We start from the raw sequence: 72,089 nt of genomic DNA on the forward strand, positions 1-72,089 counted from the left end.
CATTTCACAGAACTCTCCAATGTTCCACGTTCAAACATTGACATCTTGCACACACAAGTCACACACTTTGAATACTGCAAAGTTATTTCATTTTTGCCCCTTGAAAAACCTCTTTGAAACAGGGGTTTTTAACACTTGAACCCGATGTTACAACCATCACTGGGGTTCTCAAGGCACTGGCTCTCAAAATATAAAAGCTGTAAGACTGCTATGAATTTTCAATAGCTAAATATGGGTAAAACAACGTTGGATCATAAATACGGATCCTCTGAGAGTTAAGAATGAATGGTGACTGTGGACGTGTCGTCTCTAGAGAGCATTTCATCTGCACAGGATTCTAGGAGCCTGTGTCTGTACCTTTGATTTCCACTCAAATTACCCTTACCATGGATACTGCTCTGGCTGGTGAAAGGTAGTAAATGTTGTTGGAGAGGGCTCATGACAGAGAGCCAGTGCCAATAGTGGAATAGAGTATAGAGAGAGATTAGAGTGGAAGAACAGGATCGATGTAAGAACCTGTTTTAGATAGTCCTACAGATCACACTTTTGTCATTCATTCATTCATGACATTGGATGGATGGAAGGCTGAGTTGGCCTTGCCAGAATTCGAACTTGTCTCCAGCGCACCTAATATGTCAGCTTGTACCTTACTGAGCCAACCTGCTGACTAGGAGCATTGCCAGGTCTGGGAATGGTACTTAGATGAAAAGAAGGGGCAAGACAACGAGATGAAATCATAGGGACAGATTTAGAGAAGTAAAGAGGAAATAACCGAAAGTCAGGCACAGAAGGCAACAGCAATTAGAGACACAATTGTAATTATAATCGGCAGTCTGGCAATAGGCTAGGGTCCATAGTTGCGGGCAACAGAAACCATGGACGCTTTTCTAATAATAACTATAATTTGTGATTTGACTACAATAATGTGAAACCAACGTGAAATGTGCCTGGGCTCAACAGCCTCTATACTGCGAAATTTGTGTTTGTTGAGTCACTAACAAAAAGTGAATGGACTTCTCTACCAAACAATGCTACATTAAGATTGTGAAGAAGAGGAATACATTTGCTTAGCAAAGTCTTTTTTTTATAACTGCTACTGTTCTAGAATGATGTATTGAGGATTATGTGATTGTCATATTAATTCTTTGTATCTCACACTCAAAGTCTATAAAAGTAAAACAATAATATAATACATTGCCTAATTCATGCTTGCTATAACTATAACGGAGGCAGAAAGATACATCCACTCATCCAATAGAAAGATGGTGAGACTAAAATACTCCTTTGATATAATCCAAGATGAGGCTGATAGTGTCTCAAGTCAGTGACAGATGGGTCCTGAGCCAATGAAAATACTGGCTAAAGGTTGGTGACCCAAAGCCCATTACGTATATGTTATATTTGTTTGTAGCAAAAAGGTCTTGGCTTAAGGCAGACCTAAAACTGAGCGAATTGTGTATATGAAACAAACCAGCTAGGAAAATGACCTTGGGTAAAGAGAACGCAGTCTATTTTTGGAAAATCTTTCTCAAGTAATCGTCCATCAAAAGGGAAAAGCAAATCTAAACAAAGCCTCTAGGGCAAGATTGCATGAACTGTGTAAGTAGTGCTAATTTTATCTCAATTCTACCTTATTATATATTGTACGGGTGTACTATTTCGAATGATTTTATGTGGCAGCAAAAAACAGTGTTAGCATTTGATTTGTGCCACTAAAAAATAAATGTTATTACCTTGTTCATTTAAATCAAATGCAAAAAGTGGTACCTGCTCTTGCTCTGTCCAAAGCAAAAAGGAGGGGAGCACAATACTGTACACTCACAATCTGCAATATGGTCAGGCACAGCACCTCAGTGGAAATGTCGTTTCTGTAGATTAGACCCAAATCTGTGTAGTAGATCATGTACCTCTTCGAGGGTATGAGGGTCGCACCCTTACATAGCGTTTATAGTTACAGACAATAAATAAACAATATCCTGACCCTCCCCTAAACATATTTGTAATCAATCTCAATACAAAAGGCAAATCTACTTTATGTGAATGGCTTTCTAAAACAAACAATGCATTTATATACCTTCCTATCATCTTAACCTCAAAGTACCAAAGTCTATGTTGAGTCAAAAAGTTGTCAAAACCCTCAAGCACTGCCTTAAATAATCAAGTAAATACTTTAAACGAGACTTAAAAAAACGGCAGAATTTTCTAAAAGGTGACTAGTGTTCTAGTCGAGCTGGACAGCAGGTGGCGTCAGATTGCAGGCGAGCTATTCCTACCCAACAATCTGTCTCTTGTGTACAATGGCCCATATATACAATGCCTTTGAGTTGTCCTCGTGCTATGCAAGTCGATGCACTGACAACTTCAGTAAGATTTGCAAAGTGGTGAAAGGGGCTTTTTGCGCCCCGTGCATTGCTTGTACAGAAATATAACGCAATGCAGCTGCGTGTGCGGCTTTGTTACATTTTGAGCTGGTAGGCGTTCTATGGGTCGAGCATGGACAATCACGTGTATTCACCCATGGATTATGCCCATGGGTGCCTTTGTTGGCACTAGACAGCACACAGTGCGCCAGCCGATGTACGTTGTTACAACACAGGTTGTAACAACGCATACCTTTACCACGCGGCCGCTACAACGCAAGTCGTTACCACGACTTGCGTTGGAGGGCGCGGATTTAGGATTTTTATAATTTTATATTCCAACACCAGTCCCCGTGGATACTAGGGAAGGTGTTGGAATATAAATGTATAAAATTCCTTATCCCACAGTGCCCTCCAGCGCAAGTCGTGGTAACGACTTGCGTTGTAACGGCCGCGTGGTAAAGGTACCGCGTTGTAAAAAATTCGTGGTAAACGTTGTTTACCGCGCCAGCACTAGCTGGGAGCAGAAGTGCATCATATCTTAGTAGAGCTAGCACATTTCTGCTGACTCCATTCCATGCAACGCAGTGCAGCAACTTTACTTGCTGCCCCGTGTGAAACATTAGTAAGTATGCCCCTTTATTTTTGAGTTGGAAAAGTGAGCACTGAAGCGAGAAGTAAAACTTGACAGGTTTCTCTATTCTTTTTCCAGTGCACAAAGGGCTGACACAGACTCTTAGATTTCTGATGACATACCTTTAAAAGGTAGAACACAGGGCTAGAACAAATGTCGCTAAAGTCAGATGGGGTGTCGAGAGTACTTTACATCTGAACAGAGAAGTCATTTGTCTCTTCCGGTGTTGAGAATAGGGACCAGATCGCGAGTACTGCTGTGCATTACCGCTTCCTATGCTTATGTATGTGAGGGCAACTTTGCATTTGAGTGGTCAGCTAGCATGAACTGTTCTTGAATATATGCTGGCTCAATGAGTCAGCTAAAAGCTCACTTCTCAACTTGTGGAAGCTCTGTACAACTGTACAGAGAAAGTTTCGGACAGGAGGCAGGATACCTTGGATACCTCCACTAAAGTGGTAGGGAATGTAATACAGTACTGAGAGATCGGCTGCTGCTGTGATCTGAAAGGAGGAGGTAGTGTGATGGAAAGCTGCGTCAGGTCAATCAGACGGTTTTAGGCCTACACGCTCCACAGTCTGCCAGAAGCTTTCAGTGAGCTAGCAGTAATTTCTGGCTGGTGTAGTTCACTTTGCACATGAAACCCTAACCACTCTTGAATCCCATATGTCCTAGAGAACGGGCCTGACAGTAACTCCACACTAAGGTTGAAGAGTGCTGCCACATACACCTCAACCTCAGCTCGCGCTTGTCTACTCAGGTATCTCGCTGTTCAGCGCTGAACCTGCTTAGGGTCACCGGTAGTTAGCTGTGGCCCATACGAAGAACCAGACAGCAGCAGACATCTTTTTAGAACGCCATTGCGGAAGCAAATAATTCATGCCTGCTCCAACAGACTCAGACTGGCAGGCGCGTTGTGTGGAGCAGGGGTGTAACAAACACCCCCGCAGCCCCCGCAGTGCGGGAGGCCCCCAGTCTTCACTACATGAAGGGGGGCCCCCTCAGCTCATCAGTAGAGAGCTGTGAGAGGTTTGCTTGAATGCAGCTGCAGTCTGCATCCTGCTCTGAGCTGCAGCCTGGTCTGAGCTCCTCTGGTTGATCCAGGACTGAAGAGAAACAAAGTTACAACTTACATTGTTTCTCTTCAGTCAGAGCCTGGCCCGGAAAAAGGATGGGGGTTGGGGCCCCAGTGAGAGCAGGAGGCAGCACAGAGGAGAGCTGACAAGGGCAGAAGAAGGATTGCAGCTCCAGGAACAGGAACTGCTGGGATGCATTGAAAGGTAAACAAGCATTTGCAATAAATGGTTGTGCAATATATGCATTTGCATATATGCAAGTCATATATGGTTTGGATTGAAATTGTTAGTTGTGGAATTGTGGTGAGTGAATTGCATCTGTGTAGTGAAATAATGTGGCATGGTGTGCAGTGTAATTATGTGGATAGTAATTGTGTAGTATTGAGTGTACTGGAATTATGTGGAGTGGGATTGTGAGTCATGGAGTGGGATTGTGTGTCTTGGAGTGAAATTATCGGGGATGGTATTTTGTGTTGTAGAGTAGTATTTAGTGAAGTTTGTTTTTGCACTGTGCTGTTAAATATTGTAGCATGATGTGGAATTTTGAGGTGTAAATTGGAAGCATGTTGTGTGTTGTGTAAGTGTGTTGTTAGTTTGAATTATGTAGTTTGTTGTTGAATAATGTGGTGTGGAATGGAAATGTATAGAGTTGAATTAGTGTGACTTGGAAGTGTGCGCTGTTGAGTGAAAATTGTGTTGAGTGGAATTATGAGGCATGGTGTGAACTTTAGTTATGTGGAATTTTGCTACGTGGCATAAACTGGATTCATGTGGAGTGTGTGGAGTGTTTTTATGCAGTAGAGAGTTGAGAATAATTAGGTGGGGGTAAATTATATGGTGCTGAGTGGTATTATGTGGGGTGTAATTATGTTGTATGATGAATTGTGTGGGGATCAATTGTGCAATGGTGTGACATGTGGAAATATGTGGCATGGTGTGGTGTATAATTGTGGAATTATGCAGCATGTTACAGAGTTATATTTTGTGGAGGGTAATTATGGGCCATATGTATCAAGCCAAATTGCATTTGCAAACGCCGAAATTCGCAGAATTTCGGCGCTTGTGAATGCAATTTGGCCTAATGGTATGTATTAAGCAAATCTGCGTGCAAAATGAGGAATAGCAAAATTTGCAATTCCTTATTTTGCAATTGCATATAAGGAATCGCAAATTTGGCGATTCCTTAAATGCAATGTAAGAAGCATTTAAAAAATGCAAATTGGCCTTAAGGAATCGCAAATTACCACCAACTTCAAGTTGGTGGTAATTAGCGAATTCCTTGAAAAATGCACTTTTGTGCATTTTTCAAAGTGCACTGTCAAGCACATACATGCCCTTAGTGCATGTATGTGCCCCACATGTGCACCCATGCTAATTTCAGGGGTGCAACAGGGTGTCCTTTGGACACCCCTGCACCCTTGAAATTATTCTCAATTTGCGATTCTCAAATTGCGAATTTCGCAAATTGAGAATAACTTCCCATTCATTCCTATGGGCCTCCTGGCCCATAGAAATGAATGGGAAAGTATTCCTTAATTGCGATTCGCAATTTGCTAATCGCAATTAAGGAATTTTAAGAAATCGCAAAAAAATTCGATTTTCTACATACATACCAATTTGCAAATCTCAAATAGCGATTTCTTAAAAATCGCTATTTGAGATTCGCAAATGGGTACCTTTATACATATGGCCCTATGTCTTTTGGAGTTGTGTAAATATCTTTTGTGAAGTATGAATATAGTTGAATTGTATTGTGTGGAGTGTAATTATGTGGATTGGAGTGGTATGAAGTTGTGTGGAATGTTATTATGTGATGTGGTATTATGTGGTATGGAGTGAAGTGGAGTTTTTTTATTTTTAGGATTGTAATTACGTGGTATTGAATGTTGTAGGGTTAACCTATGTATAGTTGAATTGTGTGGCATGGAATTTTGAGATGTTCAAATGTGCTGTGTGTGGTAGAATTAGCATAGCTGCAGTGGTTTCAGATTGTTATGTGTGACAATTTCATAATTTCAGTGTAATTATGAGTGAAATTTCAGCGACTATGAGTGACACTTTCTCATGAGCACAATCAAGCAATGAAGAGGAGGAAAACATATAAATATCAGAAATTACACCCATTTGAGCAACAAGAAACTCTGAGAAAGTCACTGAACTAAAGTGCGCTAACAGCAGGCTACTGAAGAAAAGCACAGTCAGACCTCATGTCACCCATTATTACAGTTAAATTATGAAAACGTCACACTTACTAATCTGAAACCTTAGCATCTATGAGTGAATCAGTGTGAAAATGTGCTCTAATTGAGGTGTATTCCTCTGCACCCTCATGGTGACCAGCCTGCCAGGTGTCTTTGCAAACTTGCAAGCGCCAAGCAGTATTCCATCAGCTACATGTTAACGTAACTGTACAAAAAAAAATCCTTAAGATGTTCTCCGCAGAAATCAGAGGCTTGCCTGCACCAGGTTACACTTACTCCAGTACTTTAAAAGTGGCATCTCGACAAGGGCGTTCTGCAGGGCTCTTGTTTAAGTCCAACCCTCTTTAATCTATATATGGCACTGCTGGCAGGAATGGTCGAGCGGCTGGGTTTTGAGATCATATCATATGCTGACGATACGCAGCTTATATTTACCATCGGTCCGAACCCTGCGCTCGTCAAAACCCGCTTTGCCACCGGTATGCTTGTCATCTCCAACTGGATGACTGCTAATTGTCTCCAGTTGAATCCGGAAAAAAATGAGGTTATGCTCATGGGCAAAGCCACGGACTTCTGGTCGGAGGACTGGTGGCCGGCTCAGTTGGGCCTGCCCCCCCCACCCCCACCCCCTAAATTGACAGTAAAAAACTTGGGTCTAAAACTGGACCAGGCTCTGAGTATGAAAGATCACATAGAGGCCATGACAAGTTTGTGCTACTATGATATTCGGCTCCTTAGAAAACTCCTACCCTATATGCCCACCTCCCACTGTAGAACACTAGTCCAGGCCATGGTAATCAGCCGCCTGGACTATGGGAACACTTTGCTGGCTGAAGCAGGAGAGACCCTATTAGCTAAACTCCAAGTGGTCCAAAATACCACAGCAAGAATGATTTTAAATCAAACCGCAGGTACACCTTTGCTCCCCTGTTGAGGGAACTGCACTGGCTGTCAGTAAAGACAAGATCCTTTTTCATGATTTGCTGCCTGACGTACAATGCACTGAATGAAAGAGGCCCCCTATATCTGCGAAAAAAACTATTGAAATACTCTCCTGGCAGGAATCTCAGATCTAGTGCTCAGGATCTCCTGCAGGCTCCCCGAATTCGGCTTGTCCGCACCGGAGGTAGAGCCTTCTCATATCTTGCTCCACAATACTGGAATGAGCTCCCTCCGGCTTTATGTAATATCCCAAGCTACAGCATTTTTAGGAAACAGCTGAAAGCTCTTCTGTTTTAGCAAACACGCTTAAGTCTATCCTGGTTTTCCCCCCTCAGTAAATTTGCCTAATTAGCACTGAGATGCCCCAGGGTGATTTGAGAGCTTTATAAAGATTTAACATAACATAACATTCAAGGTCCAATCAGGCCTCCCATAATATCTGGTTACTCTGTGTAGAAATGCTGCAAAGTTTGGTTTAAATGCTAATCTGTGGTCAGATTAAATCTTCCAAAAAGAGTTGCTTTCATCTATGAGTAATCAGTCAGTTTCTGGGATGCTAAAATCACAGTAAGACCTAGTGACCTACCCTGTAGTGCCTCCTCAGTGATCTTCTGTCTGAGGTGGGGTGCAACTGGGATCTAACATGTTTTAGGACTATGTGATCTAGACTACCCTGGGCCGAAGTGTTTCGTCCATTTAGCCGGGAGTGTGAGAGGAGGGGAGATCCGAGCCTGAAGCAGGATGTACAGTGGTGCCTCTGTTGCTCCCAGACTAGAGCCACGGTTCCCGGCGCCATGGTAGCAATCAGCTCGTTTGCGGAGCAAGGTCTGTAGGTCCATTAATACAACACCTGCTAGATGGAGAGGGACCTGAGGACTTTTTTTTGTGTGTGTAAGTTGGGCCTCATGTGCCTGTGACCAGCAGGTAGAGGCCTGAACTTGAGAGGCTGGATGAGGCAATATAGTAGACTGTTAGAGCATGCCTCTCGATGGACTCTCGTCAAAAGAGGAGCATTGAGGACCGTGGGAGGGCCAACAGGTGTTGGATGGCTGCGAGGTGACTGACCACAGTAACAGGTGGAACTACGAGAGAGGAGCAATAATTCATGGCAGTAAGGAGACGGGAGGTTATGTCTATGCACTCAGAGAGTATATTGTGCGGTATCGATACAATGTCACCCGAGACAGTAATGCTTTCGGAAACCATTGTCACGCATTTAGCAATTACTCAATATGACACCCCTAATCAGTGCAGCTATATATCTATCTTGCATTTGAAGAAATCAACGCTCTGACACAGGTAAGAGTTACCAATACACCCAGGTCACAAGAGTTACAGGCAGGGCCGGCCTTAACACTGGTGGTGACCTGTGCGACAATGTCTTTAGGTGACCCCCAATCACCACCTCTGCCATGGATTCCTTCACTAGCACCCTTTAACGCTGCCCCCTCAATTCTCCATAACCACCGACTCTCAGATTCCTTTAGTTTTATAGTACCACTCATACCAGTGTAAGATGTCTGAGCACTTTACATCAGACACATATTGCACAGAGACAATCATATGTGTGTAAATCAGTGTATAGGAAATGTTACATCAGACAGGACTACAAGGTGTACTGTAGGAGTGCCTTGTCATTGATACCGGTAGGCAATATAGTTTAAGAGTCCTTATTCTGATAAGGCACCAATTCAGAATGTAAAACATAATTTCATTGTTAGTGGTTCTCTTTAATAATAAGAATTTCTTTCTAACCTATTGAACGACCCTTTTGGCAAGATTAGGATAATGAAAGACTGGGCAAAAAAAGCATATAGCTTTAACTTATAACTTGCAGTTTGCATGCAGCTCTTTGATGACCGTTAATAGCTCACTGTTCTATATTAGAATTTTGACTTATAAATGACAAGTAACGAAAGGAGCTCTCTTACAAAAGCAGGAACCCACTGACCTATTTACATTATATGCACTTTGTTATCTCCATGGTACACGTTCTTAGCAGCAGACATTTTAATCCTCAATATGATTCAAAACTTCCACTAGACAAATCTACGGTCTGTTTCCAGGAAGAGGATTAATCACCAGAGTTCCCTTGACATTGTAATTGTTGAATGAAAATTGCTGGAGGCCAGAAAGTGGCAGAGGTGCTTTTAAAATGATAATATACTTGGGAAAATGATGCCCCCACCCCAAGTCAGCACCTGGTGCGGTGGCACCGAGCGAATGGCCCTAGAACCGGTCCTGGTTACGGGACCTTTACAATTAACGTTTTTGTTTTTCATTCCGGTATGTCTGCTGCTAAAAGTAGCTTTTATTGCCATGTGAAAGTTTCGAAGAAAACAGGTAGGAATTAGCCTGGAAATAGACTCCAGCATGTTATTCCTTCAATACGTAATTGTTATTTCCGTTCCCACAACTTCAAAACAGCAATGAAATTGGGCACTTCAGCTCTGTGATGTCATTGTGTTGGAATCTTAGATCCCGGCTCCTCCATGCAGAGCAGCCGTTTTTGCACATCGCTCCCCTCAGAGAGGCAGAGGTTATACCGGGTCACAACATCACCCACTCCAGAGCTCCGGTGCCCATCTCAAGCCCCTAGCTTCCGTCAGGAACCAGTCCTTGTAGATGTTGCACTCGAAGCGGCGGACACCGTAGGGCTGGCGGTGCATGGAGCTTGCGCGCCTGTAACAAATCCTCGAAAGACCTAACTTTATGGACACGCTAAGGAAATACGGAAAAATGTTGTGGGCATAGAAAAGGGAAATTCATTACAGGACTACCACACAGGCAGCTGTACTGCATAACAAAATTTACCGCATTGAGTTTAGGAGATAGGGGAAGCACCAGACGATGGCCACATGGAAATAATACTACACCAGCATTGATTACAGCTGTGGTACCCGAAGAGGCACAATGCCTGTTTTGCGTGATTTTGCATTTCAGTGCAGTGATGCGGATCACCACACTGAAATGCGTTAGTCTAATGTCAGATGTGTGGTACTTGGCAGGGCTAAATTAGGTGGCGATGATATGGACAAGCTGTGCACGCTAAGACTTTTATGTCATGGGGTATAAAGTGGACGTTTGTCTATTTTTCCTTGTAAAAATAATATGGGCTGTTTCTCTACCTTCCGGTACATTTCTGAACAATTTGTTAAGCTAAATTGTCTTGTTGTATTGGTTGCGCATGCAGGAAAGAACGAGTGTCTGGCAGAAATGCAAAAAATCATCCTACGTCTCAGTATTAACTTCCACACTTCTAAGCAGTAATTCCATTCCTAGAATGAGTTACTTGTTTGACAGTTAGTAAAACAAGCAAGCGCTTTGCGAGCCTGTATAAGTAGCAACAGTGTTAAAGGGACTTGTTTACGTGCAAGGTATTGCTTTCCCAGTTCACGGAAGGGATAAAAAACATCTCCAGATAATAATAGAGTTGACACGATGGTGCAATAGCAGAATATTGATACTTGTGGATTTGGTGAGGACTGCAGGCAGCAAGTGCTTGATACGTTATTTGCGTAAGAAAATACTATATATTTTTTGGGTTATCCTCCGTTAGTTATTAGTAAAGAAGGGGGAAGAGAAGCGTTCACCAACAGCATTCAGTTGGTCTTAGGGAAACAAATAATACTGTGGTCAGTGGTAGATGCCCCCCAGAAGTCATAGGTTTATATAAAATGGACTGCCATTGACAGGAAGTGGAAATGCGCTTTAAACGTTGCCGATATTGATGGCTACTGTGCTGTTGCAGATTTCACTGGGCTGACAGTGGGTGGGGAAATACAATGTTGTCACGGTAGGTTTAATTACATGAATCGCATATTGTCTCTGGTGTTTGTCTTTGGGGTACTTGCTGACTGGTGCTACACATGGGATCAGGTTTACCTTTGACAGGAGGGATGGTTTAGTGGGGTACATAGTGTAAATTATTGTTGGCATGAGGAATCAAAAATTGGACCCTTTGTATATTTAATATTATAGTGTGCATCATGCTGAAAATGAAAAGTAGCAAGAACGGCTTTGATGCTCTAGAGGCTAGCAGGAAGAACTGTTTTGGGGTGGTCAGTTGAAGAGACTGTTTATCATGTTTTAAACTACTACAGTGGCATTAGGAGGGCAGCAGCTAAAATGCTCTGTCTTTTCTTGTAGGCAGTGGTTAGATGGGGCCGGCCATCAGTCTTTCTGTCAGTGGTGGACAGGGGAGCAGTGGGCGGCGGTCACGGATTCACAGTGACATCCGAGGGGTGGTTTTAAAGGCGGGCGGGAAAGCATAACTGTGGGTTTTGTAGGGGCGAGAGAAGAGTTAATGGATGCATTAGTAGCAGGTACGAAGGCAGTGGTCTCTGTTTGGAGATGGTCAACTGAGCGGGCTTCGCTTGAAGGTGGGTCATCAAGTAGGAGTACATGTTTGGTGGGCCAGCTGGAGGCAGTGTTATGTAACTTTGCTGGAGGGCTCAGCAGCAGTATTTACTGATGTATGTAAATCGCCCGATGAGAGGGCGGATGTGACCAATGGAGGAACCAGAATCCTTTTTTTTATGGCTGGGGTGAGCCCCTGCAAAATGGCAGGTCGCTGGCCTGAGAGCTCTTGACTGACATGGAGAATGGGGGGGGCCCTCCAGGTACTTTGCAGGGGGCCCCCCCTCATGTTTTGTTACGCCATGTGGCGGGAACATACGGGATTTTTCTTACCCTTGCGCACGTCGACAGCAGTGAGAAACTCTCACAATCTGCAGAGCGATCTTTCTTGCTACTGTGCTAAAGCCTCTGCTGTCCCTTGCCCGTGTTAATGATGTTATCAGAGCATAGAGACGGGTGGCTCTGTCTGACACGTCTGCTTTTCCCTTGAATAATGTTATATTCCTGGCCGGACCGTTCATCTCTGGATAACCCAAAGTATATATTTAATTCATCACACCGTGTAGGGCCAACCTTGTGAGCGCAGCAGGCCTTTAGTTATCTTACTCTGGGATGCGGCTCCATTTATCTCTATTTCACACTGTCTCTGCTAAAGGGATGCGATGGCCGGGCTCTGCAGACTCCTAGGCAGACGTGCGCAGCGAGCGCGGTGGCATGCGCCAAGCTCTTATGAGGTACGATGGAGCTGACCATAAACTGTTCTCTCGGTATAGATTACACAGTAAGAATGAAGTCTACCCAATGGCTTTTCAGCCTCCTCATCTACCCAAAGTTAAAAAAAGGAAACTATTCTCACTAGACATCTTGGAATCTCAGAGACCACCCAGCTACCAGCTCTCGTGCCACCAGTGTCTTCCTGGTCAAGGGCCACACTGCTTTTTCTCTTATCTGTCTTGTATCAAGACCCTACAGGACTATGGGGTGAAAGAAAGCTCGATTTTTGGCAATTTATAGTAAAGATCAATGTATAGTCATTGGCGGAGTAAAACTAACACACGGCTTGTATGGTAAAAATAACATTTTAAGTCTCTAGCCCTAACCATCGACATTCCTGAATAAAACTTCTGGGCTATGACCCTATTCCTTGCTACGCAGACTGGTTAGTAACTTAATTTAGACTCCAATGGGCCAATATTATTGTATGAAAGTTGAGCTTAATGGAGAACTCCAGAGTCATCCTAACTGCTGCACGTTTGTAACACGAAAGTCTTTGGAGATACTCTTTTCTCAATGTCCTTCTGGTCGCGTGCCGACCTGATCCAACTACCTGACGCACCGCTATATTCCAAGAATGACGCTCTTACGATGGAGAAACAAGGACTACGTTTTTCTAGAACCATCGGGCCGCGTGATGATGCAAACACGCACGACCACCAATAGAGAAGCTTAAAACCTCCACGTGCATAGTAGCGTCTAAACATGCAGGGCTCAGCGGAAACCAGTAGGGACACTGGCGGCACGAATCCATGACGAAGTAAGTCTCGGGGGTGCATTTGTTTTGGCTATTATCGGATATTCTTCTCTAAAATGAAAACTCTATTCATTTCTGTTGCTAAAAATGTGTATTGGATGTATTTCCTTTGCAGTGTGCGCCTACAGGGTTCGCCCACCTCTGCAACCCCAATGGAGCACTAGACACATACAGGTAGTGTAGGCCCAGGTATTTATCATTTATTCATCCTGCATGGATTTTTCACTCAAGTGTGTATACCACCAATGTGGCGTTTTGCTATGTGTTCTCACAGTTGTATGCTGACTTAATCGGTCTTCACCAGTGAGTGATGACAGTTGCATGAATACTCAATTAGTTAAAGCAAGAAATGTGGAATAATGATTGGCCATACAAATGAAGAATGAAAAAAACGATAACAATGGCTCTTTTATCTATTGCTTCAGACTGAAAACAGGGAAATCCCCTGGGTATGGTTGGTACTGATATGCTTGATATGGAGCATGTGAGAACTTCACAGCTGATTTACATACACAAATAGTATTAAAAAATCATGACCAGCTAGAGATATAGTCGAAACTCCGTCCTGAAGAAAGCCATACGATATATATGGGGCAATCAAGTTGGCTCAATCATGTCGACTGAGATGCTGGGGTACATGGCCATCCCCGAAAGCATATTTTCTTTTGTTTTAAGCTTGCCAAAAGTATTCTGAATAAAGGGAGTTGCTATTTATGGTTAGGAAAACCTGCATGAAATTTTTGTTACAGGTCCTGTATTAGTAAGCGTCAAGCCCACCCACACACACTAGGTATAGTGGGTAAGGATCCAATGATGAAGCATGCCACTGGTGGTACTAGTGGGTGAGGATCCTTTTAGAATATATGAGATTTCTTGAATTCTACCCAATCAAAAATATTTTCTGGAACGCAGATTCAGATGTAAGAATTCCCTCTTCTATGATAATGGGATAGAATTAGACATACAAATTCCCTCTTCTGTGATAGTGGACAGGCTCAGGCACGTCATTTCAAAGCAATGGGGAGACCATGTTTGCAGATACATTTATTGTGTGTGATCTATGATACATGCCCTCTTTGGCCCCGATTATTAGCGCACCACTAAATTGTAATATATTCAATAACGTGCTACCACACATATTGAAATTATGAGTTTCGTGGCAAACAAATGATAAGTGCCACCCTTATAAACATAGTTGCAAAAGAGAATTGGCCCAAACCCAGTTTGATTAAAATTGAAAAGTCATTGGCATCCAAAATAAACAGATATTCACAAGAAATTAAATTCAATTCCACGATTTATATTATAATGGTTAAGCCACAATCAAGTTATACAAACTTATATAGTTGCTCTGAAACAAGTGAAGAGAACAAGGGGCATATTTACAAGGTAAGTGGTGGAGTGAGGTATTGGCCTTCCTGGCTTATCGCCTCACTCTGCCACATCAGAAACGCAGGGCTGCACCATATTTACAAGAATATGGTGCACCCCTGCATTTCCCCCTGCTCTGACGCCACACTTAGCAGCCTAGCGCCAACGCAGGTACCCTTGCACCATAGTGCAGGGTGCCTGCATGCAGGGGAAGATTGTTTATGTGCAGGAAGGTCCCCCTTCCTGCACATAAACAATATTTAAATGCTGTTTTGTAACTTCTATGTGTGCTGCTTAATGCAGCACACAGAGAAGTTCTAAAACAGAATTGTTTTACAAATGATTGTTTATGTGCAAGAAGGGGGACCTTCCTGTACATAAACAATCAATGACCTTTTGTTTTATCCATGTGTGTTTCATAACACAGTACACATGAAAACAGCAAAAACATTTCTCCTCGTTGTGCCAGGGTAAGACCAGGTTTTCCTTGGTTTTAGTTCTGGCGCTGCCTCCTGTTTACGCCTCTCCTATAAATAGGGGGCAGCGTCAGAATCAATGGGTGTTGTGGTGGAACGCCCACACTAACATCCATTGCCCTCCCACTTATGCCTCCCTTATAAATAGGGGGCAGTGCCAGAATCAAAGGGTGTTGCGGTGGAACCCCCACACCAACACCCATTGCCCTCCCATTTCACACTAAGCATAACGTGAATGGGCACTTATTTACAAGGCAGGGCTAAGCCACGTTAAGTGGCTAAACGATGCCTTGTAAATAAGGTGAAGCCTGAATTGCCACAGGAATGTCTTAAAAAATGACGTTCCAGTGGCGAGAGGGTCTTATATATATGCCCCAAAGTGATCAATGGAGTGCTCGTGAAAGGATCGCATCTCGCGTCTCTGTGAGCCTACCAGAGTGATTTTATGACAAAAGGTAACCTCTATGACCATTGCTCAGCTCTGTCTTGTATTCCTTTAACTTTGATCATGACATCTATTCTGTCATCTTACCAATTAGTGATAGTTCCTTCATCTGCTTTGTCTCGCCTTTAGAAACTTGAGCAGATTAACTCTGACCCTACGAATACTGTAATTTCTTAGCATTGTACTCAACGAACAAGGAAATGTTTTGAATACCATGGCTTCATGTACATTGTAGCCAATTGATGTTAGTAAGGTGAATATCTCAGGCCTTCCATGGCTTATTTAACACTCCTTTCTTGGTGTTGATCTGCTACCTTAATTCAATTGCAGCACAACAACTGCCGCCTGGATCCGATGGGAACCTTTGTGGATGCTTTTCATGTGTCATTTCTCTGACTAGGAGCTTACAAGCCCAATTTTCCGAATCCTCTACGGTATTGATTACAGTGGCCTTGAGGTGAGCCGCTATGCCACTTTCCAAATGTACCCATTCGATTTGTCACCTAGTCAGTAACTCATGGCATTTCTTTAGCCATTCTGTTAGTTACTAGTCCTTTTGTCCTAATGAAGACCCCCTTCTAAGGAATTACTGGCTCTTCCACTATCCTTGGGGTCAAAACATTCACTTTTCTCAAAATACCAACCTGTACTGAAAATGTTTACCCACATGCAGAAAATGGAAAATTCATATATTATATCTTGCTACTGTAGTCTAGATTAGATATTACGTAATACATTGTTAGACAGGTTCATTGATCCTTTTCTATAAATATTGTAATTAATTGAACTTTTATCTTTACCCAGATCCTTTCACGAGAACTCCATTGAGCACTTGGTTCCCTTCACTTGTTTCGAAGTAACTACATAAGTTGTTGTATAACTTGATTGTGGCTTACGCAATATAATATAAATTGTGGAATTGAATTTCATTTCTTGTGAATATCTGTTTATTTTGCTTGCCAGTGACTTTTCAATTTTGATCAATCCTGTTTGGACCAATTCTCTTTTGTAACTTACCTGACCCAGGTCTGGCGTTTTGCTGCATTTCCCCATTGTTGTGTAATGGTGACCCTTATAAACATGGCAATGATTGTGTTAATGGAGGCAATGCTATCTGAGCTCTATATTTTTTAAGTGTGAAGTTGTTTGTCCAACCCCACTCGATTCAATCTCATTTCACTCACAAATCACCTACACTTCTTTATGTCCACATCTGATGTTCTATCTTAATATCATGTCAAAAATTTCATCAGTATTTAAAATTATTGCTGTACTTTTGTGATGTCATTTATACCTTGGGATATTTTATCACAGGTTAGAATATCATTATTCTCATTCATTTTTATTATCACTATACTTAATATTGAGTTTTTAAATATCGTTCTGTATAATGATGTTAATAATTTTGTATCTATTTATTGTTTAAATAATTGATAGTAGAATTTTTTTATTTTATTTAATGGTATGTGTGTTATTTTATGTTATTTTGATTGTACATATTTTTGGAGATGGTTGTAGGGTTCCTAGAGAAATGTTTTTACATTGTTCGCTTTTTATTATATTTTATATTTTTAAAATTGTACACAGTTATTCACAATTTTTAGTTGATATATTTAAAACATTTTCTGAATTTAAATTGATCATTGCTATTTTTGTGCATTTAACTTTAACTTATCTTTATTTTAATAGTGTGGTTAATAATATATATATGTGTGTGTATATTTATATATATATATGTGTGTATATATATATATATATATATATATATATATATATATATATACTATGTATGAAAATTAAAAATTGTCATTATTCTTTACATTTAATTGCCAATTCATGCGTTTTATAGTAACTTTTTAATTTTGTTGTTAAATAGTAATATGTTTCCCAAGTATACGTCTGGCAGATGTTATAAATGGTAGGAAATTGGGTTAGTTAAGTATTTTAACAGTAAATTTGATCATTCCATGACTTACCCTAAGTTCCTAAGTGAGAATAGTAAATCTGTACAAAAGATCCCAAGTGTGGTTAAGTTTGGAGTGGGAATAGTAAATGTTAGAGACACCCTCCCAAACTCCACACTTTCCCCAATGTGGTTAAATCTAACCTCCCTGAAGTACAACACTTTTCCCAATGCAGTTAAGTTTGGAGTAGGAATAATAAATGTAACCTCCTCAAAGTCCAACACTTTTCCCAGTGTGGTTACATTTGGGGTGGGAATAGTAAATCTAACCTCCTCAAACGCCAACACTTTCCCAAGTGTGGAAAAGGTTGAAGCTGGAATAGTGCATCTAACTCCTCTCTCCAAAGTCTAGCACATTCTCCAATATGGCAAAGTTTAAAGTTGGAATAGTAAATCTAGACTGTCCCTAACACTTTTTCCCAGTGTGGTTAAGTTTTAGAACGATGAAAGTAGCTTACTAAAACAGTTTTTAGTTTTGGTAAGTTAGTTACTTCGAAAATAAAACTATTTACATTTCACTTGGTCAGAATACAAAAAAATCTATATATATTACAATATTTTACGTTTTAAATAAAAACACAGTTCATTGTAACACATTTTTATTAAACATGTATTGTTTTATTTCCTCATAAACATATTAAAAGTTTGTAGTCGTAACAAATGGGGAGAGGAGTTGGCCTAACGACTAGGGCGGTCAACCTCGAATCTGGGGAACTGGGTTCGAGTCTTCGCAATGACGCTGAACATCCTGTGATTCTGGGCAAATCACTTAATTTCCCTGTGCCTAACAAAAATGAATGTCTCCTCATGTAATGCAACAAGTGCTATGTAAAGCACTCTGATACCCGGTTTGGGTCAAGTTCGCGCTATATAAAATACTTTGCACAGCTGAAGTTCATGCCCAGCAGGCACTTGGGATGGGAGTGCTGAACATAGGGGTGGTATGAGGCTGCACTTTGTGTCCAAAGTTTTTTGTGCACAGCTGAAGTCCATGCTCACCAGGGTTTGGAGACCGGGACACAGAGAGCAGAGATTTTACTAAAAAGCAGGCCTGAGTTTGTAGGGGTGTTTAGAGTAGGGACACTTTGCACCTCCAGTGATGCACGTTATGTCAGTGGTGATATGAGATACAATGTCACCAATCTTGTTACTTTTTAGGTTAATTATGATTTTGTTTGTGGGGTTATACACAGTACATTGGGTGAGTTGTGGTAGTAAAACTCATTTTACCTGGGAATTTCAGGGCTTTCTTGGTTCTGGAATATATATTTATAATGTTCCTTTGCCTGGAGTTGGAGCTGGAGAGAAGTAGCAGCCATGGCATGGGTGAAGGTAAACAAAAATGGCATTTTCCACTGATATTGGGGGAGGGGCAAAGGGGCCCAGGTTATGTTTCATATAGGTACCCCAATAAAGGCTCAGGTAGCAACCTAACCTTTCACCTATATTCTCCCCTACCATTACACTACATAATGGTTCTTGGGGCTGACCTTTAACCTAGTTACGGTTAGGCCTGGATGGTGAACTTCGCTCTGTTCGCAGAGTTTGCAGAGTTTTCTGCACTCCGCACTCTAAGGAGCTTGCGGAGTGCAGAAAACTCAGCTTCGCGATATGCTGCAGTGTTTTATCTCAGCTGGCGCTCGGTTAGAATTTCTACCTGAGCTGCAGGAATTCTAGCACAAACTGCAGTTTGCACTGCACTCCGCCATTAGCGGAGCTTCGCTGATTTTTTTTGTAACTTTGCGGAGTTCCACTTAGCAAAACTCCACGAACTACACCCAGGCCTGGTTATGGCACTGCTACAGGATGTGGGGTTTTCCCTGAAACAAGCCTCATCCGTTATGCATGATGATTCTTGAAAACACTGCAGGACTAACACGTCCTTCATAATAACTATGTGTAAGGGTCATTCCTTCCGACATGAGACTGCAAGGTTGAACCCCTGAAGGTACCACTTTGGGTATATAAACACCATATTTGGCTTAGGCAGGGAGAGGAGAAAAGGACTTCCATGCTGACACACTAACCCGAGACGCTGAGGTTCCTGCACTCAGGCACTCCAGTTTGCAGTGGTCTGACATCCCTCGCGGGGTGTCCATCTCGAGATCAAGATGGGGTCCCACAGTCTCTCACTTCAGGTAATGGGGTTGACTTTATCCTAGAGTGATTCTTGGCTCTACACCTACATACATGCTAGGTACACTTAGGTACATCTAGTTAGGGTCATATCATAGGAATACATATTTTTACTGTCACTTATTTTTATATCTGCCTATATTCATTGTTTCAGCACTGTGGTAGAAATCTACCATCCTTTTACTATGTTGGTGCTTTTAATCATTTATATCTGTTTCTGTCTTATAGTTGTTTCAGCACACCTATTTTACACTAGCTGATGCTAGTTCAATAAATGCTTATTGAACCCCCCTCCCATTTATTCTGTGTACTTCTCTGTGACAAAGTGAACACGAGTGTCTGAGCGGAGAGTACTGTACTGTACTGATGGGACAGAGTTGTCATGTTTGATAGTTGCCAAGAACTATTCTCTCCTTAGTAAGAGGGGTTTCTAGTGGCACTGTGAGCTAGCTGGTATACAGGCAAACCTACCCGATGGGGTTGTCTGGAATCAGTGTGGACACAAATCCTGCAGTTTATGTTCTCTAAACGTGCAGATCCGATATAGGTTTGTAGGAACTACACTACAGGGTATAGACAAATGTCAGGTATTGAATACAAAATCTCATGGGCATTATGCCACACCTTTTGCTCAGTATCTCTCTCATAGTACAGCTTTGTCACATCATGAGATCAATCCAATAATGCACTGACACAAGGTGGGGCTTAAGTCACCCCCTGCACTCTTTTTGCTGCTAGATGTCACTGGGAACAGTGTTGGGCCTCACCTACTGAATTCTCTACACATGACCCCAAATATAACTAGGCACAGTGGGCTTTAGACATAGGTTTGTGTTACTCCAAATGCAGTTTATCTAATTCCCTTATCCACAATGCCCACAGGGCATTTACTTTGGTTGTAACCACCATCTTTGGATGCCCTTGAACATACACTCTGTCCATATTCACAAAGCCAGCGGGGCATGGCCTGTGGTTGCAACCGTTCAATCTTTGCTTATGTCTACCAGCTTTCTTTTGCTCTCATTTCCTCCCTCTTTCTTTCCCTATCCCTCCATGTGCCTGTTATGCTCTTTTTCTCTTCCTATCTCTCGCTCTTTCTCTTACTATCATTTTAACTGTCTTTCATTGTTTCACCCTCAGTTTTTTCTTTCTGCTTTTCTTTTTCTTCCTCCGTAGCTGTCTTTTTTCTCCACTCCCTTGCTCCCTCTTCCATTTTGTAATTGATAGTGTCTCCTCCCTTTTATGACATGATGGCACCATCTTGGTACCCGGTCTCCTTCATCTCATGACTACAAATGGTGACACATTAGTGACACTGCTTTCTGTCGTGCAAAACACCCTTACCATTTCATCAACCAATCTTGCACATCTCTGCCATTTTGTAATGCTATTTAGATATTTCCTTTGACTAGACTGTTGGCTCTATCCACCATGCCATTAGTCTAGGGCTTGTTGAAAACAATAAATACCACACATGCTAAAATGACTTTATATCATCTGACATAAGTTGCGTGTCATTGTTAGTGAAACCCTTCTCTGAAAATTGTTTCAACTCAGCAGTGGTGGCTTAGGAGCACCTGTCACTTTATGTGAGCACCGGTCTACTTTAAGTATCATTTTCTTTACGTGTAAAATAAAATGTTATTTTACACACCATATGTTCCCCTACTACTTTCGTGCTCCCTCAATGATTAATTGTCTAACCAAAAATCTCCTTACTCTGTGTCCTTTTCAAGGACTACAATTGTTTGCTTAGGACCCAATTGTACCAAACAGAACCTCTGTTTTTCCTAAACATAAACTTAGGAGTTATCTCCTTCATAAATCTGGAGACCAACCATGTTGAGTGAAGGTCTACTACAACCAGAGCAAACCTTATGTCATTCCTTACTTTAGCTACCAGTCCTATGACGTCTAAACGCACACTGTTCCACTTTTTACCTGGATCATGTATGTGACCCATTTCAGATTGTGAACGTACTCAAAACCTTTTTTCTCCTTCTTTACATTTACTGCAATGCTCAACCTACGTGGTTGCCTAATCATCAATCCCTGGCCACAAAAATATTTCTTTGGCTATCCTCTTATTCAGGGATTGGCCAAAGTGTCCTTCATGTGCTAACTTTATTATTATTCTCCTTAGGCTTTCAAGAGGCACATATTTATCACTACGCATGATCAACTTTTCATGGTGCATTGGTAATTCATCTAGAATGCTGATGAATGATGAATGATCTAACTGAATGAGCAAACAAACGTTTCCAGCGTACACTATCATTAGGCAAATAACCTTCGTCAATGCTGCATCCACTCTATTGCTGTCTCCAAATCACTCCCCGTAATGGCACCACCACAACACTGTACAAATTCTTGCACCCATGCTATAGAAACCTCTTTGTAGTTAAAATTGCTCATCCATCATTCACCAATCCACCTACAGACTGAATAGGCAATCCACCTGTGCATTTCACCAACCCAAAATATATTCAATTTTGTAACAATATTCTTGTAGGTGAGCTGTCAGTCTAGCCAATGTAGCTATTATTTTGCCTGCATCACCAGACACCATCTTCATTAGAGGCTTGTGGTCAGTATTACAACTCAGATGCCATAGATAGGTCTGAAAGATTCAGCACTTGAGAACGAAAGTAATGCCTCAAACTCTATGAGAAATATTCAGTTCCAAACTAATCAATGAGGGTCATGCACATACAGTCCCTTCAGATTCTCTCTTTGATTCTAATCAACATTACAAAAATACCTATAACGCCAATGACCCCCCAAAAAAAACTACCTAGGCATATATCCTTAGGAGACAACATTATCTGGGGTCATTCTCCCTAAAACATCTGTTTAGTTACAATAATGTACATTGAACCTAAGTGGTATTTCTCTTCCTCCTACTTCAAAAGATTCCTTGGGCCTACATTTCCGACCTTTGTCACCCTCATCTTCACCTATGCTCAATTAACTATCAACTAACTTCAGGTAATTTTTCACTGACATCCACCTTAGACCTACCAGTTTCTTTGCACATGCTCGCTGTAGTTGCACCCTGCAACTACAGTTCCTATACTCCTTATTTATTGCTTGGCATGACACTGACTTTGACCTATGAAAACTACTCATACACCTGTGACAGAATTAAAGTAAGTAATGTTTATTGCTTGATTAAAAAAAATCTTTGCAAAACAGCTGCTTATTAAAACACATACAACTAAAACAACGCTCGATCAGATAAAATCACAGTGGTTTCATAAAATACAGGAGTATAAAACTTGCATACAGTACGGAAGATATAATATTAATATGTGTATCATGTTTAGGCACACAATGACTGCTGGGGGACTGTCCTCCTTGAAGTTCGCCTTGGTTCAAGTATCTGTGATTAAGTATAAAATCCTTGCCTGGTTAAGGGTAAGTCTAAAATTTGTGATTCCCAGTGAACAGATATCAAATGAGTTGACAGCAACCAAGGGTGCTAGCCAATTTGTTGGGTGGTTGCCAAGTCTAGTTTTGTTTTTACTATTTTCATAAAACGTACAAAGTTACAGGCTAACCGGACATCATCCCCCTCAAAGCAGGCCTTCACCGCCTGTCTGCATGATCGTATTCGATTTTGGTTCAGGCAAGGTTTTAGAAGCTGTCTTCGTTCAAGATCTAAACTCTTAAAGACGCACAATAGATGTGAGACGTCCTCTTCGGGGTTATCGCATAGTCTGCAGTTGGGGGTTGAATGTGAGTGTTTCCACGGCGGTAAGTGTGGCTTTACCAGTAGAATCCCCAGCCTCATTGCCAGAAGGCTTTCCTTCATACTTCTCGAGAAGCTTGTACTTAAATATGGCTGGGGAGCACTTCTTGAGTAGCTCTGAATCACAAACCAGTTGTGTGCCCTCTTATTCATGTCTGTTTTGTCTTTTTCTAGGGAAATGATCTCCACCGATTTGTTCACCAAGGCTTTAAAACTGTTGTAAGGAAGACCGGATTCCCACAAATCCTGTAAAGCGAGCAGCCTTATTCTTGACTGAAGATAAACCATAGCGGGACAGTAATTTTTGCTAGTCATTTCTTTCCACAAATAGGACTTTAAAGAACCAGACTTTGCACTCTTTATTTTGTACCAGCATTTGGCATAAACGCCCCTCCTTGCTATTTGATGCTTTTGTAAGCCAAGCTCCAGCCTTATTTGTACTGGAGAAGTGTATTGTGGGAGATTGAATATTATTTTAGCAGCTTTGGAGACCACCTTATCTAGAGTTATTTTGTCTTTTCCGCTCATTGATTCGCTGCCATACGTGATTGTAGGTAGAAGCTTTGCCCGGAGTACTTCCTGTAGAGGGATAAGGTTGGGGACAATTATTTTGTGCTTGATGTTTTATATCACAACGGCCAGAATGGTTCCTCGTCCTTGAATAGTCACTTTTTGTTGGTGGTACGTTCCCATGCTGTCAAAGATAATTCCCAAATATTTGTAACTTTTAACCGTCTCCAGTTGTCTATCCCCCACCCACCATCTGAATTGATTCTTGCTACTTCTTTGGTTAAAGACCATTGCTTTGGACTTCTCATGGTTTATGCTTAATCCGGTCTTTATGGCGAAGTCGCTCATGACATTTATCAAATGCTGCAGGCCAACTGGGGTTCGGCTGATCAGTGCAAAAAACACAGTTGATGGACAGAATGTAGAACAATGTCATACATTCACCCCAGTACAAGGATCTGGGCCTAAATCCATCGTTTTTTTGCACTCCACACCACCCTGGGTTAGACACTGGCTATATGCAAATCAGCTCTGACCCTGTGCCTCATGGGAACAGTCCAGTCCGAACTACCAAGCCATGTCTTTCCCAGACCGGAATCAAGCATCCAAGGACCGGTTTCTGGCTATCAGCCTTCATTCAGCCTGGATAGCTTGACTCCAGTGGTGTGAAGAGCCTGGGACTCACGTCTGAGCATACCCAGCCCACTCGGGGTGAAAATTGCAAAAAACACAGTTGATGGACAGAATGTAGAACAATGTCATACATTCACCCCAGTACAAGGATCTGGGCCTAAATCCATCGTTTTTTTGCACTCCACACCACCCTGGGTTAGACACTGGCTATATGCAAATCAGCTCTGACCCTGTGCCTCATGGGAACAGTCCAGTCCGAACTACCAAGCCATGTCTTTCCCAGACCGGAATCAAGCATCCAAGGACCGGTTTCTGGCTATCAGCCTTCATTCAGCCTGGAAAGCTTGACTCCAGTGGTGTGGAGAGCCTGGGACTCACGTCAGTGAGCTAAAGAACGGTGATGGATTAAACCCAGATCAGTTGACTGGGGGTGAGTGTTTGTATTGTCAACGCTCCGTCCATCATCACCTTTGGTTTTTCTTTGTTTGCCCTAAGTTGGCAGGGTATGCTCAGACGTGAGTCCCTTGCTCACTTTGCCACTGGAGTCAAGCAAGCCCGGCTGAAGACGGCTGTAATGCCAGAAACCGGTCCTGGGAAGCTTGATTCCGGTCCAGGGAAGACATGGCTTGGCAGTTCGGGCTGGACTGTTCCCATGAGGCACAGGGTCAGACTGATTTGCATATGGCCATGTCTGAACTGGGGTGGCGGAGTGAGCTAAACAACGGTGATGGATTAAACCCAGATCAGTTGACTGGGGGTGAGTGTTTGTATTGTCAACGCTCCGTCCATCATCACCTTTGGTTTTTCTTTGTTTGCCCTAAGTTGGCAGGGTATGCTCAGACGTGAGTCCCTTGCTCACTTTGCCACTGGAGTCAAGCAAGCCCGGCTGAAGACGGCTGTAATGCCAGAAACCGGTCCTGGGAAGCTTAATTCCGGTCCAGGGAAGACATGGCTTGGCAGTTCGGGCTGGACTGTTCCCATGAGGCACAGGGCCAGACTGATTTGCATATGGCCATGTCTGAACTGGGGTGGCGGAGTGAGCTAAAGAACGGTGATGGATTAAACCCAGATCAGTTGACTGGGGGTGAGTGTTTGTATTGTCAACGCTCCGTCCATCATCACCTTTGGTTTTTCTTTGTTCGCCCTAAGTTGGACGTGAGTCCCTTGCTCACTTTGCCACTGGAGTCAAGCAAGCCTGGCTGAAGACGGCTGTAATGCCAGAAACCGGTCCTGGGAAGCTTGATTCAGGTCCAGGGAAGACATGGCTTGGCTGTTCGGGCTGGACTGTTCCCATGAGGCACAGGGTCAGACTGATTTGCATATGGCCATGTCTGAACTGGGGTGGCGGAGTGAGCTAAAGAACGGTGATGGATTAAACCCAGATCAGTTGACTGGGGGTGAGTGTTTGTATTGTCAACGCTCCGTCCATCATCACCTTTGGTTTTTCTTTGTTCGGCTGATCAGTGTCAGGTCGTCGGCGTATAGTAAGTTCGAAACTGACATGCCACCTAAATTCGGGGCGTGGTGATGATAATTATCCAGTTCCCTTGAGAGGTCTGACACAAATAGGTTAAACAGGGTTGGGGCGAGGACACAACCCTGTTTTAGCCCCTTAGTGATCGGAATCCTCCTCGACAGACTGTTGCCGGTCCCCAGCTTAATTTGGCCCATGTCTTGGAGTGCAGCAGGATTAGCTGGTTCAGAATGGTTGGACCTACTTTCCACCCGGCTAGCTTAGCTCACAATTTCCCTATGTTAACGCTATCAAAAGATGCTTTGTAATTGATAAAACAAACAAATAATGGTTTGTTAATTGCTTTCGTGGCGTCAATTAAAAATGAGAGAGCAAGAATGTTTGTAGTTGTCCCCAGGTTTTTCTGAAAACCTGTGTTTTCCCCTACCTACTCGATTAGTTCAGCGAGTAGTAGGCCGGCCTAATATTTGGCCTCAATGTCAATTAGCGCTATGAGTCTATAGTACTTTTGTTGGTTCTTGCTACCTTTCTTGTGTATAGGTGATATGATCGATCCTTTCCAAGAATCTGGTATTCTTTCGGCTTCCAAAATATTGTTAAAGACTGGTAGTAATGCTCCAGCCCAATAGGTTACATACTGCTTGTATACTTTTGGGGGAAGCCCATTAGGGCCAGGCGCTTCTTCGTTTCAGTTTTTTAAAATTCTATCTACAATTGTTTTAAGTGAAAAGAAGGGTATATGCTCTGGGCCACAATGCTTTAAGGATTGCTACTAGTTCTGACATGCCACTTTGTCTTTTGTATTTTCACCGTCTTCCGTGTTAAAATGACTCTGTAGGTATTTTACCCAGGCGTCCTCCGTTATATGTGAGTTAATTCCTGGTGCCTTGGATTCTCTATGCTCTTGACTGTCTGCCAAAACCTGGAGCTGTTCTCTGATTTTGCATCATGTAGCAGTTTTTCCCATGTTGTTTCAGTGGTTTCTTTTTTTGCTATCCAGATGATTTTCTTTTTCCGGGCCCTGAGCCTCCTTAATTTCAGCTGTGTTTTATCGGCAGAGCAATTTTGACGGAGGTTACGCATTGCTCTGTTTATTTCGCCCCTTATTTGTCTTGACTCTGCATGATGGGTTCCCGATAAATTAATTCTTTGTTTGTTTGCTGGCCTGCTCGGTGGTTCCTGTTTAATTCTTTGCTCAGTTTTTGTCAAATTCGATTTACAGTTAGATGGGCCAAAGATTTCAGTAAAGCTTTCCCAGGCTGTTAGGATGTTATCATGTAATAGTTTGTTATCCTCCCACCGTTTTTTCACTCTGCCAAGAGTTTTACTGGATCGCATGTGTTACATTTTATTCTCCTATGGCTAAATGTAGCATTTGTACATAGGTCAGCAATTGGGTGAGTGCGCGCTGTTCCTTGTGTGGCAAGTGTGAACTCTTGAGGTTGATGATCACTGTGGTCTTGCATTCTGATCCTAAACTCTTTTATCAGATGATAAAGTGTTAAAGACGAAAATGTATAGTCTATTGCTGTGTCCACAAGCACATTGTGGAAAGTTGCAGCTTGGGGACGATCTTCCGTGAATCGATCGCTTAGTGCTAGTAAGGACAAGCTTTCTAGATCCTTCAACAGTTCTTTGGAGATTTTTGTTAGCTTGCACCACTTGCACTTATCCTGAAGAGGGGTCCCCCATGCTGTTTGTTGGTCTTCTGCCGGCCTGTCTAAGTCGCCACTCCCTGTAACGAACATGTTAAAATCGCTAGAGACTACGTTCAAAGTTGCCTTCTCAGTAATTAGTTTGGATAGTTCTGTTATCAGATGTTTTGCACCATTTCTTTCATCCCGGGGGTGTAGATAGGTGTTAACGAATATTAATTGCTCTTTGTTTTTAGGACCAACTATGTCCAGCAGAATAGTTTTTATCTCATTTGTTGGAATACTTGCGTTTGATAGTTCCTTGACCGTCGTTTTGGTTTTAATCGAGGCGTAGGTGGTAATGCCGAAATTTGAGTTTCTAGTTGTTGGGAGGTGATATGATTTGAAGTCTAGCAGGTGAAGTGGATCTGCCAGCCATGTTTCTTAGAGCAGAATTAAGTCAAATTGTTGAAAGTACATCAGCAGAGCGCTGTCCGCTGTTTGAGTTCCAAGGCTGTTAATGTTCCAGGAGCAAAACCTTAGGTTAGAAATATTTGTTTCCTGTTCTAGTCCTTGTCAGGGGGAATCCCTTTTTAGGTCTCGCAATGCAAGCCGATCGCGAAGCAATCGTCGCTGCAAGACTCTATTGCAATCATTTCTGCTTTCAAGGAGTCAAGGGAGACAGGCGACAAGTGATATGCCCGCGCGCGTAAACGGATCAGGTCACGCGCGCTTCCTGTCTCCCATGGCTCCTTGGAAGCAGACACACACGCACGCACACACACACATGCATACAGACCCCCCCGCCACGCATACACACACTCACACACACACACATACAGACCCCCCCGCCGCCGCGCATACACACGTAGAGACCCCCCACGCCGCTTCATTCCTACTTTCGAAAAAGCCAACCTTTGAAATTGTGACACCCCCACAATATGCACTCACAGCATCCAATGGAAAGTACAACATGGACCAGAATATCAACATGATTGCTCTCAGGGCTAGAAGGAGCCCCTAAGTCCAGACAGCACATCTTGTACCCCTGACCCCACTGCGCCCCCTCAGTACCCGGGTCCGGGTCGTCGTCATTCAGCTCCAACACCTCGATAATCTCCTCGTCACCATGAAAGTCTCCGACCTGCGCCCCTCCCACAGCCCCCTCAGTGTCCTCCATAGGTACAAGTGCCCAGCCTGACACACACGGGTCTCTTCCACTCCCACGGCCGGATCTTACGGTGCAGCCTACCCAGAGGGGCGTCAGGCAGCTGCCGCCAATGGAAGCAAGGTGTAAATAGCAGTGGACCAATCACGACTCGGATACATTCTGCCGTTCCGCCCTCCCCGTGAGCTGGGGAAGCGTGCATGGACAACGAAACTAGAGAAATCCAGGAAATGTAGTTTTTTGTATCGATACACTTTATTGTGGCATTAATCCTACTTGACTGTTTTAGTTGCGTGATTACACTCTATGTGAAGCAGAAAGAGGATAGAACAGAAGCAACTGTATACATAGCCTAATTCGCTACCGTTTTGGAACATTCGAAGGGCGTTTTATTTAGCAAAATGTACCTTACATGACACAACGGTAGATATTTTAATTTACGGTACGGGCAAAAGTAAAAATAAATAACTCATCTAATGCTTGCATTTTTCCTTTCATGTAAGAAATATCTTTCAAATTGGGTAAGGTTATTCCGTTCCATATTAAAGCAGATACTCGTGAAGATTCCTGACTTTTCCTTACATAGCTGCTTGAATAACGATATCTATTTCACTAGCGAACAAAAGTTAGTTTTTTCTATGGCTAAAAAAATATGGAGTACAAAAAAACCCAGGTTTTCGTGAATAAGCCCGGTGTCGGGACTACAGCTCCCGGCATGCCCAAAACTGTCAGTCACGCACATGGCGGCTGCCAGTGGCTGGTTATTGGGGTCAGGAGCTGGCAGACTGTTGGGTGAGTACAGATGCTACCTAGAGGTTGTCGCCTCATTGCACTACTCTGTCAGTTCGTATCTACAGACCGTGTTATGTTTAATCTGTTTTAATTCTCACCTCGAAATACTTCCAACTGCGAATGAGGGCAAGTATGAAATGTCTTAAAACCTCCCCGGACTTGCTTGTTTTCAGATTTTGGCAAGAATGCTCTAAAATAGTTCCACGGTGGATAGTTCTATGACATTAAAAGAGAATGTATGTGTACGCGCGTCGGTCATCATATGACTGGACAGAGGCGCTGGGACCAGTGGGGCGAAAAGAGTTTAGATGACGAACGAACAATAAAGGGGGTCCTTTAAATGTGTATGCTCTAGCAGCAGTGTTGTGCTTTATAAGAAACACAGTCACTCTTCTATGCTTGTACCACGCTCTAAAAGTCGTTGCAGCACCACTGTGTCAGGATGGGTGTGTACAACACTCTTCTGGTGACGTTTAATGTGTACATGTGTCCGCTGATGTGTGTAGATGTTCTGTCTGTTGATTAGTTGTGTTTATGTCGGTGTGTGCTAATGCATCCGAATGTTGGTTATTGTTTATTATATGCATCTTATTTATGAGAATATCTTTTTGTAGTTTATTTACCTGTTTGGTCCTATACGTTTGCGTGCGGTGCTTTTTATCACATGGTCCTCGTGTAGGTGGTAATTTATGCCTTAGTCTGGTTTATGTTGATCAATATTCAATAGTCAGTTCTTTGTTCATGTGTGTGCATTCTTTCTTGCAAGTGTTACTGTGTTTCCCTCTGCATTTGCCCAGGTTAATTCATGCGAACATATATTGTTTGTATTCGGCTACACCAGTGGTTGATGGCCTTCGATGGGACATTCGGACGTGCACTGGCTTAACTGTTTTCTTTCCCCCGTACGTGTGCATTTGTGGAACTGTGAACGTGTTGTTTTATTATCGGTGTGCTGTGTTTGTGCAGCTGTGCATGGTTTTGTGTATTTTCTAAACACTCTTTGGTGCATTTCAGCCGGGCTCGGACAGCGCTTCATTCACTGCGGGCGCGCCTCTGTATTTCCAGGCTGCGCCAGCACACGCTTTCCTATTCGGGCCCTCTGAACACCTCTGAACATTGATCGCCTGGATTTTGAGATATAAACTTCGATTTGCCCCCCAGCCGCTGGACCAGTATGAATTGAATACATAACACTGGAAGAAACATAGAGATGGCAATCGCGTGTCTGCACACTTTTTTTGCTGTTGAATTGAGAAACACATGCCTGTGTGTCTAAACGTCACGTTAATGTGGCCGTGTGACGCGGTTGTCTTGCCTGATGGATTGGATGCCAGACCTTGCATGTGTGTTTGGGTGTATGGAGTATGTCAGAGGGTGTCCTATGGAAGTACTCGGGTGTCATGCATGAATGCCAGAGATGTGCTCTCCCCATGTCGCGGAAAGCATAAAGTAACAAGGTGTCAGTAAAAGTTACATTTTGTTTCTAAGTCATCACACATTGATACTCACCTGAACACACGGCCGCATGTGTGTCTTATTTATGGACTTGTAGATTTCATGGGCGTCAATTCACCAACATTCCTGGGGTAGCAGAAGCGACATCACCCGAAATTTGCCGATTACTTTCACCCACACACTCCCACATACACAGAATGCCTCTCCCACTTCTAGCTCTCTTGATTTGTTTATAATTTAGGAGCTCCCCATTGTGAAGAATGAAGAGGCTAAAAGAATAAAACCGCATCCATGTGCATTCAGCACACACTGCGCCCCAGAGTCCTTTTTTAGGTCTCACCTAAGCCATCGCGTTAGCCTCACTCTATCTATCTATCGCCCTCACTCTATCTATCTGTCACCCTCACTCCATCTATCTATCACCCTCACTCTATCTATCGCCCTTTATCTATCTATCTATCTATCTATCTATCTATCTATCTATCTATCTATCTATCTATCTATCTATCTATCTATCTATCTATCTATCTATCTATCTATCTATCTATCTATCTATCTATCTATCACCCTCACTCTATCTATCTATCTATCGCCCTTTATCTGTCGCTATCTATCTATCTATCTATCTATCTATCTATCTATCTATCTATCTATCTATCTATCTATCTATCTATCTATCTATCTATCTATCACCCTCTATCTATCTATCTATCTATCGCCCTCACTCTATCTATCGGTCGCCCTCACTATATTAATCTATCTATCTATCTATCGCCCTCACTCCATCTATCTATCACCCTCACTCTATCTATTGCCCTCACTCTATCTATTGCCTTCACTCTATCTATTGCCCTCACTCTATCTATTGCCCTCACTCTTATCTATCTCCCTCACTCTATCTATCTATCTATCTATCTATCTATCTATCTATCTATCTATCTATCTATCTATCTATCTATCTATCTATCTATCTATCTATCTATCTATCTATCTATCTATCTATCGTCCTCACTCTATCTTATCTATCTATCTATCGCCCTCACTCTATCTATCTATCTATCTATCTATCTATCTATCTATCTATCTATCTATCTATCTATCTATCTATAGCCTTCACTCTATCTGTCGCCCTCACTCTATCTATCTATCGCCTTCACTCTATCTGTCGCCCTCACTCTATCTATCTATCTATCTATCTATCTATCTATCTATCTATCTATCTATCTATCTATCTATCTATCTATCTATCTATCTATCTATCTATCTATCTATCTATCACCCTCACTCAATCTATCTATCGCCCTAACTCTATCTATCCTTCTATCTATCTATCTATCTATCTATCTATCTATCTATCTATCTATCTATCTATCTATCTATCTATCTATCTATCTATCTATCTATCTATCTATCTATCTATCTATCTATCTATCTATCTATCTATCTATCTATCTATCTATCTATCTATCTATCTATCTATCTATCTATCTATCTATCTATCTATCTATCTATCTATCTATCTATCTATCTATCCATCTCTCTCTCTATCTATCTATCTATCTCTCTCTCTATCTATCTATCTATCTATCTATCTATCTATCTATCTATCTATCTATCTATCTATCTATCTATCTGTCGCCCTCACTCTATCTATCTATCTATCTATCTATCTATCTATCTATCTATCTATCTATCTATCTATCTATCTATCTATCTATCTATCTATCTATCTATCTATCTATCTATCTATCTATCTATCACCCTCACTCTATCTATCTATCGCCCTAACTCTATCTATCCTTCTATCTATCTATCTATCTATCTATCTATCTATCTATCTATCTATCTATCTATCTATCTATCTATCTATCTATCTATCTATCTATCTACCTACCTATCTATCTATCTATCTATCTATCTATCTATCTATCTATCTATCTATCTCCCTCACTCTTATCTATCTATCTATCTATCTATCTATCTATCTATCTATCTACCTACCTATCTATCTATCTATCCATCTATCTCCCTCACTCTTATCTATCTATCTATCTATCTATCTATCTATCTATCTATCGCCCTCACTCTATCTGTCGCCCTCACTCTATCTATCTTTCTATCGCCCTCACTCTGTCGCCCTCACTCTATCTCTCTATCTATCGCCCTCACTCTATCTATCGCCCTCACTCACTCTATCTATCTATCTATGGCCCTCACTCTATCTATCGCCATCACTCTATCTATGGCCCTCACTCTATGGCCATCACTCTATCTATCTATGGCCCTCACTCTATCTGTCTATCTATCGCCCTCACTCTATCTGTCTATCGCCCTCACTCTATTTATCGCCCTCACTCTATCTATCGCCCTCACTCTATCTATCTATCGCACTCACTCTATTTATCGCATCACCACAGCATCACTCAGCACCACCACAGCATCACTCAGGGGCACCACAACATCACTATGCATTACCACAGCATCACTGGACGCCACAGCATCACTCGTCGCCACCACAACATAACTCAGCGCCACCACAGCATCAATCTGTGCAACCATTCAACAACAACTGATTCAAATATGTTCTCTCAATGTTTCAAGCTTTATTACGAATGTCACAAAAAGATGTTAATATTTCAATTCTGTTCTTGGATTTTCGTCACATTAAAATACACTGAACATAAACTTCACAAAAGTTATTTACAAAAGTTTAAGCTATTGCCATTATAAATTACAATAACTTGTATTTAAGTATTCATTATTTAATAAAATTAAAAGCCATTGATATTTGTAATATCAATACATCTAAGTCACATAAATACAACACATATTGCATTACAAACGCTATAGGTGTCACATTTGCGAACGTTACAAGTATTGGCATTGTAAATGACAAAGGGCCAGATGTAGGTAATTCATATTTACCACCTCTTAAATACCGAATTTTACTGATTCGGTATTTAAGAAGTGGTAAATATGAAGGGGGGAGATGTAGGTATTTCCCGATGTGGAAATACCGAATCGTTAAGATTCGGTATTTACCGAATCTGGAAATACCGAATCGGTATTTCCTATTGATTCCTATGGGCTGTGAAGCCCATAGGAATCAATGGGCAATACCGATTCTGTAATTACAGAATCGGTAAATACCGATTTTAGCAAGGGTGCAGGGGGTGTCACTATGACACCCTCTGGCACCCCTGTTTTAGGCTTGTGTGCCATGTGGCACACATACATGCCCTTAGGGCACATGGCACAGGTGTACATGCACAGATGTGCATGTACACCTGCATCGGTATTTTACCATGCAATTGTATTGCTTGGTAAAATACCGATTTTCAAAGCCCTGTGTCAATGTGAAACTTGGCACCTACATACCGAAAATGCATTTTCGGTAATTTTACCGACCGGTATATTTACCGATTCGGTAAAATTACCGAAAATGCCTGTTTTTTTCCCCCTACATCTCAAAATCCAATTACAGGTCGGTAACGGCCGAATTCGGCCGTTACCGACCGGTAATTGGCCACCTACATCTGGCCCAAAGCTATTAATTTAGCTATTTTCAAAACCAACACATAAATACAAATTTGTCATTCACAATACCAATAGCTCAAACTTTCCTAATACGAGACCTATTGCATTGAAAATGCTTGTTGTGTTTATGGTTTTTGCTATCCAGGATCAATCCTGTAGTGTGTAAGGTTCTCTTTGACCCTGGATGTCCCGATTGATGAAACTATTTCTCTCCAAAGTCTCTGCTGTGGTACTACGTGCCCCCTTGAGCATGGAGATGACGGGCCCAGAGCTTCTCTTTCTCCTTGCTCTGATATTTTTGGGCTCTCGATAGGGATGGAGTAGTGGTTCTGGACACCCGACTGCTTGTTGGAGATGCAGTCGGATACCCCAGGTTTCAAGTTGGTGCTTTTCCTTGAGAATTTTCTCCACTATTTCTCCAGTTGCCTTGACTGTCTTGGTTGCTTCTTGATCCAATAGATGTTTGAACGTTTCAAATTCTACTGATTCCAGGTCTTGTGAGCCAATCCCTGCCAGACTGCTAATAGCGGATAGTATTCGGAGAATGTTGCCTCAATTTAGGGTGTCTCATCGTCCTTTGGATTTATACTCTGGGATGAACAGAACTGCCTTGGACGTCTTCCTTCGGGGCTTGTTTGGGAGGGATTCACTTCATACGGATTTCTCGTTTTCCTCTGCGCTTGTGGCTGTCACATTTTGTTGTTCTGACCTTTCAATTGTGTCCGGGCTTCGCTCTGGTGCCGTTCACTTTCCGCTAACGCTTTGCTGTTTCGCTAGCCTCATTCTATTTGCGGTTTCCACTTCTAGCTTGGCATGGCATCCCTTTGTTCGGTATATGCTGTTGATGGTGTCATATTTAGTTGTTCTGCCCTTTCTGTGCGGTCCAGAGTTTGCTCTTTGTCACTGCGCCATCCACTGACACTTTGCTGTTCCTCTGGCCTTGTTCTATTTGCTGTTTCTGTTTTTGGTTGGGCATTCCTTGTTTTTAACTGATCAGTGTGGGCCTTAGCTGCTACTGTTAATGCTGGGGCAGCTACTCTTGACGCTGTGGATATCAGCAGGGTTTATGCTTGCTCGCTTGAGTTGGTGAGTCCGAGACAGTTATGCTTGCTTATATTTGCTTCTCCTGTTTGTTCCTTCCCAGATGAGCCGGGGGTGTTGATACCGTTTGGCTCCAGCTGTGTTCTAGCTGTGGTGCAGAAGAGGTCGGTTTGGTGACTTGGCTTTTGTTTTGAAGCCAGTGTTGAAGCCAGTGTCGGTATTATTTTCTGTCCCTCTGAGCTAAGGCTTTGCTGTATCCGCTGTAATCATCACAGCGGTTTTCCCGTTAGTGTCATTAATGTATTCGGGGGGTTCGTGGTCGGGGTCAGTGACAGCTGGACTCAGTTGTGGGGGGTTTTCACCCGTTGGCTTAGTTAACCATTCGTCTAGAGTAGAGAAGGCTTTCTTCCCTCCAATTATAACCATTTTTTAATCTGAGAGTCTTGGAAGAGCTGCGACTCCTTGGATTGATTTGTTCTGGCATGTCTGTATTTTATTTTCTGGCTCCAATTGTAATCTTGAAGTCTCCTTGGAAGTAGGCAAGGGCAGATTTCCTGTGCATTGTGTTCTTTCATCATTCTCTTTCCCGGTGTTTATGTCGGTGTCGGTGCGTTTTGCGTTTTGAGTTTTGCTGGGCTTCATGTGCTGCCTGTAAGTCTGCTACCTCTTTAACCACCCCACCATTTGTCTAGCAGGGTTGTGCTGTGCTGCGTCCTCCTGATGTGGCCAGTTTGTCCATTGAGCTGTTGCCTGTTGAGCCGTTTGGAAGTAATGGATGTGGGGGGGAAGGGAGGTCCAGTTGTTTGTTGATGCTAAGGATTAGCACTGCACCAACATCTTTCACAAATGAAAATTTTGAATATATTTTAGGTTGAAAGTACTTTTTTCCTTTGTTTGTTTGTGGCTGCGCTTGTCTGTCTACTGATCCACCCTGTCTATGTCCACCAGCATGTTCGCGAAGATTCCGGAATCCATGTAGGCAGATATCTCTGCATTTGCAGCTGCTGTAGTCAGCGGAATTGTTAGTGTGGAAGGGCGACTGTCGGTTGATTCAGTTGTTTCCCTTAGGATTTGTTCAGCCACGGGCCGTGGTGGGAGTTACGGTGGGGCAGGGAGGCGGGGAGGGGGGGGGGGCAGGGTGGAGGGACCTAAAAACCGGCATATGGATAATTGCAGGTAAGTACACAATTTAATTATTAAAACGAATTTCGTAGCGCGCACTGCATCGCAAAATGCTATGCTGTGGCGCTACGAATTTCGGTTTATTAATTAAATTGTGTACTTACCTGTAATTATCCATATGCCAGTTTTTAGGTCCCTCCACCCTGCCCCTCCCCCTCCCCGCCTCCCTGCCCCACCGTAACTCCCTCCACGGCCCGCGGCTGGATTTGTTTTCTTTTTCCTGTTGTTGATGACACTTGTTACTGACCGCCTCTCGTTGCCAGACCTCATGGTCACTTGTGTGCTGATGGTCTCGGTGGCAGTTTATTGTTGTTGGTGTTAATATTGTTGCTGCTATTGTTGTTGTCGTTGTTATTGCTAATTATTGTTTTTGTTGTTGTAGTTGTAGATTCAAATGTACAGTTTAGTGTGGATGTTATTTGGTTATCTTTGAACAACAGGTCTTAGTTGTGGTAGGTTGGTTTGTTGGTTGATCTGCAGGCCCTGTGGCCCCGCGCTCTGAATCCAGGTCCGCTGATAGGAACTGCGCGGCTAGGCTGACGGAGAAAGTGAAGTGGTGAAGGGATGGGGCAGGGGACAGTGCCAGAGGCAGAGGCTTGGACAAGCAGGGCTCACAATGCTGTGTTGCAGGCTGCACCTGGGCTAGTCAGGCCACCTCCGCAAGACACCAAGGACATGCTCTTGCTGCAGCCGCCCACTAGAGGGCTACAGCGCTTGTCTCCAGCATTCACCTGCAATCACTTAAAGTGATCACCGCTATAGTCACTGTCACAAGTCTCAAGCAGGCATCTAGCATAGTCTCTCTCTCTCACTGCCTCTGTCTCTTTTGCTCTCACTCTACTCCAGTTGGTGCTCCCCAGGCTTTCCAAGCTCTCCAAGACAGAAAGGGAGGGTTGATGATTATAGTTTGTGGTTGTGGTTTTGCGGGGTTTGGCGGGGTTTGCGGGGGTTGGCGGGGTGCTTTTTGCGGCGTAGAACTTGGAGCGAGCCTCTTACTCCTGCCTGAGCTCATGCTCTTAGCCTAGCTCTATTCTCTGTACGGCCGGCTCATCTCCGTTTCCTATGGCGATCTATGGCATTGCATCCACACACCCTGCTCGCTCAATCTATAGCTGAGTGCACACAGCTTCTCACAGTTTGACACCTGCTACCGCCTCAACTGCTGGTCATCGCAATGGCAACTCCTTCCCTCCGGGGAGCGCTATTCTCTGGGCTCTTTCCCTGGTTCTCCGCTCTCCCCTCTCACTGGGTCACGCCGCTTGCAACCAGAGGGAATGCCTCTGGGGCCGCAGGGGCCATGGGGGCCTCCGATCAGTTGTGGCGGCGGTTTTGCACTGGAATCACGACTGGGTGAGAGGGGAGAGGGAGGGAGGCTGATGGGTGGATGGGAGCAGAAGCGGTGACTGGCGAGCCAAAGCGGCAATGTGCTGGATCAGTACCGCTCAAGAGCAGGCTCGACAAGCTCCAGTCAGGGAGCGAGCGAGCCAGAAGTGGTGATGGCGGCTGAGTTAACCCTGCACAGGCTCAATTACAGGCTCAAGTACCGCTCATGCTCTGGTCCGTGAGGAAGCGAACCAGGAACTAAAGCTGCCCTCCGGGAGTGAGCAATCGATGACGGCTGAATTAGCCCCGCTCTGACTCAGGCTCAAGCTCTGGTCTGACCACAACAAGCTCCGTGCTCCGTGCCCTGTGCTTCTCACTTCCGGCTCTGCGAACTTCTCCTCTTCCTCCTGCTTCAAATGTAACCCAGCTGGGTTCAGATTTTCCTGTGACAGCATTTGACATTCTGTTTCATACCACCAGCATTTCTTAAAAAGTTATTTCCTGCTTTACTAAAATATCGACAGAGGAAATTTCATTTGTCTCCCTTTTTTCGATCTCTCTCATTCAAACTCGGACTCCTCTATGATCTTGGCTTTGTCCATAGTATCTTTCAGAGAAGGATTCCTTGCTGCCCATAATCTTTTTTTGCAAATTCTTGCTTTTACACTGAACAATCGATTGATAATGAGCTCATCATTCATCTGTCAGAACTGGTAATTCACTGCCAGTTCACGCAGTCTCACTACAAACTCAGCAAGCGACTCCCCACACCTCTGCAGTTGAATATAGAATTTGTACCTTGTCATTATTAGGTACATTTTTTTAGCAACCTTTTCATATCAACCTCATTTTCGCCTCCATGTATAGATTGTATGACTTGTCCAAAGTGGTCACGAGCTTCTTGCAAAAACGTAATCATATTTTGGCCCTGCTTTCCTGAACTTCCGAGGAGCAACACTCTTTTCTTCCCTTGCCTGAAGTCCTGGCCATCCAGAGCCAGTAGTTAGTTTTCAAAAATATCTACCAATCTTCTCATTGAATGGAAGGTATGACCTGTTGTCTTTAGTAGATTCAGTGGATTGTGTATGTTAAGCCAAGGGTTTATGTACATTAAGAACAATGACCAAACGTGTTTTTAACAGATAATATGTGATGCAGAATTAATCCTGCTGCACACCTTCTGTTTATCTTTCAGTCCTCTTGTTGTTTCTTTGTTTTTATTTCCTTAGGTTTTTCCTCTTATAATTGCTGTTGTCATGAATTTTCCTTGGAATGTGGTAGAGACACAGAGTTCATCAAGTGGTAAGACAATTCCTATTTTCGAATATAAATTCTGAGGCTAGATCCTGTAAATTGTAGAGTGTTGGAGTGCCTGTGCTCGTTGTTGAGGTTGTGCACAGTGTGTTCCTTACATGAACTGAGAAATATCAGCTTGCATGTGAGGCTCCTCTCGCCCCAGGCCAGATTTGAGTTTTGTGCTTGCTGTGCAGTTTTGGTATCTGAAAAACACCAACACTTTTATCATTTCGAATTATGCTGCAATTAAATATTAGACCTGAAATAGCCTAATTGATCAGTATTTATTTAGGTCATGCATGAGTCAGTCTTGGAGTAATCCGAAAATGAATCCATGCTTAATCCTTATGGTAAAGTTGCATGTTTAACTTAGTAATGCTTTAGAGATAATGAATGAATGAATGAAATACATTTGTAAAGCACAAAACAACGACTCCAAAAGGAGTGTGTTGGCGCTAGTTGAAAAATAAGGCATAGTAGAAGAGGAGACATAGGAGGGACCAGCCATAATTAGGTCTCTCTAAAGAGATGAGCTTGTAAAAGGCTTTCAAATTAATTCTTTGAAGTAGCCCCTCTAATGTGATCCAGTAAGAGGTTTCAGAGTTTTGGGGACAAGAAAGCGCAGGAGTGTCTACTTGCTCTGGACTTTGTGATCTTGGGAATGTAGAGTAGATTGTGATTTGATGAACGTAAAGCTCTGCAAGGTAGATATTTTTTGATTTTGTCACAGATGAATACAGAGCCTTTCAGTTGGATAGCCCGATACATTAATGTCAAGGCTTTCAATTCTATTCTTTGCTTGATGGGGAGCCAGGGGAGGCTTTTAAGCCATTACGAATTGATTGCCATTTGGCTATATTTAGCACAAGTCTGGATAGTGCATTCTGGACCCTCTGGAGTCTGTTTAACAATGTTTTAGGAGAATCCAGGTGCAACACATTAGCATAATGAAGTCTCGAAGTTATTATTGCCGGAATGATGATTTTTCTAATGTGTTCTGTCGAGAATTTGAGAGTCTTCCTTGAGGTTTTCAAAACAGAAAAACAGACTCCTGAAGTGGCATTAATAAAAGATCTGAAAGTGAGATTAATATTTAGACTCGCAGGCTTTTTGCAGTGGTGGTTGGGGCCAAGGAGAGTCCCATTGCAGAAGGCCATAGGGGGGGTCAGTTTCGGTATAAAAAGGGAGCCGAAGGTTAGGACTTAGGGTTTTTCAGAATTAAAGAGAAAGGCAGCTACCATACATTCAGCCAGCTACCACCGATAGGGAGCCCTGGAAGTTGGCTGATACTGAGGCATCAAGGTTTTTAAAAGCCAACATTAACTGGGTATCATCGGGCTAAAATATCACATTAAAACCCCACTCTAAAGCAGTAACAGCAAGGGAAGCCAAACGATGTTGAAAAGCCACGGGCTTACAGTCGAGCCCTGAGGGACACAGCGGATGACTTTACAAAAGCTAGATGTAAAAGGAGGGAGGGAGACTGCTTGCTTGTGGTTGGAAAGGAAGGATTTAATCAATTTCCTCAGGGAGCCAACAATTTCAGCTTTTTTCAATCTTTTCAGGAGTACAAAATGTGACACTGTGTCGCAGGATGCCAATAAGTCTATCAATGCTATTGGTACCCAAGTTTAAGCAGGTTTTCATAAACTCAGTCACCTCTAAAATTGCAGTCTCCATGCTAATTCCAGAACTGAACCCGGATTGAGAGAGATGTAGCATATTATTCACCTCGATCAATTTCGTAATCTGGTGATTAACTGCAGATTCAAACATCTTCCCACAAACAGGAAGACATGAGATTGGTCTGTAGCTAGCACGGCAAATTATGTTTTGCTAAGAATGGCAGGACCAGAGCATCCTTCCAACATGTAGGCACTGAGCCAGGTTCAAGGGAGAGAATGAAAAGAGCATTAATCTGTAAATTCAATGACTGGGCTTTGCAAAGGGGACCCCCCAAAACTAGGAACTATGAAGTTGAGCTGCCTGCTATACGCGGATTATGCCATTTTATTAGATTCAAAACCAATTGGACTCCAAAGACGACTTACCAAGTTAGCAGTTATTCAGAAGATTACTTTTTAAAAATAAATATCTTGAAAAGTAAAATTAGGGTTTTAGATATCGGTGACGCCGAGTCAGGAAAAATATGTACCGGTTCTTGGGGAATGATCAACTTGCTGTGGTGGTTATATCTATACTCGGGGAGCTTTTTCACAAGTATGTGCTCCCCAGTAGTGATCATATTGACCAACACAGAGGCAAGGCAATCTCACAGGCTTCCGCAATTAGCAGACTTTATAAGCATTGCGGGAAAATACACTTTGCCCATGTTTAATCAGTTTATAAAATGTAAATTCTTCCAGCATTGAGTTATGCCTGTGAAACAGTAGATGAACAGCAGTGAGATAATTTTGAGAAAGTGGGGGGGGCGTATCTGGCACCAAATGTGTAATCTGAATCACGCAGCACCCATAGCAACGATTCTGCTCAATTTCGGGTTACTTTCCACTTGCTGCTCTCGATGGCTGCGTGCTTAAGATCGCGCAATGCACTATTGAACAGTTTTGAGAATCCACTACGGGCAGCAATACGTGAGGACATTTTTGACAACTTGTAGGGAAAAAGTGTTCTTTTTAGGAATTACCAGAAAGCCATAAATTTGTTTGATTTTGAGATTGTCAGCACGGGTGCTCTTCCTAAACAAGTATTGAAAATTAGAAATAAAAAAACGATTTATGACATATCTCATAAAAGAGCTACAGCCCTGTGCGCAGAGCATCTTAATAATGACCTTATAGTGGGGAGCAGTGTTTATAAAACGCCACAACCTTACGTTATCTGGAATCTCCAACATAGAGTACGCAGAATAATTCTGATGCTTAGGCTGAATTTACTTCCCTTAAGAATTGTAACAACAACTTGGGAGGGTCTTCCAAGGCACGAAAGACTTTGCCATCTATGTGGTACTTGTGTATGGGACTTAAATCATGTCCTATTTGTTTGTCCCATACTATAACCATTATGCTGTAGATATTTAAGCCCTTTTTTTATAAAGTATAATATTGTCACAGCTGAGGAGGCCCGTTCCTGCCTTCTGCTCCTCCCCAGCAACCAGTCTGTTTTAAAAATATTAGATTTTTAAATCATTTTTTAATATATTCTAGAGAAGTAGAGCGGTTGCCCTGTTTAGCAGTAGTAGGCCGCATAGGTTACATTCAGAGATAAAAATGTAATGTATTTTATAAGTCGTTCATCTGGGTAGCTCTTATTAGAAGGTTGTAATTGTTAAAGTGTTACTGCTATTATATGTTTGTTATTAACTATGTTATGGTCACATTTAAAAAGGGTCTTTTGATATTAGTGCTATTGTTGCGTGTCTGCACTTTTATCTCCTTGTATGCTGCTACAAATACTGTCTTGTACAATTGAATATCCATCATTCCAAGATTTTGATATTTGAGCACTTGCACTTTTTTGCTTCCCTTTATGCTGCTAGCTATTGTGTACTGTACATCGAATCGTACATTATTTAAACTCCTGTATTTTAATCATTAATCTGTGATGAATTGATCATATTACTACAAACATATTTTTTAGCAATTATCGCAAAAGGCCAGTTTAAGTCTTCTAAGGATCCAATGGTTTAACGTGCTCTGTCCAGCCCCTGCAAGCTTTTTATTTGAAAGCACTCGGAAATTGATTTTGCGCTTACATTGCTGCTCCCTTTATTTACCACACAATTACGAATTTTATTTTACGAAAACAGAGTCTCTTCATTTCAAGTGTTGGTTGAGTTGATCATTTGAATATATGATTTTATTTGGAACTCTTCAGAGTTCTAAATCATAATAAATAAAATGATGAATGGTGTTCATTTTGCCATGTGTAAAAGGCTGTGACACGTTTCGACTGCCACCGATGTCCTCGATCACACAGTATTGCGTCGCCATTACAATTGCTGTATGTACAAGTGCTACGTCACCAAAGACAGCAACATCCTACCAAACTTTAATGTTAAATACGTCTTTTAAGCACATTTTTTTGTGTGATCCTTCATTAAGTCTAGTGTTAAACATCTACATTGTAATCAAAAATAAATATATATTTGAACTTTGAAATTTCATCCTGCATCTCAAAATCTCCAATGTCATGGGCACTAGTCATTGCATGCAGATAAGCTCCACAAAATCATGTTATCTGAGTCACAAGTCACGTCACTGCTTATAGTTCATCGATGATCCATTCATCCCATGAATAACGACATTCACAGCGAAATAATCATAATCAATATCACATGGTTACTCAGCCCAAACCTGGTATTTGTATCACAAACAATTCAGTCCAAGTGGGTTCTGACTTATGATATTCATATCACTAGTTCAGTGCCACATAATTGACTCATAATAAATACATTTTGTTAATATACATTTAACAGTTTACCCCAAGTGGGCTATGTCAAAATTAAAGCCCATGAATACTAATCCAACATACACAATCTGTTTGTGCATTGATAAAATCCCTGTACCATTAAAATGTGTTAGCCCCACTGGTCATTGTCCCTTCATGTAATTAAAAACTCTATATACAATTAAACTACCAGTGAGGGGACCTAGGGATGTTTACTCCAACTCTTGCATACTTAATATATTTTGGCATAGCACCTGCCACATCCAAGGGGCCACATAGATATCTCTCCTACTAAGTGGCCATCTCATAACCACATATACAGCTCTTCATCCGTGTTAAGCCCATTGATGAACTTGGAATCAAGGTCAAGATATTTCGGGTTTCCAATCCGTGGAGGGCTGCCTTGTGATCACCTCCCTGTTTATTTGGTGGGATAACATCTATGACAAAATATGACCTCTGTTTCACATCACTCTTATGGTAATCAGCACAATGTTGTGATACTGGGTTTGAGGGATCACCGTTTGTGATTGCCTGCACCTGCTGCAGTATGTGCTTGTGCGCTTGTAGCACAGTGCTCCCCACATATCGTGAATTGCAGCTACACGCAAGCACATACACCAAAAATTCAGTTCTGCAGCCGAAAGTGCCTATTATTGTTTTAGCTAATTTCTGAAAGGGTGTTTCATACTCAGTGCAGTTCTTACCAATAAAACAGGCATTGCATTTAAAGATTGTGGTCTGACTACCTCATGGATGGGCTTCACAAGGAAGCCCCTCATAGAGTAAGATCTTTCGTGAGTGATGAGGGTATTCTTAGGTACTAAAGGGCCAATAGTTGGATCTGATTTTATGATATGCCATTTTCTTCTGACAAGTGACCTTCAATCCTTCTCCTGAGCACTGCATGTGACAATTAGTCTAGTCTCATTGTGTTCCTTTTGTATCTTTTCTTTCCTTTCTTCCTGTCAAACATAATGCTCTTCCTGTTTTCTGTATGCCACCTCCTCTGTTTTCTATAGTAAGCTCGAACTAGATCCCCTCTGCTTGAAACCCTCTGTCATCTCATTCTGGCATGCTAAGGTATCTATGTATACTTTACAACTGCGCCTAGCATGTAACATCTCTCCATATGGGATACTGTCTTTTAAATGTGGTGGGTGGAAGCTGAAGGCATGCAAAATCATGTTGTCAGCTGTCTCTTTCCTTTACAGTTTGGTCTCTAGCTTGTTTCTGACACAGAAGACTTGCAAATCTAAGAATTTGACCTTTTTCCTGCTGATTTTACTTGTAAAATGCAACTTGAGATTATTGATGTTAATTTGTTTCACAAACTGTTTTGGACTTTGTTTCGTACCCCTCCACATCACAAACAGATCATATATGAAACCTAGCCAGATAACCACATATCTCACCCATGCTGGGCTGTAGTCAACGCGGAGCACCTGTCCATCACACCAGCCAATGTGAAGACACGCATAGTTGGGGGTAAAACAGGTGCCCATCGCCGTACCATGAAGCTGGTGGAGTAGCTAATTGTCAAATAAAAAATAGTTGAGGTCAAGGTAGAACCTAATCATGTAGCTGAGTGTGTTTGTGTAACCTCAGTGGTCTGCTTTGTAAAAGGTGCTCCTTAGACCATCTCAGTGATCTATACTGGTGTAGAGAGCTGTAACATCCAATATATATATACTTTATATATATGTTGTAAGGACACTGATGTAATTAATGTTGTTGTATATGTTTGAAGTTGTCTAGTTATATTGTGAAGTCATAGGTTCTTGGTTGGAATTTGTTGAGCTAAGGTTCTGGCAGTGACAGGTATGTCAGTTGCTGCCTAGGTCTTTGCGTGACTAGACATGTTGTTTGTCATTGACACTCTACTATAATAATAAAGATATACCTTTCCATCATTGCTGGTTGAGAATTTCACTACATGCTGGCATTGAGCGGAGCTTACTGTGTGCCCACAGATGCCGTTTTTGGTCAGTGGTAGCTGTCTCTTGGTGTAACCTGACAGGAGTCGTTTCTTGGATAAACTTAAGGTGCTGTGTTGCATGGGACTGTGACCAAGGTGCGGACTAAATCTGTACTGTAAATGGTTATGTTTGTTTTAGAGAGGCAGCCATATTATCTACCAAACTCAGAAAAGGCGGTACTCTAAATAGTTTGTTCTCCACACCCTAAAGAGGGCTTGGTACTGCCCAGCACACGGTACCCACACGCAGACAACGTAATGGTACCCCCAATGCATGTGTAACAACTTTCAGCACAGATTTTGATAAAGTTTCCAACATTGTGAGAAAACATTGGAGCATTCATACCACCAGTGGATTGGCCAATGGGAATATATTACTCTCATTTTGTAGGCAGACATGTGCATGACTATCTGGAAAGAGCCGTGACCTGGACACATACACAGGCCACTACAGCTACATTATTAGGCCTATCACCCATTAATGGACATTTTAAATGTCATAACTGTTCTGTGTGTAATCAAACTAAGGACACAAAATATTTCAATATGGTAATATCATGCAGTCACAAATAGATTCAGTAATTGCAGTTCCACCAACATGGTTTATGCAATTCTATGCCCTTGTAACTTAATATACATTGGGCAAAGCACTCAGAAAATTAAATTAAGGATTGCATGGTTAAGCACAAGTTTCTCATTAGGAAACAAGCTCAGAAATGCACCCCTGCTAGCCCATTTTTTGAATGTGGTTCACTCTGAAACTTCATTCAATGGTAAGTTATAAACCATGTGGAACTTCCACGAAAGGTGGGAACTCGCAGATGCTGTTGAATAGATGGGTGTCCAAAAAGAATATGAAACACTCAGCAACGGCTTAGGGAAATACGAACCTATGTCCCTGCGCAGGAACTGTTTACGTTGCCTTTTCTGTCATGATAACTGAGTTTTTGGTTGCCCTTTATCCTTTGACCATTCTCACTCCATTATGTGAATGTTCTTGCATAGGGATTATCAACAACGTTTTCTTACTTTGTATACTGACTTTACTTTGAGAATTGTGTTGCACTCATTTCCCAAACAAATCTTTTACTTGTAGTTTCACTATTGCCTTGATGGTCTGGTTGTTATAAATATCAATATGTAGTCAATACATGTAGTCAATATGGTACAGTTTACTTATGTAATTAGTGTCACTTATTGTTATTTACACATTGTGTAAGGCTGGGACGTCTTAAATATTTTGGGGGCTCTGAGCTTGCATATTTAGGGGGCCACTGTAAAGAATAGCATTGAATTTAATGATCCAATAGCATCTTGTTCATCCCCCCTTAGGGCAGGTCTTTGACACTGCACAGGCAGACTGGGCCAATTTCTAAATATGTTTCCATCTAATATTCAGGGATAGTGATATGTGTTTTCAATATAGTAATATAGCAGCAGCTCATTATTATTTTTACAAATAATCCTTGCGACCCACTGCCATTTCTCATATGTAAGGGCCTGTTTTGAAAAGGAACTATTTTAATGGATTTTGTACGGTGCTGAAAAACAACCGAACATTTCTGTACAAAATGTCTGCAACAGTCTTTTACACATCACCTCGGAACATGACCCCCTGTCGGAACAGTGGCTGTCGGTCTTTCCGACTGCCACGTTTCCGCCAGCCATTGTAATCTGGCGGGCAGAAAACCGAAGTACGATGGCAGAGGGCCTGCCACCGACAGGCTGTCAGTGGTAGGCTCTCCACCATCATAATGACCCTCTCAGTGAACTCCATATCCTAGCTCACGCTCCTGTTCACACTGGTGCAGTAGCATTGCTGGGCCCATGGAAATTTTTCTCTTCTCTCCTTCCTTATATTTTATACCACACTCTTGGTCCTCTGTTGAGCCTTGTTTTGTGCCGAGAGGGGTCGTATATAAAGGGTCCCAACAGTCATACAAAAAGGACAAGGAATTGGATAGCTGGATGACAAACTGGAAATGAAACCCATGTAAATTACACTCAAAACAATGCTGTAAGGACAAGGACTATCAAGGCAAGCCCAAATCTCCTGAATAAACGTTGGAGATCCAAAATCATACACACTAAGGGGGTGATTACAATGGCGGGCGGATTGCCCCGCCCACATGGCGGTGGCGATCCGCCCGCCAGAAACCACCATCCACCACCCAATTCCCCCCACCATATTACTATGGCGGGGGCACCCCGGCGGACGGAAAGACTTTTATTAACTTACCTGATCTTGTGTAGGTTTTTCCTTCTGCATTGGCATTAACTGTGAAGTGATATTTGTGCTCTTCAGTGGCTTTGGGTAATGCATTAAACTTGACTCCTGTGTAGTATATGGTAAGATGTAATTCTAGTGTTTTTTACTTACTTTATTAGGAGTTCTTTGTAGACTATAAAAGATATAATTTACACTTGTTTGTTCTGTGTTCTATCTATATTAATCCTTGTGTGGAATGTTAAGGGTAGATGTTACGCTTCTCTTGAGAGTCATGCTGAAGTCCTGCAGATTGGCAATAAAGATAAAGGATCTACATGGTACGTTTCCAGAATATTTATTATACGACAAACACTACAGAAATTTGGCAACGAGCTGGGATCGTGTTGCTGCCAACCCTGGACCCACAGCATTTTGGAAAAAATTTGGATAATTTTACTTCTCGTATATGTGTGTTGCTGTGACAGAGTTTTTAAAGATGTCATTGTTACATTTGGCTTGACTGCTGATGATCTAAGTGAGTGCCTACTGCCCACGAAATCGGGTAAATAGAGGCACATTTTACAAAAGAAAGCAACAACTGAATGAATCAATTGAAGATTATATTTCTAGTTTAAAAAACTCTTGCAATCCTTTGCAAATTTGGAGTATTTTATGACGACAAGATAAGAGATCAACTAGTTATTTGTCAAAAAAACAAAAGTATGCAAGACAAGCTATGGATTGAAGGGGACTCATACATTCAAGATATTACTATGTTAAGTAAAAAGGCTATTGATACTGTAAGTAACAACTAATTGGGTGCTTAATATTTCCCTTTATATGTGCGGATCTGGCACTAAAGTGAATTGTATACTTTTAGATCCCGGTGATTCAGATGGGAATACTATTAAAAGCTGCACGCTAGAGAAAAGACTGATATATCAAATCAACAATACAAGGAATTGAATGAAGGAACATATTCCCTGATCTTGTAAGTGCTAGATAACTCTATAAACTCTGAGTATATCACCTGTATACAGTCATGGGAAACTAATGCACATATTTGCTACCCTATAGGTGTTCAGATTGACAAAATTTTGGTGCAAAAAGACGCAAGGTGTATGGTTTACAGCTCAATCACCCGTAGAGGTATGCGAAAATGCTTTATTCTAAGAAGAAAATAGTCCAGAAATGGGACATGAGATGTATGAGTCGATGACCTTAAGAGTATACAATTATGAGACACGAAGGAGCTCTGTGTTGTTATTCTCCCACTGCGTAATATTGAATCCCTATTGGGTGCTGTAGGACATTTCTGGCTAAAAAGTAGTTACAACTGTTAGCACTTTCCCTATAAGCTTTTTGAGTTGAGTTTTTGAAGCTAATCTCCTCCCTGTCTTAGCTTCATACTCGATTACTATGAAAAGCTAATGTTCACAAACAATGTACTGGTGACATCGTTTAATGCTTTCCAAATGTGTGAAGTGAAATGTAACAAAACTGAATTATGTCTAATATAATTATGTATAGGGGTCCCCTGACATAGCGATGACTCCAGATATAGAATAACCAATGTTTATTTGTATTAGGCTTAATGCAAATTACCATTTTTTATGCTTAAAGGTAACCTTTTTATGATGTATATAAGGTTTGTGTGTCTTTTTATGTTGTATGTAAAAATATTTTTCTATTTTGTAACTTTGTGTTTTATGTATAATTGCTTCTAGCCCTGAAGAAGTCACAGTGGTGACGAAACGCGTTGGCTGCTAGCAATATCTTGAACACCATGCTTATCTTTGAATAAAAAGCTTTACTACATACCTGTCAAGATCTGGACTTCACTTCATTTTGGAAAGCGCTCAAGTTTTATTTATGTTAACATTATTGCATTACTGAGCAAAAAGTACAATGTATATATAATCTTCCTGGTGCGGGTCTTCTTGCTATTATTATTGGATGTGATGTTTTTCATCATAACTTAGGGGGTGTTTACGGGTCACGCCCTCGACCTATACGCACAGGCTACAGAAATACCAGATACTAGACCAAAAATAGTGGAATAGTGTGCAGGCAGTCAATAGCTCTGACCCAATTGTGTTGTGCTTTTTAAGTAAAAAGGCTGAACTTTCAGAAAGAAGTGCAAAGGCCATTTCAGTCAGTACAGAAAAGCCATCTGTCAGTTTAGTTTCGTCCAATTCTAAAGGGAAGTCTAACTTTACTGCTCCTGTAGAAAAACGTACTTTGATCCACAAGTTTACTGACAGATTTACAGCACAATTTCAAGGAAGTGCTTCTAGTTTTGCATGTTATCGATGTTGTAGCACTAAGCATAATGCTACTTCAGACAAATGTTATGCCAGATCTACAAAATGTCTTAATTGTTGTATTGTTGGCCATCTTGCGAAAGTTTGTAGAAGAAAAAAATAAGAAATATAACCAAGTTTCTGAAGTTGATTCAGAGGATTCTGAAAGATCTCATTTAGGTTCCACCTCCACGTCCAATATGAAAAGTGTTGTTCTTAATATCACTGAGACTGATAAAAACAAACTTGTGTGCATTATTAATTTTGGAGGAAGTCCTTTACAGGTTGCTGCTGATTCTGGATCCCCATTCACTATCATTGCTCGTTGCATCTGGGATGACAAGTTTGTGAGTGTTTTAGGTTCACATTTAGAGCCTACGGACATCAATCCTGAAAGCTTTACTGGTGAAAAGATAAATATGTTAGGTTTTTGCTTACAAAATTTTCATTTTAAAGGGAGACAAGCATTATGTAAACTGTATGTAGCATTTGATGGTCCTTCAGTTTTAGGGTGGAAGGACCAGAGAGCTTTAAGTATTATTCTAGACTCAAATAGTCCAGAATAGGTATTAGTAGCTTGTGGTGGCAAAGAAACTAAGAAATGGTCTTTGGATGAGTTTAAAGAAGTGTTTAATGGAAAAATTGGTAAATGTAAAGGTTTCACCCATCTTATTAGAGTCAAGCCTTCTGCTATTCCCAAAATTCATAAAGTACGCAATATTCAGTTGATTGCTAGAGAGAAGGTCAAACGTGAGTTAAAAAATTACAAGATGCAGGTATTATCGAGCCTATGGAGTCTTCTGAGTGGATTTCTCCGTTGGTCGTCGCTAGATGGCAGGCAATCCTCCTGCCATCCTCACTGAAATGACCCCCGCCACATTAGGATGGCTGGGGGGTCCGCGAAGATCGTCCGCCGCTTTTCTGCCAGTCGCCTTTGCGACCGCCGGAGAAAGTGCATGCATATGGTGGCGGTGTTTGCGGGACACCGCCAATCATATTAGGATGCCTGCGGTCCTATGCCTTTCCATGGCGGCCTTTCGGCCGTGGAAAGGCATTTGGTCTTTGCTTTGGGGGCCTGTTGCGGGCCCCCAGGGTGCAGGGGGATGTGGGGGGTGCACATGAGGGGTACCTATGGTACCCCCCTGCGTTTCAAAGTAGAAGATGGCAGGCACCGCGCGGTGCCCGCAATGTTAAAAATGCGGGATGCACCCACCACTGTGGCGGGTGCATCCTAATTCCACGCACGGGACCCCCGCCCTTATGGCGGACGGTCCCTTCCCACGACAGGATGGCGGGCGGACATCCTAATGGGCCCCTACGTTCAGAAACCACAAGAGTACACAAAAAAAGTAATTAATGTCTGTTTTAGATGTGGGTCTAAACATCACTTCAGGAACTTTCCAGTTGATCCAGCTTTGGGTAAACGATGTCTATTTTGCAAGAAAATAGGCCACTTTCAATCTGTCTGTAAGAGTAACAAAAATTATGTCAAAGTCAATTACGTAGACACTGAAGTTGATACATGTACAGAATCAATCAATAACGTGGTGCTCACTATTGAATTCAATGCTATTCAGACTACAGTCAGTGGTCCTACATGTGAAGCTATTATTGATGGTGTAACCTTAGAAGTCATGGCAGATTCTGGTTTGCCCAAACCCATTCTTAATGATCTTACATTTAAAGCACATTGGGACAATTTGTTAACACCCACTGATATAAATCCCAAGGCCTTAGGTGAGAAAGATATTGAAATGTTGTGGTTTTTCTCTACTAAAGTCAGTTGCCTTGGCAGACACACTTTCACTAAAGTTTACATAGCTATTAAAGGAAAAAACATACTGGGGTTGCAAGATCAAGCGAAAATGGGGTTTCTGCTTAAACCTGGTGTTCTTGGAGATTTACCTGAGAGATAAATCAGCTGTGTTAATGACCCTGTTAATGAATTAATAGATTAATTCAAGGTAATTTTTCAACATCAATCAGGTAGTGTCAAAGGTTTTGAGCACCGCATCAGAGTAAAATCACAAGTGCAACCCGTTGTACACAAGGGAAGACCTGTATCACTATGTGTAAGAGAGGAACTCAAACATCCCATACAGAATCTTTGCGAGCAAGATATAATTGAACCCTGTAATTCATCGCTTTGGGTTGCCCCTATTATGGTTGCACACAGGAAGTCTGGTGAGATTCGGTTATGCATAGACTTGAGAAGTTTAAACGCTAATATACTGGTGGATTGTCATCCCATCCCCAGACTACAGGAGCTCTTAGCCAATTTTGGAGCGGCAAAGTGTTTTTCGTTGATTGATCTAAGAGCTGCATATCATCAGGTAACATTAGCCAAAGAGTCACAAGAGTTAACCGCGTTTGTTACTCCCTATGGTGCTTATAAGTACTTAAGGTTACCATTTGGCCTGGCGTCAGAGCCAGTGTTTTTCAGAAACGTTTGGACAGTCTGTTTTGTGGTTTAAAAGGGGTACAAGCATATCAAGATGATGTTTTATTATTTGCTAACAGCTTTGAGGAACACAACATTCTAAGAAAAGTACTTACCATTCTGTCACAAAGGAACATGACAATTAGACAAGACAAATGTAAGGTTGCTACACATGAATTGGATTATTTGGGTCTTACAATTTCAGCTTCCGGTATCAAACCAAAATATTCCCCAATCAGGGCCATTAAGGATGTACATGCACCTACAGATAGAGATGCTTTGTGCTCCTTTCTTTGTCTCGCAGAGTATTACACCCGGTTTGTCTCTGGGTATGCACAAGCAGTCACGCCACTGAGGGCTCTCTTGTGCAAGGGACAGAAATGTATTTGGTCAGAGGATGTACAAAGTGCTTTTGATGTGGTTAAACGTTTAATTGAAAAAACTCCTGCTTTAGGTACATTCCAGGAAGATAAAATGTCCATCATCACGGTAGATGCCAATCAAAAAGGTTTAGGAGCTGTTTTAAGCCAAAGAGTTGCAGGGAAAGTACACACCGTAGCTTTTGCCTCGAGATCACTTAAAGAGTACGAAAAATAATACACCACTGTCGAGTGAGAGGCTCTAGCTTGTGGTTTGGTGGTAAAAAACAATTAGGATGCATGTATGGGGCTGCAAATTCCAATAGTAAACTGACCACAAACCACAAACCTCTATTTCACTGACTCACACCGGGGTCAAACAATAATCTTTTTGCACGCCTTACTAGACTGGTATCTAAATTACAAGAATTGTTTTTGAAACCAAGCATCTGTCAGGTGGCAGCACTTTTCATGCTGATTGCTTGTCATGCATACCAATTCAAGGGATGATGATGATGCTATCTTAGCTGATGTAATGTGTGTAGCTTCCATTGATGCATTTAGCAAAGAATGCAGCACCGCTTTAAGTGAATCTATTTAGATTTCTACTTATCAGAACAATGTGACTTTAAACAATGTCAACGAGTACGTTATTCAGGGGTGGCCTGAGAAAAGATTTTTAGTGGGCGATTTGAATTTGTTTGCACAATTTGCAGGCGTCCAGTCAGAGTGAAAAAGGGTGAGTCTGTGTATTCCGCTCAGTTAAGGTAATACAAGTCAGCAAAGGTGCAGCATTACTTGAAAGCAAGGGTTGATGGAACAAACCCCAATTATCTGAGCAAAAAGCGAGTATTATTTTGAGTGGACGCAGACCCATATCTCAATCTGATTAGGCATCTTGGGTACAACAAACCTCAGCCAATACTAGCTCAACAAATGACAGTGAAGAGTCTATACACTTTTCACAGTCAGAAGCTTCTCGACCAGCACATGAGGTAAAAGTGCCTTACAGATTTACAGATTTGGAGTCACAAGATACAAACAACAAGGATACCAATGTGTGTTTTGAGTGTAGTAACCTCTCGGGAAGTGCTGAGTATACTTACAGGAAAAAATCTAAATATGAGTTGTCTACTGGGGGTGTAAAAGTAACTATTACTGCAGATTCTGGATCACCATATACCACTGTGAATGAAGAGTTGTGGATAAAGAACTTTAAACCCAAAGTAGGTAAAAAACCTGAACCTCCCAATATATTTCCTAAAAGGTTTTACTAGGGATCCTATTAATTTATTGGGTTTGAACAAATAGCTATTTGTATGAAAGAAATGGGAAGCAGAATTATAAAGTATGTTTTGAAATCTGTTCCATCTGTATTAGGATGGTGGGATTAAGGTGATTTAGGTATAGTTTTGGACCCTAATGTGATGTGGCTTGCATTTAACTTCCATTTTGCTTCTCATTTTAACTTAGCCTCATTTTCTAATGGTGGTTTGAGTGCGAGAATGGTCCTTGCACTCATTTATTTCTGATTGGCATTGATGTTGTGTTGTCTTCACATTTAGTTTCAGGGTGGCACAAATTCAGAACATCAGGCATTGTTGTAGTTTCTGAGTTCGCAAGGAGAAGACTCTTCTGCTTTAGTCCATTTAAATACACTGTCCTGCACCTTTGACACAGTTTGATTAGCTTTCCATTTTATTATTTAAACTGCATCCCTGCTGTAGTCAGTGAGAGGTGCACATCTGCCAGAGTAATCATGCAACGCTGCTATAAGATGCAGTCCTGCTGTCCCCAACATTCATCCTGAGAAGGAAGATAGCTGTACCTTCAGTTGGAGGTGCATCCATGGAGGCAGTGAGCCTGGCTTCTTGACATACATTACCATGGTATGGGGGTTAGGGCATTCCAACAGGGCGGTCAGAAGGAATCTCCCGATATGCTGCCTTTAGCATAGAGGCTAGTAATAGATAGGAGCAACTTTAGCAACATTATGAACAATTACCATGATTAAATTGATTGTATTTTTCCCTGCACTAATAATGCTTATCACAATAGTGTGTCTCATCTTTCTTACAATTTCAGTTCATGTTTTATTTGCAAAGATTAGTGCTTTTCAATAAACGTTTGAAAATACAATTTTGTATCTTTACTTGGGACATGGACTAGTGGTCCAGAGCCAATATTAGTTGTTTGTGATAAATCTTTAGAAGATGCACACATTTTAATGATGTACCTAGACGTATTTTCTGTTAAACTGGTGAACTAAAAGGTTTTCAGCACAGATTCATCTTAAGATATGATACAACACAATTTATACATAAGGCTAAGAACATTCCAATAGAGAAGTTTCCCTAGAATTGTAATAAACTACAAGGGGCAGGAATCATAGAGCCTGTAGGATCTTCAGACTAAGTAGCTCCGTTAGTGGTGATGCAACGAGCCAATGGAAAACTAAGGTTATATGTTGACCTGAGAGACCTGAATAAAAAGTATCTTAGTAGACCAATTTCCACTCCCACGGATAAATGAGATGTCCTAAACGAAGAATGTAGAGTGGTTCACTGAATCACTGACAAAATTACAAAAATATCGAGGTACAAAAATATCGTGACAAAAATATCGAAGTCAAGAATATCGACATCCTATCTACATCATCGTAAGTACAAAAATATATAGAAAAAATATTGATGTAAAAATAGCATTTTTTTAAAATGTTAAAAAATAATGTAAAATAAAGTAAATAATACATATAATTAAAATAAACATAGTTAAAACTATTAATTGTTTAAAAAAATAATAACGAATACATATAATGTTAAAATAAATTAAACATATACATATAAAATATAATATATATGCTTACCTAATAATATTCAAAAATAATTATTTTAATAACTTATAAATTGTTAAATTTTATAAATTATAAATACATATATACACATACAAAAATAATATAAACTAAAATATAAAAAATATATATAACATTAAAAAACTACAATATTTTTAATGTTTTTAAAATAAATTATACACGACATTAACTAAAACAATACAGACACATATTGGATAGGGAAGAGAAAGAAATTACTATTCCCACTCCAAATAGTTCAACAGCAGGGCAAGTGTTGATTAGTTTTGGGGAGAAAATTACTATTCCACCTCCAGTTAGTGCAACAGTAGGGCAAGTGTTGGATAGCGTAGGAATAAAAATTACTATTCCCACTCCAGAGAATGCACAGTAGGGAAAATGTTGGATGCGTAGGGGTAAAAATTACTATTCCAACTTCAGAGAGTGCAACAGTAGGGAAAGTGTTGAATAGCGTAGGGGTAAAAATTACTATTCCCACTCCAGAGAGTGCAACAGTAGAGAAAGTGTTGGATAGCTTAGGGGTAAACATTACTATTCCCATTCCAGAGAGTGCAACAGTAGGGAAAGTGTTCGATAGCGAAAGGGTTAACATTACTGTACCCACTCCAGTGAGTGCAACAGTAGGGAAAGTGTTGGATAGAGTAGGGGTACACATTACTATTCCAACTCCAGAGAGTGCAACAGGAGGGAAACTGTTGGATAGCGTAGGGGTAAAAATTACTATTCCCACTCCAAAGAGTGCAACAGTAGGAAAAGAGTTGGATAGAGTATGGGTAAAAGCTACTTTTGCCCACTCCAGAGAGTGCAACAGTATAGAAAGTGTTGGATAGTGTAGGGTTTAAAAATAACATACTTATCAATTAAATAATATTTTTTATTAAATAATGATTTATTAATAAATTAACAATAATTAAACTAGGAACACCAATAAATAAAAATGTCTAATTAGTTTAATAACATTAAATTACTTTCCACCCTATTCGTCAATAAACACACAACCCACTCCACATAAAATGTAACATAAATTATATAATTATCAATTAATCAATTAATAAAAATGTATCACCAATTCATAATTAATTAACAATAAATTAATTAGGAATATCAACAAATAAAAATAATATACATTAATCACCAATTAATAATTAATTACCAATAAATTAATTATCAATGCCAATAAATATTAATAAATAACTATTTAATTATAATAAATTACTTCCCACCCTATTCCCCTATAAACACACAACCCACTCCTAAACTAAATTAACATATTTGATATATTTATCAATTAATTAATTAATAAAAATTAATAACCAAATAATAATTATTAAACAAGAAATTATCAATACCAAAAAATAAAAATTATAAACCCACAACACGCTCCAATAAAAAACGAATACAATTAATATAATTATCAATTAATAAAAAAGATTTACCTATTAATAATTAATTAAAAATAAAATAATTATCAATACCAATAAATATAAATGAATAATTATTTAATTACAATTACATTAATTCCCACCCTATTTCCCTATAAACCCACAACCCGCTACAATACTAAAACACAACATTTACTTAAAAAAAATTACTATCTTCTAAGCATAACAAAACATGTGGAACACATACATATAAAATACATACTAAAATACATAACACTAACATATACATCGATAATATTAACATTGATAATACTAACTTCCATATTAAAAAATACGATGTTTCTTACCTTCAGGTCGATATTCTGGTCACCGATATTCTTGACGTCGATATTCTGTCCATACGATATTTAAAACTCTATATTAAGGTAGGTCGAAATAAAAAAACTCGATATTTTGTCTGTGCACTAGTTCACCATCATTGACTTGACCTCAGCATTTCATCAGGTGTCTCTACATCCTGAGAGTCGCGGATTTAGTACTTTAATCATTCTATTTGAGCATTTGTAGGAGTACCTTTTGGCCTACCATCGGACGCTGCACTGTTTCAAACACTAATATTTAAGGGCATCAAAAAGGTGATTTTTTTCCAAGACATTCTTGTTATGGGGAAACAAAGGCAGAACATTTTTCCAAACATAGGTAAGTGCTAGAGATTTTGAAGGAAAAGGGATTACCTGCGGAATATAGCAAATGCAAGATTGCAAAGAATAGTGTTACATACTTGGGGCATCTGATAAGTGAAAAGGGAATTGAACCCAAGGCAGCTTTAGTGGAAGCTGTAAGGAATGCACCAGTTCCGAACAGCAAAGGTGAAGTGAGGGCATTCTTGGGTTTCGTGGACTTTGTATTCCAAGTATGTGAATACATTTTCCAGCAAAACCTTTCATATAGGACGACTTTTGAAAACCAAGTGTGACTTTGTGTGCTCTAAGGAGAATCAGTGTGCGTTTAAAATAATACAGCGCAACATATGCAGCACTCCCTCATTGTAGGGATTTGACCACAGGTTAAAAAGTGTATTGACCACAGATGTGAGTTGCTATGGATTAAGACTTGTTCTTACACAATTTGATTTATGTTGCAATGAATGTGTAGTTGTGTTTGTTTCTCGCTCATTAACTCCCACAGAGGAAAAGTATTCTGTAATTGAAAAGGAAGCATTAGTTTGTGTGTGGAGGTTAGAGCATTTTAGAGTGTACATTTTAGGATTGTGCATGACATTACATAGCAATCATAAACCATTAGCTAAGGTGCAGACTACGAAAGGGTTGTTGAACGCATCTCCGCATCATAATAATTATCATGTACATCAAGTACCTACTGTGAAAAACAGAATTGCTGATTTTGTGAGCTGTATGCTACATCCTGTGAACCTGGACACCTGCTGACAATAAGTACGAAAGGTGATGTGTTGCAGAAATTGCTGATGGAATTCATACTATTCTAGATGACTAATGGGAGCAAACGTTGGAGGGGGATGATACATTGCAAAAGGTTTGTTATGGGTTGTGTGAAGGACTGCTCATTAAAGGAGAACTTTGAGAAAGTTTACATGTTTATTGGGAGTTGAAACATTAGCTGTCAGTTGAGAATGGGGTGGTATTGCAGAATGGTAGAGTGATTTCTTCCATTATGCCAAGAGGCAAAGGGCCAGATGTGTCAAGGCTTTTTGCATTCGCAAATGGGCTGATTCGCAAAATCGGGCAGTTTGCAAACACAAAAAGGCCTTTTGCAATGTATGTACCTTTTTGCATTCGCAATCTAGGTATTTGGAATTTTTTGGGATTACCTAAATTGTGAATGCATTTTGGGAATTGCAATTTGCGATTCCCTAAATGCGATGCATTTAACATTCGGTAAATGCGACTTTGCATTTAGGAATCGCAAATTATCATCAACTTCAAGTTTATGGTAATTTGCGATGCCTTTGAAAAATGCACAAAAATGCATTTTTCAAAGTGCCATGTGGTGCACACTTACCTTTTTGGGGGTGCATCAGGGGGGCCTTAGACCCCCTAGCACCCTTGGATTTGCATTTGCAAATTGCGATTGCCAATTTTGTAATCGCAAATTGGGAATGCATTCCGTAATAGAGAATCGCAATTTACGATTCGCTGTTAAGGAATGTAAAGGCATCGCAAAATATTTTGTGATTCCTACATACATTGCATTTTGCGATTCCTAAATAGCGAATCAGTAAAATTTGCTATTTCAGAATCGCAAAATGCTTTCTTGATACATCTGGCCAAAGGACTGAACATATGTCACGAAGGACATGTAGGTACGACCAAGACAAAGAATAGAGTCAAAATGTTATATTGGTTGCCTGAATTAGATCTAGCCATTGAAAGGGAGGTAAGGGAATGTACGTTATGTAACAATTTGGAAAAACACTTTTCAAGCCTCCCATATGTCCTATTAAAAGTCCAGCAATAATATGGGAAAGGATTGGTCTAGAAATTATGGGTCCCATTTACCAAAACGATGAGGCCAAGTATGTAATAGTGCTAACTGACCATTTTGGTAAATGGCCAAATGACAGTGTATTCAGAGCTGATTCTTAAGCTGTGGTGTGCTTTTTGAATAACGTCTTTTCAAAAGAGGGGTTATCTAATATTGGTAACTCCTTAACCGCGGCGTAAATTCCGCTGCGGTGCTGGAGGTCTATTGAGTGGGTGGGGCCCGTCTGCCAAAGGACATGCGCAGTACTTCTGAGGTAGTGCTTGCGACGGCCGTTGGCCGACGCGCGCACGCAACGGGTTGAGACAGACAGTGGTTCCCATTTCACTGCAGACCTTTTTTTAGGGCTACTTAAAGAGGAATGGTGTAGTACACAAAACCACGTCTGTATATCACCCCACTGGTAATGGTTCAGTTGAGCGCCTCAACAGAGTAATTAGGAACATCATACAATTGGCATGTAATGTGAATTTGTACTGGAGAAGAGAAGTATGGCATTCTGCGTGGGTGTACAGAATAGTGCAATGTGTGTACAGGATATAATTCCTTTTTTAAATTGAGATGTAAAATACAATTCATGGAAGACAATGTGGGTGGATGACCCAATCCAAAAAAAGTAGGTGGACTCCAGCTATAGTTAAGGAAAATTTGACAAGATCAGAAGAAAGTTGTAAAGAATTTTATGATTGGAATCATAATTGTAAACAGAGTTAATATACAGGTGGGAGACTTAGAGTAAAGAAACCAAGTGAAGGCAGGTTCTGTTAACCACTTAGAGGCACATTAGGATGGCGTCCCGCTATGGACCCCCAATGTTAAAAAACGCCTGCCTTTCCGTGGCGGCAACATGCCCGCTATCATAGTAGTATGGATGGCGGTGTCTACCAGACACCGTCACCATATAAACTGCTTTTCCGCCCGGTAGGCAAACGAGCAGATTGCCTACCGGGGGAAAACCGGCGGACGGTCTTCCCATCCGCTGGGGTCCCCCTCGCCATGGTAATGTGGTGGGGGGAAATTAGAGGCGGCCCGCTATCATAATGGGCCACTTAATGTGATCAAATTGTGCATTCATTCTGTTTTTAAAGTTATGATGAAGTGTGTTATTTGAAACTGATTTCCCTTTACAAAGCAGGAAATTGGGTTGATGAAATTGATAATTGTGGATACAAATCTACTGCAAATATTTCTGAATGGTTGTTTGGCAAAACCATAATTCTGTGGTAAGAGGTGGAGAGAATGATGGTAATTGTAGCATCTTCCACAGCCCTAGAACACGAAGATGAAGTACACCACATGGGATCTGTAGTTAAGTAATTATTTATTCCTCAGCATATTTGCTGCGCATTACATCATACTTTTCAGATAACCACACCCTGACACCTCCCAGCATATTACGCAGTTTCTGTCTAGAGTCTGCCCCAGAAACATGGGGGTCCTAGTGCGTATAACGTAAATATGCTACATCTCCATATCTGTTAAATAAAAGTGGCAGACCTCATTAAAAATCCCATCTCTTCAAAACGTCAGCTAGGTGCTCGCACTTGTCTGCTGGCTCAGGTTATCCGAGATGATCAGGGTCCTTCTTGATTGGGCAAGGCAACTTAGGCTCAGGTGCTTAAGCTGGACCAGCTGGTGGGGTCACCTCACACATAGTTTCAGAACACGACAAATGTTGTGGAAGGTGTTTAAAATGTGATGTGCCTTGTATGATGGTCTGTCTTGGATCATGTGCTGTTGTAATATGTCCTTTCCACGCCACAACCTGTAGAGGATCGGCTGCAAAAGAAGTGTCAATTTTCCATTGTTTGACCAGTCCTCTTCATCTAAGACTGTTACCTGCGCATTGCCACACTGGTCGGCATAGGTCTTAATTTTACTTTTCCATGTTGTTGGTGCCTCAAACTTGTTCAGTGTTGACGGACAGATCCAAGTTTCATTCGGCAGTTTTATTCTCATTGCTTTCCCAAATGGCAAGGTGGCTGGACTCTCCCCAGTTGTTGAGTGAGGAGTTGATCAATAGGTTCTGAGGGCCTGGTGCAAGGCTTCTTTCAGGTCGGTTCCTTCCAGGGACGATAGTTGAATGACTCTCTTGAGGGTACCCCTGAATAATTCAATTAAACCATTCACTTTGGGCAGGAGAGGTGTGCTTTTTTGGTGTTTGACGTTGACGTTGACCCAGAGGGTCAGACTCCCCCTTCCTCTCTGAACCCACCGATATCAACTGCAGAGCTTGAGGTACTCTTCTCTCAGCCCCACGCTCTTCAACGCCTACATGGCCCCACTCGCCACCATTGTCAGACAGCATGGGCTCAGCATTGTATCCTATGCAGACGACACCCAGCTCATTCAATCTCTCACACAAAACCCAGAAGACACCAGACTCTGCTTCCAGGAAGGAATGAAGAATGAAGAGTGAAGAATGAAGAACGTGGCAGCCTGGATGAAGGACAGATGCCTAAAGCTCAACTAAGAGAAGACGGAGGTCCTCCTCCTCAGATCCTGCAACTCTGCTTGGGACAACACCTGGTGACCCTCCGCACTCGGGAACCCACCTACTCCCACAGACCACGCACGAAACCTCTGCATCATCCTTGACTCCCTCTCCATGAACCGCCAGATTAATGCAGTCTCCTTCACAAGCTTAAACTGCCTGCGCATTCTCTGCATAACTTTTAAGTGGATCCCCCCGACTCCAGAAAGACTGTCACCCATGCACTCATAACCAGTATACTGGACTACGGCAATGCCCTGTACGCCGGAATCAACAAAACCGTACTACACAGACTCCAGACCATCCAGAACGCCGCTGTCAGACTTGTCCTCAGAACACCACGTCATGAATACATGACCCAACTCCTCCAAGACGTCCACTGGCTCCCTGTCGACAAAAGAATCACCTTCAAACTCCTCGTCCACGCCTACAAATCTCTCCAAAACATCAGACCCAAATACCTCAACGAGAGAGTATCCTTCCATGTACCCAAGAGGAACCTCCACTCCGCCGACCTCACAGCAGAAACAGAACGGGCGGGAGAGCTTTCTCCTAAATAGCAGCCAAGACCTGGAACAAGCTCCCCATGAACATCAGGTGCTCGTCCACCCTGCACACCTTTAGGGAAGACCTCAAGACCTGGCTCTTCGAATGATCCAGAGCTGCCCCCCCTCCCTCCAGCACCTTCAGACCCTAACGGGTTAGTAATGCGCTTTATAAACCCCTGATTGATTGATTCAGACAACAAATTCTTTGAACACTTTGCTATTAAAGGACAATCCATTGTCAGACTTTACGATTTTAGAAATGCCACATGTCACAAAGATGTAATCTAGGCTTTCCATGACTTTGTCATGGTTTGTTGATGAAAGGTCTTTCTCCAAAGAAAACATGAGAATTTGCCGATGACTACCATGGAATAGTGGCCTTTTCCTAAAGGTCCAAAGAAGTCAACAGCCATCCTTTTGGGATCTCCCACAGACCCATGCCCCCAACACATCTTCAAACTCGGAAACCAAAGGATTGGCCAGGAACTCAGTACCCTACTCAACACCCCTATCACCATTGCACCATTTTGTGATACCTGGAAAAATGACAAAGTCAGACCACTACTCAAAAATCCCTCTGCCAACCCCAGCAAACTCAAAAGTTACAGGCCAATCTCCCTGCTCCCATTCCCAGTGAAGGTACTGGAAAAGATGATCAACAATCAACTCATGACACACCTGGAGCAGAACCAGCTACTAAACGTCTCCCAAGCCATCTTTCGCAGCAATCACAAGACAAAAACTGCCCTCAACCGAGGAGAAACAGCAGCTTTGATCCTCCTCAACCTCTCAGCCGCCTTCAACACCGTATCCCACCACACACTGATTGAAAGACTCCACCACATTGGCATCCAATGGGACACACTCACATGGATCACCACCTTTCTCACCAGAAAACCCCTGAAGATTCACCTCCCACCTTTCACCTCTGAACCCAAAGAGATTACCTGTGGTGTCCCCACAGATGCATAACAAATGTTGCCAACTAGATTAACAACAACTCCCTGCAGCTGAACACAGACAAGATGATAGTACTGATCTTTGGCAACATCAGAAACACATGGAATGACTCAGGTGGCCATCAGACCTAGTACCCACACCCACTCCCTCCAACCATGCAAGAAACCTCAGAAGCATGATTTACATAAGCTTACCATGAAATCACAGATCATCGCTGAGTCCTTCCTCATTCTGTGCATGCTACACGTAAGTTCTTCAAGTGGCTACCCCTAAACACGAGACACACATCGTGACACAAGCCCTCATTACCAGCTGACGGGACTACGACAATGCACTCTACGTGGGAATTGCCTCACACTTTCTACAGAGACTGCAGGTCATACAGAACACTGCAGCTAGAGTCATCTTTGGCCTTTCCTGATTAACCCACATCACACCCCACCTCAGGAAACTCCATTAGCTCCCCATACAGAAGAGAAGCCAAATCCAGCTGCTGACCCACACACACAAGGCTCTACACCGCCAAAGACACTCAAACATTACCCACCTCCTGTGAGAAGTCTATGCTCCACCTCCCTTTCATTTGCCCATAATTCCTGCATCTACCGAAGCATAAGTGGAGGACTATCCTTCTCCCACATTGCAGCAAAGACCTGGAGCAGCCTCCCCACACACGTCCAGACCATGACCTCAATTCTGGATTGCCAAATGACCCTCAAGACCTGGCTGTTCAAATAAGCCTCTGGGGCCTGCAAACACCTGGTTACCCTTTTGGATGATTAGGCACACTTTATACATTCTGATTGATTGATTGATTGATGTGCAAACTGGATGACTCTCTGTCTTCAACTTTCAGGTGTAACAATTCACAAACCTCTTAGTATTACTCCCTTTTGGGTGACTGAAAACTCATTCTGCCCATTTTTTTACTTTTGAAACTCAACATTGTCAGTCTTGGTTCATTTATTTCTTCTCCATGATTGCCGTCACAATGATTTCTTTGATAATGATCATGTCCTTATCAGCATTGGTGGCAATGATTTGTTCTACCAACAGAGCTTCTGGTATAATCTCATAGTCATACTCTTGAAGTCATAACCCCCACTTCTCAACATGAGGGTACAGCTTGACCTTTTTATTTCCCAAATTTTTGAGTAGTGCTTTTTGTGCCGACAGTAAACTGCTTTCCACAGAGGACTGCATAAAAATGTTTGCCGGCCCACACCACAGGCCCACACCACAGGTAGACTTTCTCCTGCTGAGACTATGTGTGTTCTGTTTCAGACAGACTCCGACTTGCATTGGCCACCATTTGTCTCTGAGCATTTGGATGACCATTGTGTTGAGTATGGATTGCCCCCAGCCAGACTGGACATGCCTCAACAGTTATCTTGGTATGTAACTTGGGGTCAAAATAGGCCATTTCAGGCGCATTCTCAATTGCATGTAAATGTCTCTAAATCAACTGTTGCACTCTGGAGACCAATGAAAAGGTAAATTTCATTTTTTCAAGTCTCTTAATTTATTTTATTTATAGAGTTTTATATAGCACGGACTTGACCCTTGGGTATCACAGTGCTTAGCAGTTACATAAGGACATTTGTGATATAATGCGAATAACTATATATATTTCCTGTACATGATTTTGATTTTCTTATCAGTTTCAACAAAAACAGCAGCATTACTATATATAATATTCTTGTATATGCCATTCTTATTCGTTTTGACAGCCCTCAAGAACGCCACCCGCAAACACCATCAGATGATCCGCACCACCAAAAGGACCACATTCAAAGAACGACTGGACTACAACTCCCACAACAGCAAGGAACTCTTCAACATCGTTATAGAGCTCTCCAACCCCAGCGCCGGCACCAACGACATCACACCCTCGCAAGACCTCTGAGACTCACTCGCCTCGTTCTTTCACCGCAAGATCGCTGACATACACAACAGCTTCGGCGCACAGACCACGCACCCAACCACAGAACCAGCGACTCCCACCACCACCCTCTGCACCTGGACCTCGGTCAGCACCGTAGACACCACCCGCACGATGAACACCATCCACTCCGGCTCCCCAACTGACCCGTGCCCACACCACATCTTCAACAAAGCCGACTCCATCATCACACCCCAACTCCGGGACATCATTAACAGCTCCTTCACATCCGCCACCTTCCCGGAGAGCTGGAAACACGCCGAGCTCAGCGCCCTCCTGAAGAAACCCACATCGGACCCCACAGACCTCAAGAACTTCGCCCCATCTCGCTCCTCCCTTTTCCGGCCAAGGTCATCGAGAAGACCGTCAACAAACAACTCGCCGCCTTCCTCGAGACAAACGGTTCCTTCGACGCCTAGCAGTCCAGCTTCCGAGCAAACCACAGCACCGAGACCGCCCTCATCGCAGCTACCGATGACATCAGGTCCCTGCTCCACAACGGGGAAACAGCTGCCCTCATCCTCCTGGACCTCTCAGCAGCCTTCGACACCGTATGCCACCGCACCCTGATACAGCGCCTCAGCAACACTGGAATCCAAGGAAAGGCCTTGGAGTGGATCACCTCGTTCCTCGCCGGTAGAACCCAGAGAGTCAGCCTCCCCCATTCCGGTCCGCGGCCACCGAAGTCATCTGCGGCGTCCCGCAAGGATCCTCTCTCAGCCCCACCCTCTTCAACGTCTTCATGAGCCCCCTCGCAGCCATCGCACGCCAACACAACCTAAACATCATCTCCTACGCAGATGATCCCAGCTGATCCTTTCCCTCACCAACGACCCCACCACCGCGAGAGCCAGCCTCCAGGAAGGAATGAAAGACGTCGCGTAATGGATGAAGCTCAGCCGTCTGAAACTGAACTCAGACAAGACGGAAGCCCTCATCCTGGGAACATCCCCCTCTGCCTGGGATGACTCCTGGTGGCCCCTTGCCCTGGGCACCGCCCCCAAACCAACGGATCATGCATGCAATCTGGACTTCGTCCTGGACTCCTCCCTCACGATGACCAAGCAAGTCAACGCCGTATCGTCATCCTGTTTCAACACCCTGCGCATGCTCCGTAAGATCTTCCGGTGGATCCCCACCGACACCAGGAAGACGGTCACCCAGGCCCTCGTCACCAGCCAACTGGACTACGGTAACACCCTCTACGCTGGAACCACAGCCAAACTCCAGAAAAGACTCCAGCGGCGCATACAGAATGCTTCTGCACGACTCTTCCTGGACATCCCCCGCCACAGCCACATCTCTCCCCTGCTGAGAGACCTGCACTGGCTCCCCGTCAGCAAGAGGATCATGTTCAGACTCCTCACCCACGCACACAAGGCTCTCCATGACATGGGCCCCAAATACCTCAACAACCGCTTCACATTCTACACACCCACCCACCAACTCCGGTCCGCCAGCCTCGCCCTCGCCACCGTCCCACACATTTGCAGATCCACCGCCGGAGGAAGATCCTTCTCCTACCTGGCGGCCAAGACATGGAACTCCCTCCCCGCTCACCTAAGTCTGACCCAGGACCACCTCTCCTTCAGGAAACAGCTCAAGACCTGGCTCTTCGAGCAGTAGCGGCTCCCCCCCCTGTCCCAGCGCCTTGAGACCCTAACAGGTGAGTAGCGCGCTATACAAATCTGTCTGATTGATTGATTGATTGATTGGTTTTAGTACAGTACCATTATTTCTTTACACATGGTTCTGATGTGCTTTCTGTGGGATCTACAACAGGAACGGTTCATGGTTGACATTTGGGTATTAGTCTTAATGTTAAAGAATCGTCGGCCTTATGGAAGGAACTTGCTCATTAGGAAGCTCTTCGCTTCCTTCCTGACTGTTGCTATGCTTGGAGGGAGTGAGTTCCACATTCTGGGGGCTGCTCCGGAGAAAGCTCTGTCGTATGTTTTCTTCTTCGAAAGATGGGTGGTTTCAGCAGCATATCTCTGGCGTTCCTGGCTGGTCTGCTTCCCCCTGAAGGCTCTATGTTTTGAGCTAGGTACCTTGGAGTTTTGTAGTGGAGCGCTTTGTGTGTAGTACATGCCAGTTTGAATTGAATTCTTGTTTCGTATGGTAACCAGTTTAAAGCTTTCAGGTGAGGGGAGAAGTGGTTGTATTTTCTGGATCCCGTAGTGAGTCTTGCTGCCGCATTTAGACATGCTTTTAGTGGGGCTGTAGAGATTTTTGGGAGACCTGCTAGAGTTGTACATCCATATTCAATCCTAGAGATAACTAAGGACTGGACTGCTAGTTCGAGGTTTCATTTTTCTAAAATAGTTCAGGTGAAACCGGGCACTTTTTGTCATTGATTTGATGTGTGTTTTCATGTCTAGGTTCTTATCAAGCGTGATTCCCAATGATTTTGCGGACTCAACTAGTGTTGGGGTGCAGTTTAGTGATCAGTTGGGTCCGTTCTTTCACTTCTGTGGGTTTCTTCGGTGGAGATATTAATAGGAATTCCATTTTTTGTGCGTTTAGTTTCAGATGATTACTAGTTAGCCATTGTAATGACATTTTAAATGTTTAATTCATTTTCTTTATGTCTTCCAGTGACGTTATCTTGATGTATGTCTGAGTGTCATCAGCGTACATGTGAAAAGATATGTATGCGTCTCGGAAAATTTCTGTGAGTGGTTCAACATATAAGTTGAGGAAGGATCATAGCATGGTAGCATCATGGGGGGTGGGCAAGTGGATGACATTGCTTGCACCTTATCTGGTTTTGGAGTCATTCCCCCATCAGAGAATATATGCATAAAAAACGATAGTTTGGTGTTGTGAAACTCACACTTTGCAGCATAAAGAGTGAGACCTGCATCAGTGAGTAACTAGCACACTCGGTTGAAGGCTTTGTCGTGTTCTTTTTGTGTTCTCCCTTAAACCAGTGTGTCATCACTATAGTTGAAAGTATGTGTGACTTGTTAAATTACTCAGCAAATGACATCCTGAAATATCTCAGCAGCCGAAGATATTCCAAAGCTCAGTCTCCTGTATCTGCGCAACTTAATATGAGTCGAAAAGGAATGCACCTGCAGTTCTCCTCTAGTTCAAGTTGATTGTATCCTTTATTCAGTTCAAGACTTTGGCTCCATCCAGCTGCATGATCATTTCCGCTATGTGAGGACCAAGGTGTCTCTCTCAATGCCTTTGTTTGCCTGGCGCATATCAATGTAAATGCGCACAGATATGCTACTGTCCTTTTTGGGCAATATGACTTTGAGCAAAACCCATGGTGCGGGGCCTGTGAACCGCTCATTGATGTCATGTTTCAAAAGCACTTCCAGTTCTTTCTGCACAGCTTCTTGTAGGTGAAAAGCTACTCTGCGGTTTTGATGAGCAACAGGCCGTATTTCTTAGTTGATATGAAGCTTTTCTTTCATTTTCTTGAGTTTTCCCAGGCCTTACAACAATGATGGGAATGGCCCATGATCACAAATTGAGCACAGACGTAGTAGTTGAGGGATATCAACCCCATGTCAGCAGCGGTGGCAAAACTGAGCAAACAGGCACTCAACAATGTCCCTTGTGGAACATGAATGGTGGCTTACACCAATGTCTTTTTTGTGTTGTTGCTGTGAACGACCCTTAGCATTGCAATGGCAGAGATGTGGCCCAGGTGTAGACATTCATGCCTGCCGAGGTCAGGTGAGGCACAGGGACTAGGCTGTTTTACCTTTCCATGAACATGATGTTAATTGACGCACCACTGTCAATGATGAAAGTTATTGAGTAATCGTTCAATTTCAATGGGATTTTGGGACAGTGTCCAAAAGAAGTATGTTTTTTGTTTGGCGTGTTTTCTTTGAATTGTGACCTTCTTCACATGTGCAAACTGCTTGTTGGTTGATACTATTAGGGCACACTCATCTTATTCATCGGTACTCAATATTGACGTCAAAGAGCCTTTGTATGATGAGCTTGATGGTGATTGATTTTGGTTTCCACTTGTAGTTAATGCTGCTTTTTGCTTTTGTGGGTGGAGCTGGAGTGCTTCTGGGGAGTTCTTGTGACCATTTTTACTTTCCATCGTGACACACTTGATTATTCCGTGGCTCGGCACACAGTTATGAAATTATTTTCTTTCCCACAACCTTTAACCCCTTCGGTGCTCATGATGGAGCGCTTCCATCATGAGTGCCGGTTGGGCTGTGCTTATGACGGAACTGTTCCGTCATGGCCCCACCCGCTCAATAGAACCTTCAGTACAGCGCGAAACTTTGCGCCATGCTGAAGGAGTTATAGACCTGTCCAATGGCTGTACATTGACCTTCATGGGAAAATTTAAATCCACATTGACAGCACAGTTTTGATTTCTTTAAAGATGTCAACTTACGTGTATCATGTTTCTGCATGTACTTGCTGTTCACAGTCAGGGCTGATTCATTGTGAGCTGCGCTCATTCTTCTGCTCTGGCAACCATGAGCATTTTCTCCGAACTGTGTGTTTCTCTCAACAGCTGTCTTGTACATATGTCTGAAGGACAGCCATTGAAGATTCTGCACAGGTTGCTTCTTCGTTGGTGAATTCACATAATTTGATGTTTAAAGGCTGCATCAAGTTTTTCGACAAACTCAACCATTGTTTCACCAACCTGTTGCCATGCTTGGCTGAAGATACACCATTCATGGTCGACATTCAGCATTGGATTGAGCTTGGCTTCCAACGCTTCTTTTACCTTTTGGTATTATTTTACGGTAGTCTGTGAGATTTTCTTTAGCAGTTCTTTCACTCCTTTACCTGTAGGGTTTTCAAGTTTTTGATAATCTTCTTTTCATCTTCTAGTGCATCTATAATGTCATTGAATGTGTTATTCCATGCAGCTTACCTTGCACCAATGACCTGCTTCTTGGAAGTGTTGAAAGGTGGTGGCGGCTTCTGGAACTTATCTGTGTTGTATTTCGTGCTCTCTGCCATTGAGAGCATTTACTGTTCAGACACCATTCGTCTCACCAGCGGGACTGGCAGATTCTGCTAGGAACTCCCCTGTTGCTTGAGTCTGAGTCTCCACGTTCAATTGGAAGTCGTACAGCACGTCACTTGTCATTGACAGTGAGTGGGTTCCTGTTTTTTGTACCTGAGTGTCCATGCCCTTGTTTTTGCTTTGTCTGAATATTGCTCTGTGTTCAGGGTGCAGCGCATCATCTTTGCCAGCGACCTCACAAGTGATTTCTTGGTGGGTGTTTTGAATGTGCTCCTCTGCAGGGCCTTCTTCTCCCTCTGCGCCTGTGAACTGGATGGTGCAGGTCTTTGACTCCACATGTGCCAGTCACAGACTGCTTTCCATCAGTTTCAGGCACATGTGGCACACATGAGCAGTTTGCTGTATTGTTGTAGACACTCAGGGAGAGCAGTTTTGTTTTCTTCTGGGCTCCTATCCCCTACACATCGCCAGATGTAGCATCTTCCCCAACCTCCGGAGCATGCAGATGAAGTATACTACACATGGGAGCTATAGTTAAACATGTCTTTGTTCCTCAGCATACGCTCACGCACTCCGCTTTTCATCATACTTTTCAGATAACCACACCCTGATACCTCCCAGCATACTACGCAGTTCATGTCTAGAGTCTGCTCTAAACGACAAAGGTCCTAGTGCATATAACACCAATTTGGTACAGTAATGATTAAATGAATGGTCCAGAGAGAGAGGAATGTTGTCTAACTTCATCTGATGGCAGGTTGTCTTCATCTGGAAATGGAAGAAATGGTGATATAAATTATGGAAGATATGGTAGGAAAATTGTTAAACCATCAAAGTGTAAGGATTATATTTGTAATGATTAAGTGCTGTATCATATTATTTATTTTTATTTAGTTTAAAACTTTTTTCATCTTTCCCTTTCTTCAATAATTTATTATGTAAGGGTAGGGATGTGTAATGATGTGTGTATATAGTAGTATTTATAATGTAGTAAAAATATCTAGTGCATGAATGTATAACACTGTATTGTTGCCAAAATATGAATAGTATTGTTCAGAGTGTTGTTCAGTAGTTATTTGGGCATATTATAGTGTAAAATGGAATGTTAGGTATTGGAGAGCTTTGAGAAGGTTGGAGCAGCATCCTTCCTGTGTTGCTCCTGCTTTGGTGCCAGGGTCAATTTTATGGAAATAAATTACTATTGTAAAGATTAACAGTGGGAAAATTTCCTCTACTGCCTTCCAGTGCCCACTGAATATCAATAAACATGCCCACGCTCTGTCTTGCAGCAAGTAGCATATCCCTGCCAGCCCTCAGTCTCCTAATGTCCTGTTATTATCTGTATCCTTGCCAATCCTTGGCCTCCCAGTGCTCATTGACTGTATTCCTAGCCATAATTCACTCCCAGACCTAGTG

At 42.1% G+C, this 72,089-nt stretch overlaps 1 long non-coding RNA gene across 2 annotated transcripts; it reads left to right on the top strand.

Moving 5' to 3' along the window:
- The first annotated feature begins 12,996 nt into the window (after positions 1-12,996).
- Positions 12,997-49,705, top strand: LOC144753622 (uncharacterized). 2 transcript variants are annotated; one of them, XR_013594433.1, is made up of 6 exons: positions 12,997-13,106; positions 13,219-13,292; positions 39,224-39,296; positions 48,768-48,878; positions 48,965-49,036; positions 49,615-49,705. It is a non-coding gene; the product is annotated as an uncharacterized LOC144753622 (long non-coding RNA). The 2 variants fall into 2 exon arrangements; XR_013594432.1 differs by having other exon boundaries at positions 13,219-13,277.
- Positions 49,706-72,089: the final 22,384 nt, after the last annotated feature.

Source organism: Lissotriton helveticus, chromosome 5_1 (genome assembly GCF_964261635.1).
Source record: "Lissotriton helveticus chromosome 5_1, aLisHel1.1, whole genome shotgun sequence".
NCBI lineage: Eukaryota > Metazoa > Chordata > Amphibia > Caudata > Salamandridae > Lissotriton > Lissotriton helveticus.